Source organism: Spermophilus citellus (assembly GCF_964194105.1).
Source record: "Spermophilus citellus genome assembly, chromosome: 3".
NCBI lineage: Eukaryota > Metazoa > Chordata > Mammalia > Rodentia > Sciuridae > Spermophilus > Spermophilus citellus.
In genome coordinates this window covers 94,744,139-94,816,227 of record NC_138184.1, presented here as the reverse complement: position 1 = coordinate 94,816,227, position 72,089 = coordinate 94,744,139, and positions in this window count along the sequence as shown.

Sequence of the window (72,089 nt, the reverse complement as noted above, 5' to 3'; positions counted from 1 at the left end):
AGTTTGTTTGGATCAATTTTTTTTTGAATCAACAAATGAAATAGCAAGTAAAGAATGGGCAGATGAAATATTGGTCCTCAGGTGATCAAGGTTGGCCTCACAGTGATTTTTGCTCCTCATACCAAGCCTGGGTGGGTGCAGAAATCCTAAGACCATGCATGGGCAGTGACAGAACAAGCCCAGCACTGCTCAGCCAGCCCCCTGCAGGGGCCGATCCTCCCAGGAGGACAAGCAGCAGCCTCTGGGGCCAGGCATCCTGACCTGACCTCTCCCACTTCATTTTCCTGGGCCCTGTGTCACAGTTACGACCCCAGCTAGCCTGAGAATGCTGAATGCAAGAGGCTGGACTTCTTAATTTCCAGCCCCGGGGAGAGGCCAGGCCAGCTTCTGTTACTCTTTTCCTGCTTTGTTGCTTATTCCTATACTCACAGCCAAGCAAATATTAGCTTCCACTGCATGCATAGACTGATAGTTGGTTATCACCAACTGTCACTTACTGTGGGCTTTGCACTGATGGACATGGAAACTGGCTTGTCAGCATGCACTGTGGCAGCTTGTGTTGATGGATCCTGCCTTCTTATTGCTTGTTTTTCTTTTTGTCTTTGTTTTAGTTTTTTTTTTTCTTTTTGCTTGCAACTAGAGACTTCTGTTCTCATTTCCTCTTATTCCACACTGAGACTTGTCTATTGGTCTCCAGTGTTCTTCTGGACTGCAGTGCTGTCATTTGCTTTTACGATTCTGCAAATAAGGGAAACTAATATATTTACCAATATTTTGTGGCAGTTTTCCTTCTGTTTCATACCAACATTCACTTAAGGCAATAAATTTCTTTTAGTTATGCGCCTATATAGGTTTTTCAGAGTTAATGGACTGTTATTTTATATTCCTGTTACATTCTGATACACATTATGATGTGTTTGCATGGATGGAATAATATATTTCCTCAACAAAACTTATTTTAATATACCTTTCAATGAGTCCTCCATAACAGAACACCCAGATCTTTATATGACTAGTCAACAATAAGAATGTTTTCTGCTCTGATAGGACTCAAAAGCTGGCATTTAAACCAAACATTGCAATGCATTCTTAAGACCCTGAACAAGTGAAATGGAATTTGCTGAACATGGATGTTTCTTCATGTGAAGTATCTTATTTAACTTACAGAAAACACGAGGCTTTCTTAGAACCTAGGAGTTTGGAGCAAGGGGTGTTAGAGGGTTGAGGCACAACTTATTGTTCTCAGACCATCTGGAGCATCTGAGCATGTTCTTCATTTTATCATTTTTCAAAATGTGTTGCTTTGCAATTGCTCAGTTATGCTGAAATTGGTTAGGCTTCTGAGGGTCTGTCGTACTTTTCAAGAACACTCCATAAATTCTGCAGAAAGACAACCACAGGCAAAGCTATCATTTCTTTGCCCACCCCCCAAATACATTATGTCCTTATCTTCTTGCATTTAGAGACCAGGGACATTCCTCTGCATTCTTTACACAAACTTCCTATTTCCCAGAAGGTCACACTTGCCTTTGTGGCAGAAAAGGGGTTTGCATGGTCCACCTGGTTACACTGGAGTCCTGCTTCCCAGAAGCCCGTCTGCCTGCAGGCAAGGAGGCCAGCCCATACCATGGAAGGTGGGAGGGAAAGCACAGGCACTTCTCACTGAAGGTCCTTGTGGGAGCAGGCACTGCAGGGAGCCACTGAGATGCCAGCTGGTTCTACCTGTCTTTGCCCCTCCTCTTCCTCCTCCTTTTGCTCCTCTTGGTCAGATCCCCTGGCCACCAAAGGCCCCAGGTCCACCGCCATACACCTAACCAGAGGCCTGCAGGAAAAGGACTGTTTTCAAAGCCTTTCCCAGCACTCCCTCACAGTCCACTCTGCAGTGGCCCTGCATGGCCACTACTCCCCTGGGAGCTCCCACTCACCTGCTCACCTTCGGTTTATACCAGCGTCTCAGAAGGCTGGTAAAGATGTTTCCTGGGTTCTCTACTCTCTCCTTAATTATGTGCCTCCTCTTTCCCCTATATGTTTTAAGGGCTTGTTCTAAACATATCTCTTATTTTGTGACATGCGTGGAGAGGCTGCTGCTTGGATCAAACTCGGGCTGATTCAGAGCTGTTTGGTCTTGATGTGATCTGCATAAAACCAAAAAAAAAAAAAACAAAAAAAAAAAACGACCCATGCTCAGCCCAGATTGTCAGGGAAGATGAGCAAAAGACTCCCCAGGGAGCGCCTGGGGTTGGGGAGCAGGGACCCCCTGGAGTCAGTGCTATTGGTTTAACAGGAAGCAGGGGCAGGAGGGGTCAGGCTCTGACTCCTGCTCCCCAAATCAGGCCAGAAAATAAAGAACCTGGGTGATAAAGAGGAGAGAGGATAGTGCATTAAAATGGGTGGGAAATGATAAGGATGTAGAGGGCTTGGATTTCTCCTGCCCAATTCTGCAAAATTAAAACTTAATAACAGGAGTCTTTTATTTCAGAACAATTCTGTGGAGGGGTGTCTCCTCTCTCTTAACCAGCAGCCCTAGTACCCTGCATGGAAACTCCAGCAGTAACTAGGGCAGCTGCCCTTCCTTCCCTCACCAGCTGTGCCTGGAGGCTGCAGTGCCCATCCACACGTGCAGGTGGACATACGTCTGTATAAGCACTTACGCCTCCTTCCCGCTCTCCTGCCCGGCATGTCCTTTCAGTACATCTGGAAGAGTTCAGGATTATTCCCGAAGCCACAAGCCCCCAGGCATTGGTAGAATGTGGCCAGCAATTCAGAGGGAAAGTGCTGCGCCGACCACCTGCCCTGAGCCTCAGCAGGGGCGAAGGAAAGAAGGGCCTCTCTGCCTGGAGTGTCCACAGGCCTGTCCTTGGGACAGAACTACCAGAGATGCTTAGCAGGAGCCTCGGTGCCAGTGTACGAACACAGAGTTCCCATGCCAGAGGAGCGCGTCCACCCGGGTAGTTCCAGCCTAGGTGAGATCTGCCCATCTCCTGCTGTCTTCCTTCTCCAGGTCGCTACCTGCGCTGCCAGACCCGTCCTCCTCTTGAGCCTCAGCCCGTTCCTGCCAGGGTGCAGGCTGGGCCAGTGCAGCCGTGGAGCAGAAGGATTGGTACTGACCAGAAAACCAGAGGAAACCAGAGCGGGTGCCCCAGACTGCGGCATAAGAAATGTTGTGGGGACACCAGCAGGAGCTGCGGCAGGGGCAGGAGCCTGGGGGGAAGCAGCGCTGCCTCCCACTTAGCCAACGCCCTGGCTGGGATCACTGCTCTAGGTTCTGAGGTTGCCCTGCAGGATGTGACCTGGCGCAGGTGTGGACGCGCCAGGGAACAGGTGAGGCCAGACCCCGGGTTCCCCCACTGCCGCTCTGGCTGCAGGAACCCGAACAGGGCTTATTGAGGGGACCCCCAGAGCGGGGAGGGGCACAGATAGGAGCACCAGGAGTGCCTCTCCTCCCTGGATAGGAGGATCCCATGGGGACCACATGGCCTACATGAAACTACTTCCCACTGGCTGCAGATCTGCGTGCGCGAGGAGCAGGGCATGGCAGAGGGGTCCTGTCCATGGTTTATCCCCCACTTGGGGACTCTGCTGAACTCTGGGGAGGGCGTGGCGAGTCTATTTTTTTTTAATTAGCATTTATTTATTTGAGAGAGAGAGAGAGAGAGAGAGAATTTTTAATATTTACTTTTTAGTTTTCGGTGGACACAACATCTTTGTATGTGGTACTGAGGATCAAACTCGGGCCTCATACATGCTAGGCGAGAGGGCTACAGCTTGAGCCACATCCCCAGCCCTGCATGGCGAGTCTCTGCAGCCTCTTTTCCCCAAAAATAGAGGTTTCTCCTTCCTTAGCACCAGTTCATTCTAATTAAGATTGAGGAATCCTAGGGGAAAGCTGCTGAGGGCCATTGCCAAGTAGGAATGACGCATCGAAATTTCCTTGCCAGCGTACTCCATGTTGCTTAGAGGAAGGACTGGTGGAAATGGACTTGCCTTGGACATTCGCTGTGACATTGCATGTATGTTTGAGAAAGGTGACCCTGATCAAGGACCAGGGTGGATCCAGGTTTAGGGTGTATCCTGCAGGTTTTAGGAAGTATCCCACTCCTTGGGTTTAGAGCGTCCCGGTTTAGGACAATTTGGGTTTAGGGCATTCCCGTTTAGGACAATCTGGGTTTAGGGCAATCTGGGTTTAGGGCAGTTCCAGGTTTAAGGTTATTCCTGCTGGGAATAGGGTGCATCCTGCTGCCTGAGTTCCCGTTGAGTTCTCGTGGAATTCAGAAAGTTTTGGGGATTCAAAGCCTGGTGGAGTACGTGAATTTGGGCCCAGAACTTGGATTTCCCCAGAACGTGTGTAGAGGCCGGTGTGAGTTCGGGAATAAAGAATTGCTGTTTGAATCTACAAAGTTGTGAGTGGCTCCTGATCTTGTGCCCAGCCAGACTGCGGCAGAAAGCCAATCTCTGCACTGGTTCCCCAGTCCCATCACACTTCCTGGTCCCCAGAGCAGATGTTGGCTCACCATAGAATGTGCACATGAGGAGCAGCTCGCATAAGGCCCAGGATGGCAGAAGTGTGAAATCACCCATCCAGTACCTAAGGTTCAGTCCATCCAGCTAGTTTGGGGTTGCTGGTAGGGGTTATGGAGCTCGCTGGTGCTGGTGTACAGGCCAGGCGACTCCAGAATAGACCCAGGCTTTCCAGACTCCTGTGTCTGCAGCCAGGATGCACATGTCTTGAGTGGAGGGGATAAAGTGAACACATTAGGCACACAGCTCAGTGAAGCCAGATTTAAAGTTAGGTAGTCAGTGTAGTTAGGTAAATCGGGTCTAATATCGAGTGAAATCTAAAATGGAGACCATGCTGAGAATGACTCAGGGAAAACACAGGACAACTCATGGAATGTTAATGAAGTCCTTGAAAAGGCCCTAGGCCAAAGTCCATCCCAAAGAAGTGATAATGAAGTCCTTCCTGACCAGATTACTTCTTTGGCCCACCTGTGTCCCACCCCTCGGGCCTTCCAACCTACATTCCATCACCAAAACTATAAAAAGGGGAAACAACCGCACTTCCACGGATTCCACCTCTTGGGTCCCCTTCTTCCTCCGGGAGAAGTCTTTTCTGCTGTCCTTTAATAAACTTCTAATTTCTGCTCTGACCTTGCCTCGGCGTGCTTCTTTGGTGTTATTCTTCAATGTCGGGGAAGCAAGGACTTGTCACCAGCCAACAGCGGTATCATCAGCACCAGAAGTGCACACACAAAAAAGCTCAGCAGCTATTATTACTGTCCTCATTACTAAGTCAAACTACCAGGGAGCAGACCCAGAGGAGGGAGCAGGAGGCTTCCAGACCAAGGCACAGCAAGCACCAGGAGCCCTACAGAATGCAGGGATCTGTGGGCTGGCCAGGAGAGAGCTCACCTGCCAGGGCTGCAGCTCTGTTTATTCTTCTGTGGCTACTGGGGGTGAAAGGGCAGCAAGATAATTTTTCTACTTTTTGTGCAGGAGTGAGGGCTCTACATGGTTCTAGCTGAGCCCAGTGAGACCTGGAGGCTCAGTGCTACACGGGGCACAGTTCTCCCCCAGTCTCTCTCCCCAGCACCCAACACTGATCTTCCTAGCACTATCCTCCATCAATCTATCTAATCCTCCCTGCCCCCAGGCTCTTTGAGCTCAGTTGAAAATTAATGGGAGGGACATGCTATCACTTTAGGTGAAGAATTATTTGCTTTTCACAAATCACGGGAAGCCTGAGATTCTAGGGAAAGCCAATCTCCTTGCGATGGTGGGGTTCCCCAAGAGGAAAACAAAACAAAACGTTTTTCTTCTATTGTTTCAAAATAATGACATTTTGTCTTGCTAGTTCCAGGGAGGCAGAATTTGCCAGTTCCAGGATATAGCAAGAGACCCAGTGTGAGCACAAGAAAGCAGCGGAGCAGACGGAGACACAGGGCTGTGGAGGGCGCAGCCAGGCGGTCAAGTTTGCCAAGAAAATGGGGCATAGATCTCCCCCAGTCTCCTGGGTGAGAAGAGGCAGGAGCCCATGGTACTGGTGGGGCCCGTGGAGGGGAGGCAGGGCCAGTGCCAGGGCTCACAGATGGGACTGAGTGAGACTGAGAAGGATAAAAGAAATAAAAACTAGGTAGAAAGGAGGCATGAAAGAAGGACAAGGAAAAATAATTTGATTCAGAAGTTTCATATATCTTTTCAGGCTTATCAATCCCTAAGTCAGTCTCACTTCTGGGCCCGGGACATCTTAAGATCTACCTTGTGCACTGTTAATTAACCCTCCAATAAATAGATTAAGCCAAGACAGCTATCTTGAGAACCTATAACTTAGGGCAAGTTTCTAGAACCATCTGTTGACCAGGTAATGAAGACCACATCAGTCTCATTAGAGATTGACCAGACCACCATAAATCATCTTGAAATCTCAGGACTGTCAGTCCTACATAGCTTTCCATATCCACCACTCATCACATTTCTGTTAAAAGAAAGGCAGGAACCACAAAAAGAAACAAACAAAAAACCTCTCTTTTAAGATGACCCTCATTCTCCATTGAATGAATGCATCATCTACTTTCTTCAATAAACCTCTATGTACCTGACTGGCGTGAGCTGAAACTTCTTCCCATCACATAAGCCAAGGATCCCTCTTTCACAGAATTCCCAGGACCCTTACCAGGAAACATCTCTTCTCCAGGACAGGATGAGGGAGGCTGAAAAAGAAACCACCAGTGATGTCTGGTGGCCTCTGTGGTCCTAGACTCAATTGTTCCCAGAGCCCATCCTGCGTCTTCTTGGTCAGGAACATCTCTGAGGCTTAGCTGGGCACTGGACCTCCCAAGTTACAGCTGCCTCAAGGGTCTCTGTAGTTGGGTGGGTGTGTCCTGAGTGGTGATATATAAGCAGCACTAGCACTAGAGGATGTGGGCGTCATCTTTCCAGCATATTACTGTAGCCACATTTGTGAAACAGCTACCAGAGAGAGACTCCCTGGAGGCTCAGTGCCCACAATTCTGTTGGGACCTGATTACACAGGCATATTCTGTCTACCGTGTGCAGATGCCTAGGAGGGAAGCAGTCATCCTGAAAAAACTGCAGTTTGCGTAAGAGTTTAGGCACACGGCACCAATCCCATTAGTTAGAGGATGCTGAGAACCCTCAGGAGACCCAAGTCCCCAGACTGCAGCCAAGGGTCAACCTTGCAGGCAGCCTTTCTGAGGATGGCAGCCTCAAACCTGTGCTGTGTGCACCTTTTGCCAAACATATGACCATTTTTACTTGGTCAAAGATCAAATCCAGGGGGTTACATAAATATTTTGATTTGCATAAACCAATCAGGCTCACTCCTATGTAGGGGGGACTGTTTCACAAACCATAATGGCTGGAGTGAGGGCTGCTGTGAATTATCCCCAAGGAAAGTCAGGGTACTGTTGGAGGAAAAGGTAAAGCACTATTTGAGAGCATGGATGGGGGTGACTGTCAAACACCCAGCAGTAAGAAAAGGACTTCTTGTCCTTGTGCAGGTTTGAAAACATTGCAGATAATTAATTTATAATTAATTTACATGGCTATTGCTTCTAGTGAAAGGATGTTTTCCTTGTGTTTTTGGAATTGGGTTCAGCAATTCCTATTGAAGATTCTGCAGAAAAGCTTATCTGCCCTCCTCAGTGACCATTTAACAATAAAGAAGGCAAGAGCTGAGACGGAGCCCAGGCGGGCATCCCATTGCCATGACAACCCGTGTGGCCAACATCATTTTAATGCTTTTTCACTGGGACAGCTCTGTGCTGGGCTTTGGGAAGAGTGTGGCTGAGAAGACTGAAGACACCGGGGCACATACTGTGTCCCCACGTAGCAGGAGATGCAGTAGATGCTCCCAGTGCAGTTCTGTGTCCATTGAGGGTCCTACCTGGCCTGGTGCCAAGCAGAAAGCAGGGTCCTCGTGCTGGTTATTTCCTGCCTCTCTGACCCACCCCTGCATTGTCCTCGCAGGTGAGTCACACCCAGGGCTCTGACAGGGTAGTGCCCTTGAAATCTCAGTGACCCTGACACTCATGAGCACTCCCTCCTTGACACTCTCTGCTGGGCTTCTCACGCTCCGATCCTAGGACCCACTTCTACTTACAGTGTTGAGAATCGCACCAGAAATAAAGTGCTTTTATTTGTACCAATGAATATTCACCATATTAGAAATTTAAGTGGACAAATGTTACCATGTTTTTCCCTCATTCTGTTGCAATGTCACACTTCCTGTGGCCTCTGTCTGCCGCCTCTGGAAATCTCCATTCTGCACTCAGAGGCAATGAGAATGAACAGGCAAAAATGCTGCCCCCACATCCACTCAGGGGTGGTTTACAGGACCCCCCACAGCAGTGCTGGGAACCCCAGGAGGAGTGACCCTTGAGAATCACGGTTCCACGTTATTCCTGTGGTTTTCCTGACAGTGTGGGCTGTCTTTCCTCCTGATTCCCTGGTCACTTTTCTCAGTATTGGAGGCTTCATCATTTGACGATGGTGAGAGCTGTCCCTGCTGTTCCAGGTCCGCCTTCATTGGGTGTGTTCTTCTTGGGTCACTCCTTGCTTAAGGTTGAGATCAACATCTCTCTTCATAAAGTCCCAATCTCTCTCTAGCATAGAGATCTAGGGGACTGAAGACACCATGGCACATACCGTGTCCCCAGAGAGCAGGGCATACATTGGGCGCTCTCAGTGCAGCCATTTGAGCTTCAAATCTGTGAGTATTGTCCTTGTTGGCACCTTGGTCCCCAGGTGCCCCTGCCATCTACCCCTTCTTTCCACCTTCATGGTTATTCTTGCAGAACAACTGGGCAGCCCTAGCCAGCCTTACTTCATGCCCTTACCTGCTCTCAATCCATTCTCCACCCCAGCAGGGAGGTCTTCTCACCCATTCAGTGAGGTCTTCTCACCCACGACCAGACCATTCCAGCAGCTTCCATTCCCCTGGAAGGAGGCCGAGCACCGTGGAGTGCTTGGTGGCTATCATGACGGGCACTCATGGCATTGCCTCTCTCTGTCCTAGACTGTGGTTTGCTTCTTCTCACGAGCAGTTCCCTTAGGCTTGCTCAACTCCCAGGCTCTCAGAATGCACATGTGTTCCTGTGTCCTTTATGCATGTTCATTTTTTAATTTATTTTTTGCTGTACCCCACCAGGGCAGCTCACAGCTCTGTACTCTTCCAGGAAATGGTCTTCACACTTCAGGCATCTAGAGGTTTTTTCTCTCAGAGGGGAGGAAGCTCCCAGTGGTTCCAGCAGGAGTCAAGGGAATGACATGATCTTGTGGGGTTGCCCCTTGGGCCCGTGCCACTCCTGGACCCATGGTGTGGCTGGGCTCTCCACTGGTGGAGTGCTCCAATGTCTCGATCTGAGTCATATTCCCACACTTGGAACCAAGGCTGGGGTGGGGTTAGCCTTACCCAGGCCATGGGGACTGAAAATGGGAAAGAGGTGGGCCTAGGGGTAAATCAGGGCTCTTGCCATAGAGAAGAGGTATGGATGTGGGAGATGAAGAACCACAGAAACCAGGTATGAACCACAGAACCAGGTACTCCTGTTGCTGTTTTAATCTCCTGTTGCCTGACATCAATATTTCTCACCTATATTCCTACATGTGACATTCTTCTGTCCTCCCCCATCGTGAACATCCATGCACATCCCATTAACTTCTTATCCCTCAAGACCAGCTCAACCTTGTGTCTTCCCAGGGAAGTCACTGCCGTTTCTCCCCTTGGTCTGCCTTCCATGTGCCATGCACACCCATGTGCACGATGGTGCAGCACATGCCGCATCTGTCCTTTGGGTTTAGCATCCCCACCAGGGCAGCTCACAAGCAATCACTACTTGTTCATTTCTACCTACCCAGCAAGCAAATAGCCAAAGCCTAGCACAGAACAAAGACCTCAATCAGCCTGGGGAGTTGGGTCTTGTTTTGGTCTCCCAGGATCCTCTGAGACTTGTTCAAACTGCTCCCAGTATTACTTTGGGTGGGAGACTTCTGGAATCCATGAGAGAATTGAACCGTGTGTGTAAACTTTTTCCTCTTGAACTCAACAAAATAGGATGAAGTTATTAGTGACTGAATCTATTTGATATGATCCATCTAGGAAAACAAAACTCCTTCCAGGTATTTTATCAGAAAGAATCCAGTAAAGGAATTGCTTATCTAGGTACATGAAAATCTCTCATAGGCATCTTCTTATTTGGTAGGTAATTTTGATGACCTTTCTCTAATACTCATGTATATTTATGCCGCAGTCTGGCTGCAACAAAATAACCAGGGGGTGACGAACAACTTGTGTACATTAATACAGCAGGAGTGGGAGCCATTTATTGTAGGACAGGAGGGATATATATACATTCCACACAGCTTATCTTAATTAACATAAACTAGATACAGCAGTCAACCAATAAGGAATCTCCACACTTAATGGCTCGCTGGCACCACCTCACAAACCACTCCCTCTGGCAAAATGCCAGGCGCCATCCTGACTTGTTTACAGACTCTAACATATTTATTTCAAATTGGATAGATTGGAGATGGTTTAAATGAGAAAGAAAAACACACTAACAATGTTGGCAGTCCTGCCACAATCTGAGTGGGAGGCAGCCCAGGCATGCCATGGCCCACTTTATGCCCTGAGCGAGGCCACAGAACCCTACTGAGGCTCAGTGTTTTCTGTGTTAAATGGGATTCCACACACTAACCACCCGCCAGAAATGTGCCATGAGATAACCCAATAGTGTGACCTCACTGCTCACTGCATCCTATTTTGTTTCCTTCAAAGATTCTGTTACGACCTAAAGTTAAGGACTGTGGGGTTCGCAGTGGCAGAGCTCTTGCCCAGCATGCAAGAAGCTCTGAGTTCCATCCCAGCATTGAAAATTAAAAACTGTCCTTTATGCATGTTCATTATTTATTTATTTATTTATTTATTTATTTATTTTTTTTGCTAACCATCAATTCCAGGTGAAGAAGTGCCAAAAGGTTAAATGTCGGATGGTGTTGGATGATAAAATAACCCTGAGACTAGCAACTGCTAAAAGCAGCTACTCTGCTTGAAGGTGGAGCAACAAAGGGGTGAGATTCTATTGCTAGAGCCCTGATACTGCAACCACTTCGTAGGCACTCCATCCATAGCAGTAAGCATCCCAAGTCAGGTGACCATGGTAAGGGGGCTGCCAGGGAAATGGAACCACATTCTGCCTTCATCAGAACATTCAGAAGTAGAAAGAGAAACAAATGCTCTGGTTCTTCCTTCTTCCCATCTTCGTCTTGCACCAGTGCCATCAGCTTGGTAGAACCTGCCAAGGGCAGAGCAAAAGAGAGATGGGAGATGGGAGACACAGTTCTGCATGAGACCCAACAGGGCAGACGGCTGGGACCTGACAGCGAACTGGAAGTTGACAGCCACAGGAGGCTTTTTGGAAGCAAGTCTTGTCAGAAGTGTGACCTTTTGGGGTCAGGATTCAGTTAGAACTAAGGAGAGGAAGGAGGATGGGCCTCTAGGAACTCCCTCCTCTGTGGGAAAGCCACGGTGGTGTCCACTTCAGATCAGCAGGTGGGAGAGAACCTTTCTGAGGGCGGTGTGCAAGCTGATGAAAGACTGCAGTCCCTGCTTTTCTAGGACACCTCCAGGCTGAGTGCAGAGCAAGAGAGCCAGGAGGAGGGCACCAAGGGAAGGTGCTGTCCAGACTAGGAGTGGCTGTCAGACCCGAGTCGCTGGCAGGGAGCCTGAGAGGCCGCACGCAGGGTCCTTCCCTGTGATCAACATGATAGAATGAACTAACCCCCGTGATGCATATAAGTGTACTCACAGAGGCTCCTGCATGCTTTTGGTGGGGAACACCATGTACTCAGGAGTTCATGTTCTCAGCAATTCCCCTCAGCTGCACTCAGGAACTTAATACGGCATTGATCTTGCTGGAGGATTTCAGAAATCTGTCCAGGTGTCCACTGGGGATCTCCTGAGCTTGTCTTTCCATATTGAAATTGTGTGTGTCCCAGAATGGCCTCAGCTGCAGGGATGCCACAGGCTCTCTTCTCCGATTGGTAATGTGATGGGTAATCTGCTTCTCAGAGATGCTTGGGGGGCCTGAAGCAGCCACATCCCCTTCAGCACTCTGTGCTGGTCTCCTGCTGGCTTCCAACACCCTGTGAGTGGCTCCCTTCCAGGGGCCATTATTTTCTCCGGAAGCTCTCTTAGAGGTTTCTCAGGAGCTGGCTTCCCTTGGCTCCTGGAAGATTCTTTCTCACAGAGTGTCTGGGAGCCTTGCAGATTCACTCTATCTTTCCCTGAACCTGCAAACTTGAGCCCCTCTGAAGCTCATGACCAGGGCAGTAATGAGAGGCCCCATTGAGCTGGGCCTCATTAAGACTTTTCTGCTCTCTCCTCCCATGACATCCTTTATTCAGCTGGGTGCTGACGAGCAATCTGGGAAATTAGAGAGCTGAACAGTGCCTTATTTCACACCAGAAAGTGCGTTGCAATGGTGACTACATGGGCTGATGGAATAAAGAATGACACTATCACCCTGGATTGTGAATGGGAGAGAGGGGTGTTGGCTTATGAAGCTATTATGCATTCCTCAAGACACGTTCCCAGGACTCCATAAAATGCTCCTATATTCACATATATTTTGTTGCAATCTGGCCCTTGGACAAAATGAGGCCCTGGAAATTGATGTTTATGGCTTTCCATATAAGCTTTCAGACAAAATTTACACTGCACTTTACTGTAGCTATTTCACATAAAGCAGGGGATTTTGCCACAAAAATGAAAAATAGAAGAAACTGCATTTTTAAGTTTTTTATAAATCAATATTTGAGGTATAAAAATATCTATATAAAAGATAAAGCAGTGACAAACACATCTAGGATGGAAAGAAAGCCTATTTAAGCTTTGCTTTTCCTCTAAGTTGCCTTCCGTATCTGGAATGCAGTCAGCATTTTAATTTTAGGAGAAGATAAGACTTGAATATCTCACCCCAGATCTGGTCACCAGTGACTTGTCCAGCTTCAGCCGAAGGGGACGCTGCACAGGGCATTCTAAAGACTAAAGACTGCTTCTGGGCTGGGGATGTGGCTGAAGCGGTAGCCCGCTCGCCTGGCATGCGTGGGGCCCGGGTTCGATCCTCAGCACCACATACCAACAAAGATGTTGTGTCCACCGAGAACTAAAAAATAAATATTAAAATTCTCTCTCTCTCTAAAAAAAATTATTAAAAAATAAAAAAGACTGCTTCCACCAGCCCACCTTGATGGCTGATTGCACAGGGGAACGTAAATCAATACTGTGTTGGATTTCCCCAGATTCTTTACTCACAATGCCTCTACAAGACTCTGCATTTTCAAACATAAATTGCAACTGATAATTCTAAGAAAGATCTCCTAAGGTTTCTAAGAAAGATTTCCTCCTCCTCTCAGCTTTCATTCAATCCTGCCAAATCAATATGGTCACATTTCTGATAGGTCTTGTTACTGAATATCCCTAACAAAAGTCAAACATTAGTGACGTATAGGCACCTATATCAATTTCCACATATACATGCACACTTACATGAAGACTTTTAATAGCTTGAGTTAATTTATATAGCTTTCTTTTATGTCTACTTTCCACATAACACATCATAAACATTTCTAATGACATTTTATTATCTTTAAGTCATGGTTGTGATGATGATTTAATATCCCATACATAATACATCTGAACCATATTTACTTAATCATTTTTAATGACGGATATTTAGGTTGCTTTCAAAAGCTTATTTCTGTCATAAATAATGCTTACCATGAATATCTTTGCCCATCTATCTCCTTCCCAAATCTTGATTATTTCCTTAGAATGCGTGTCTAGATGATGAATCATTGGGCACAGGCATGTTTATAAATCTCAAAGCTCAGCTTCCCAAGGTTCCATCTTTGGCATCTGTGTCCTTCTCCCAAGTAAGTCAGCTCTATGTCCATGTCTGCCTTGATCTATGTTGTTTCCCTGGGGCCCAACATTGTTCCAGATACATAGGTGATTTAAATAGGATTCAATAAATGGACAAAGAAATAAACCCTTCCCGACCCCTTGCCTGGCAGAGCACAGCACAGCTCCAGCCCTCCACTGCAACACTAGGTGACAATTTGCTCTCTAAGAGCTTTTTAGGAAGAAAGGGTGTGTGATCTGTCACTCCCTGCATGTGCACCCCTCTTATGGTATCTGAATGACATCTTTGTTCCCTCAGGGAAAGGACAGCTCATTATGGACAGCCCTGAGAAAAAGCTGAAGACATATAAATCAACAGAAAATTACATCTCCCAGAACTACCAAAGTGCTGCAGAATAAATACAGCCAGGAATCGGAGCTGAGAAGTGGGCATTAATCTCTCTTTTCATCTTCCAGTCATACCATTTTGCAAAAACCACCCTCAGATTTCACTTCTTGAATTGGTGGGAACATCTGGTGGGCCAGGGAAGAACCACGACTATTGTACTGTGGTATATTTTGGGGCAGGAGAGAAATTCCTGTTCTTTTCTGGCTGAGTTGCCGATCCTGCTTCCTGGAGAGATGCTGCAGGTAAGAACGCGTGGCATCTTTGTTCTGTTTTCCATTTGATTGGCACACACATCTGGGGCTTCTACCAACTACCTGCCTACTCTCTAATGCAGTATGTGGTAGATGAAAAACAGGAACACAGTAAAAGCAATTAGATGGAGAAAAATGGACATCCATCCCTCTGTTGAATATGGATGTGTGTGTGTCTATTAGTCACTGTGATCAAAAGACCTGACCAGAATAATTTGAGAGGAGAAAAAGATTATTTGGTTCATGATTTCAGAGATCACAGTCCATAGATGGTTGACTCCATTGCTCTGGCCCAAGGTGAGGCAGAACATCATGGTGGAAGGGCATGGTGGAGGAAAGCAGCTCAGGATGTGGAACCAGCAAGCAGAAAGAGACTAAGCAGATCACCAGGCACTAGGTACATTCCCAAAGGCATGCCCACAGCAACCCACCTTCTCCAAGGACACCTGCCTATATTCTCACCCAGTTAATCCATTCAAGTGGATTGATGCACTGATTAGGTTAAGGCTGGTAACCCAATCATTTCCTCTGGATGTTCCAGTAGTGTCTCACACATGAGCTTTTGGGGGACACCTCATAACTGAACTACACACTATACAACACGGACTTATAACTTTTAAATTTTCCATTTATTAAGGTATTATGAGCATGTTTTGAGTCTGTCAAGACTGCTATACCCCATTTATACAGCTGCTTATTCCACTTTAAAAGTAGATCACAATTCATTTATATACCTTTTCATTGACATTTAATAGTGATTATTAATTAAAAATAATAGCAAGTAATATTTTTATTTATATGTCCTAGTGACTCAACTAAGTTCTTTTTTGGGTGACGGGTGGGGGGGTACCAAGGTTTGAACCCAGGGCTGCTTAACCACTAAGCTATATAACCAGCCCGTTTTATTTTGAGACAGGGTCTCCTAAGTTGCTGACGCTGGCCTTGAACTTGTGATGCTCTGGCCTCAGACTCTGGAGCTACTGGAAATTCAGGCATGCGCCACTGTGTCACTGCTCAGCCCAGTTCTTTAATATAGTAACTCACATGACACAAATAACCCAGAGGCAACATACTATCATTCCATGTTTTACATGAGGAAACTTCAGTCTTAGGGAAATTTAGCTCAAGACTGCTCAGCTAATCAATACCAGATTCACATTCATGGACCAGGTTGTAGCACATTTTCTGTTTATTTTATGTATGATTATAAATGTCTCCACAGTTAATTTCCCTGTGTCTCAGTCTTCATGCAGCCTCAGTCATATCTGTGAAGGAGACTTACAGACGTGCAAATGCCGTCCCATGCAAGGCTCTCATTTTTTTTATTGGTTGTTCACAACATTACAAAGCTCTTGACATATCATATTTCAAACATTACAATCAAGTGGGTTATGAACTCCCATTTTTACCCCAAATATAGATTGCAGAATCACATCGGTTACACATCCACATTTTTACATACTGCCATATTAGTGACTGTTGTATTCTGCTACCTTTCCTATCCTCTACTATCCCCCCTCCCCTCCCCTCCCATCTTCTCTCTCTACCCCATCTACGGTAATTCATTTCCCTCCATGTTTGTTATCCCATTCCCCTCACAACCTCTTATATGTAATTTTGTATAACAATGAGGATCTCCCTACATTTCCATGCAATTTCCCTTTTTTCCTCCCTTTCCCTCCCACCTCATGTCTCTGTTTAATGTTAATCTTTTCTTCCTGCTCTTCCTCCCTGCTCTGTTCTTAGTTGCTCTCATTATATCAAAGAAGACATTTGGTATTTGTTTTTTAGGGATTGGCTAGCTTCACTGAGCATAATCTGCTCTAGTGCCATCCATTTCCCTGCAAATTCCTTGATTTTGTCATTTTTTAGTGCTGCGTAATACTCCATGGTGTATAGATGCCACATTATTTTTTTATCCATTCATCTATTGAAGGGCATCTGGGTTGATTCCACAGTCTAGCAATTGTGAATTGTGCTGCTATGAACATCTATGTGGCAGTATCCCTGTAGTGTGCTCTTTTGAGGTCTTCAGGGAATAGTCCGAGAAGGGCAATAGCTGGGTCAAATGGTGGTTCCATTCCCAGATTTCCCAGGAATCTCCATACTGCTTTCCAAATTGGCCGCACCAATTTGCAGTCCCACCAGCAGTGTACAAGAGTACCCTTTTCCCCACATCCTCTCCAGCACTCATTGTTGTTTGACTTTATCATGGCTGCCAATCTTACTGGGGTGAGGTGGTATCTTAGGGTGGTTTTGATTTGCATTTCCTTGACTGCTAGAGATGGTGAGCATTTTTTCATGTACTTGTTGGTTGATTGTATGTCCTTCTCTGTGAAGTGTTTGTTCATGTCCTTGGCCCATTTGTTGATTGGGTTATTTGTTTTCTTATTGTCTAATTTTTTGAGTTCTTTGTATACTCTGGATATTAGGGCTCTATCTGAAGTGTGAGGAGTAAAAATTTGTTCCCAGGATGTAGGCTCCCTATTTACCTCTCTTATTGTTTCTCTTGCTGAGAAAAAATCTTTTCAGTTTAAGAAAGTCCCATTTGTTGATTCTTGTTATTAACTCTTGTGCTATGGGTGTCCTATTAAGAAATTTGGAGCCCGACCCCACAATATGTAGATCGGAGCCAACTTTTTCTTGTATCAGATGGAGAGTCTCTGATTTGATATCTAGCTCCTTGATCCACTTTGAGTTGACTTTTGTGCATGGCGAGAGGAGGGGATTCAGTTTCATTTTGTTGCATATGGATTTCCAGTTTTCCCAACACCATTTGTTGAAGATGCTATCCTTCCTCCATTGCATGTTTTTAGCTCCTTTATCAAATATAAGATAGTTGTAGCTTTGTGGATTAGTCTCTGTGTCCTCTATTCTGTACCATTGGTCCATCCGCCTGTTTTGGTACCAGTACCATGCTGTTTTTATTACTATTGCTCTGTAATATTGTTTGAAATCTGGTATCGCTATACCACCTGATTCACACTTCCTGCTTAGAATTGTTTTTGCTATTCTGGGTCTTTTATTTTTCCATATGAATTTCATGATTGCTTTATCTATTTCTACAAGAAATGCCATTGGGATTTTGATTGGCATTGCATTAAACCTATAGAGAACTTTTGGTAATATCGCCATTTTGATAATGTTAGTTCTGCCTATCCATGAACAAGGTATATTTTTTCATCTTCTAAGATCCTCTTCTATTTCTCTCTTTAGGGTTCTGTAGTTTTCATTGTATAGGTCTTTCACCTCTTTTGTTAGGTTGATTCCCAAGTATTTTATTTTTTTTGAGGATATTGTGAATGGAGTGTTTTTCCTCATTTCCGTTTCAGAAGTTTTGTCGCTGATATACAGAAATGCCTTTGATTTATGTGTGTTGATTTTATATCCTGCCACTTTGCTGAATTCATTTATTAGTTCTAGTAGTTTTTTTGTAGACCCTTTTGGGTCTTCTAGGTATAGAATCATGTCATCTGCAAATAGTGATAATTTAAGTTCTTCTTTTCCTATTTTTATGCCTTTAATTTCTTTCATCTGTCTAATTGCTCTGGCAAGTGTTTCGAGAACTATATTGAATAGAAGTGGTGATAGGGGGCATCCCTGTGTTGTTCCAGATTTTAGAGAGAATGCCTTCAATTTTTCTCCATTCAGAATGATGCTAGCCTGAGGCTTAGCATAGATAGCTTTTACAATGTCGAGGTAAGTTCCTGTTATCCCTAGTTTTTCTAATGTTTTGAACATAAAGGGATGCTGTACTTTGTCAAATGCTTTTTCTGCGTCTATCGAGATGATCGTATGGTTCTTATCTTTAAGTCTATTGATGTGGTGAATAGCATTTATTGATTTCCGTATATTGAACCATCCTTGCATCCCAGGGATGAATCCTACTTGATCACGGTGCACAATTTTTTTGATGTGCCTTTGTATCCGATTCGCCAGAATTTTATTGAGGATTTTTGCATCTAGGTTCATCAGAGATATTGGTCTGTAGTTTTCTTTCTTTGAGGTGTCTTTGTCTGGTTTCGGAATCAGGGTGATATTGGCCTCATAGAATGAATTTGGTAGAGCTCCCTCTTTTTCTATTTCCTGAAATAACTTGAAAAGTATTGGTATTAATTCTTCTTTAAAGGTTTTGTAAAACTCCACTGTGTACCCATCTGGTCCTGGGCTTTTCTTGGTTGGTAGTCTTTTGTTTGCTTCTTCTATTTCATCCATTGATATTGGTCTGTTTAAATTGTGTGTATCCTCCTGACTTAGTCTGGGCAAATCATATGACCTAAGAAATTTATCAATGTCTTCACTATCTTCTATTTTATTGGAATATAGGTTTTCAAAGTAATTTCTAATTGTCTTTTGTATTTCTGTAGCATCTGTTGTGATAATGCCTTTTTCATCTCGTATGTTAGTAATTTGAGTTCTCTCTCTTCTTCTCTTCGTTAGCATGGCTAAGGGTCTGTCGATCTTGTTTATTTTTTCAAAGTACCAACTTTTTGTTTTGTTAATTTTTTCAATAGTTTCTTTTGTTTCAATTTCGTTGATTTCTGCTCTGATTTTAATTAATTCTTGACTTCTGCTACATTTGCTGTTGTTTTGCTCTTCCTTTTCTAGGGCTTTGGGATGAAGTGTGAGCTCATTTATTTGTTGGTTTTTCCTTTTTTTGAGGAATGACCTCCAGGCGATGAATTTCCCTCTTAAAACTGCTTTCATTGTGTCCCATAGATTCCGATATGTTGTGTCTGTATTTTCATTTATCTCTAAGAATTTTTTGATTTCCTCCTTTATGTCTTCTGTAACCCATTGATCATTCAGTAACGTATTGTTCATTGTCCATGTGATGTAGGATTTTTCCTTCCTTCTTTTATCATTGATTTCCAGTTTCATTCCATTATGATCTGATAAAATGCATGGTATTATCTCCACCCCTTTATATTTACTGAGGGTTGCCCTATGGCATAATATATGGTCTATTTTTGAGAAGGATCCATGTGCTGCTGAGAAAAAAGTATATCCACTTGATGATGGTTGATATATTCTATATATGTCAGTTAAGTCTAGGTTATTGATTGTGATATTGAGGTCAATAGTTTCTTTATTCATCTTTTGTTTGGAGGATCTGTCCAATGGTGAGAGAGGTGTGTTGAAGTCACCCATGATTATTGTGTTGTGGTCTATTTGATTCTTGAACTTGAGGAGAGTTTGTTTTATGAATGTCGCAGCGCCATTATTTGGTGCATAAGTATTGATAATTGTTATGTCTTGTTGGTGAATGGTTCCTTTTAACCGTATATAATGTCCTTCCTTATCCCTTTTGATTAACTTAGTCTTGAAGTCGATTTTATTCGATATGAGAATGACCACCCCTGCTTGCTTACGAGGACCGTGTGCGTGGTATATTTTTTCCCAACCTTTTACCTTGAGCCTGTGTATGTCTTTTCCAATCAGATGTGTCTCCTGGAGGCAGCATATTGTTGGATTTGTTTTTTTAATCCATGATACCAGCCTATGTCACTTTATTGGAGAGTTTAAGCCATTAACGTTTAGAGTTACTATTGATATATGGTTTGTACTTCCTGCCATGTTTGATTATTTATCTCTTTTTTTTTCTAATTTAGTTTGTTTCTCCATGATTAGCTTTCCCCCTGTCCTCTGTCTTTACCGAGGCACTTCCCACTGATGGTTTTGGTTATTGTTTTTCATTTCTTCCTCGTGTAGTGTTTTGCTCAAGACACTTTGCAATGCTGGTTTTCTAGCTACAAATTCTTTTAGCTTTTGTTTATCATGAAAGATTTTTATTTCGTTGTCGTACCTGAAGCTTAATTTTGCTGGATACAGAATTCTTGGTTGGCATCCATTGTCTTTCAGTGTTTGAAATACGTTGTTCAGGATCTTCTCGCTTTCAGCGTCTGTGATGAAAAATCCATTTTTAACCTTATTGGTTTACCCCTAAATGTAATCTGCCTCTTTTCTCTTGTAGCTTTTAATATTTTATCTTTGTTCTGTATATTGGATATCTTCATAACAATGTGTCTTGGCGTTGGTCTACTGTGATTTTGTGTGCTCGGTGTCCTGTATGCATCTTCAATTTGTATATGTTTCCTTTTTTATTTCTGGAAAGTTTTCTGTAATTATTTCATTCAGCAGGTTACTCATTCCCTTGGTATGAATCTCTGTGCCTTCCTCTATCCCGATGACTCGTAAGTTTGTTTTTTTTTATGTTATCCCAAATCTCTTGGATGTTTTTCTCGTGATTTTTTACCAGCCTATCTGAGTTGGCTAGACTCTTTTCAAGATGATATATTTTGTCTTCATTATCTGACATTCTGGCTTCTACTTGCTCCACTCTGTTAGTGATACTCTCGATTGAGTTTTTAATTTGGTTTATCATTTCCTTCATTTCTAGAATTATTGTTTGATTTTTTATAATCTCTATCTCCTGATAAAGATGCTTAACTTCTTCTTTTGTCTGTTTATGTAATTCATTTTCAATGTGATCTTTAAGGTTCCTTTCCATCTGTCTAAGGTGTTCCTTGAGTTCTTTATATGGCCATTTTTCTGATGACTCTAGGTCCTGCTGAATATTTAGGCTGTCCTTCATTGTTTTTACTCCTTTTCTTCCTTGCTTTTTTATGCTCATGTTACTTCTTGTTCTGTTTGACTGCTGAGTTACTGTTTACTCTTGTAAATTTATTTGATGCTTGGGAGGATAGATATTAGAAGGGAAGGGAAGAAGTCACTAAAGAGAATGAGTGTAGGCAGGTAGAATTCAAGAAAGGGGGAATAAGAAAATTGAAAAGAAATGAAAAGACAAAAGAAAAAAAGTGAAAAGAAAGAAAGAAAAAATGAAAAAATAAAAATTTAAAACAAAAAAAAATTATAATGATAATAAAAAATGGAAATTAAAGTTTAAAAAATAATAGTAATAATAATAGAATAAAAGAATTTAAAAAAATTGAAACCATTAATAAGAAAGTTAAAGAACAACAACAACATCAACAACAAAAAGTGAAAATAAAATTAAAATAATAATAATAATAATCATTTAAAAAATAATAATAATAATAAATGCAGTCATAGAGCTCGATTAACTTCTATTCCAGTAGGTGGAGCTATGCCCACTGGGCCAGGCTTCTCTTCTTGATAGGTGGGAACCAATCACTGTGCCTCAGCTCTTCTTCCCAGACTGTGCGGGTCTCCAATCCTGAGTGCCTAGGGCCTTCTCTTGTGGTTCCTCAAGCCAGGCCCCGCTCACCTGTGACGCTCACCACAATAGTGGCTACACGCCGGGTCTGCTGCTCCTGGGAGCCCTGTTTTTATGGATGCCTGGGCACACCCTTTCTGTTTGCCTCCCTCAGACCCTAAGTTTGTAGGGCTTGGGGCTGAGGACCCCCAGTGAATTTGTTTGCCCTCAGGTAGCAACTCCCCTGGTAGCTGGTGCAAGGGACCTCTATTGTCAGCACTGGTGGGAGCAATATCCGGGAGTTCTGCGCTGCTAGTCCCACGTCACTCCTGATTCCCTGGGTCTGGCTATCATGCTCAGTTGGCTTTTACCTCTGTGAGTTCAGGTGGGCCGACTAGTTATTTCAGCGGGATCATTAGTGCTGAGTCACAAGAAGCAGGCGAACCGGAGCTAGAATGCAGCCAATCCGGGCTCGGTGTGTTCTGAGAAGGGCAGATTGTTCGCCCAGGATCCCCTTCAGCTCAATAGTGCCTAGTGGTCCTGAGCAAACAGTATTTTCACAGTTTACTTCTCCCTATGCCCGCGCAGCTGAAGAGGTTAGAGACTTGATCTCTCCGTGTCCGCTGCCATGTTGGATCACTTAGATTTTAAATTGTCACTCATCTTATCAGCTGTTCTATTTTACTCGGCAGCTCACTTGCGTAGTGAAGAGTCTGCTCTAAGGTGCTTTGTGGGAAGCGGCGGCGGCAGCGGCCCAGATGTGGCCTTCGGGACCCCCGGGGAGGGGGTGCGGGCTGGGGGAGGGGAGGCAGCACCTCGGGGCCCGCGTGGGCCTCGTACTGGGCATGCGAGAGAGCGGGCAGGGCGGGGGAAAGAAACTGAGATCTAGATTTAGGGAGTGAGCATGGGAGGAGAGACGGCGGGGGAGAAGCAAAGCGGAAAGGCGGAGAGGAGAAGGAGAAGGGGCCGAGGGAGCCGGGCAGCTCGGGGGCTATAGCCTTACTGCTCGCGCTGAGGTCGTGATGGACTCACTCCACCTTGGCTGGAGTCGTGGAGGATTCACTCCACTTAGGCCCCTTTCTTGACACGGTGCTGAGTCTTTGTTGACAGACCTCCTTTAATGATCTTTACTTCTTCTTTTAAGACGCGGCAACATATGCTGCGGGCACGGCAGCGCGGAGCATGGAGCGGCTTACTCACTTCCCGCCGCCATCTTTTTTCTCAATTCTGCAGCTTTCTTTTAAAGGCATGGTAAAGTGCTGCTCCACGCACGGTGGACACATGCGGAGGTCTGAGTGACACTCGTAGCCCCCTCGGGAGGCCCGACGCGCCTGGGCCCCTCAGGTGAGGACCAGGGCTCTCATTTTAATGAAAACCATGGAGGTGTCTGAAAGTCTCCAAGTGCAGTTTCCCACGTGCATACGACACAAAGGGATGACAGAAATAAGTGTAAATATTCAACTTCTGAAGCATGGGCATGTCATGTGTGGCAGGTGGGATGCTGAATAATAGTCCAGGCTGGTGGACAAATTATTGTGCATATGGTTTAATGACAGATGCTAAGTGATCACTCTTAGCATTTGGTTTTGCTTTTCTCCAAGCCAAGACAGAGTCCACACTTTCCCTCAGGAAGCAGTTACCGTGCAGCTGGTCCACTAGTCAAAGGTAGACTGAACTTTCCTCTTTTCTGCCTGTCTTTTATAGAAGTTATTGGAGAACACACTGCATGTGACTTATTTCGCTGCTGGTGAGGGTTTGGTGGCCAACGTGCAGCTGGCTGGAGGTGGCAGGTGGACATCATCTTGTATGCACTGCATGAATTACCTTTTCTTTATCGATTCTGCAATGAATGAGGGATCACAGATTGCATTGGTGGTTTTCCTTGTTTCTGACCCTCTTGACTAACTTTCCCATCTGTCATGAAGAATGATTTTTCTTCCAAGAGGCCAACCAGGATGTCCTGAGGAACTTCCATCTATAAGCCTTGGCAGAGTTTTTGTTCCCTGAACCAAGAGCCCCGCCACCCTGCCTGTGGCTCATTTCATGTGAAAAGAGGATCCCAACAGGAACTCATGTTGGCTTCCATGTTCTTTGAATACATGAGGGATTTTACTATTAGATGTTAAAATTCACATTTTCATTTTGAATAAACATTTTTATTTTGGAATGATTTTAAATTTACACAGAAGTTGCAAAGATGGTGCACAATGTCTCCTTAGACCGCTTGTCCAGGTTCCCTGCTTCCAACATTCTGTATATTCCTAGTAGACTTGCCTCATAAACCAACAGCTTCACAGTATGGATAGCTAAGCTTCAGCCTTCCTTGGGCATCCACATTTCCCACTCAGGTTCTCTTTCTGTTCTCAGGTTGGGTGCTGGCCACATAGTGCACCTAAGTCAGATCTCCTCAAACTCCTCTCACCTGTAGCAGCTTCTTCGTCTGTCCTTGCTTGCAAAGTTCCTGATAGTCTTGAGGAATACTAGCCAGCTATTTTGTAGAATGAACCCTGTTGTGGGTTTGTGTATGTTTCCCTTAGGTTAGACTAGAGGGTGAATTTTTGTGAGAAAGCTACAAATGGCGTGCAGGCAAATGAGTAGGACCATGAATATAAAACTATAAGCACTGGAGTTTGAACTTCACAAACTTTTTCTGTCATAAACTACTCTTTTTCATTTTATCGACTATTTAAAAATGTCTTAAAAAGTCCTCTAGTTAACAGAATGGATAAAACTAAAAAGTTCTGATTTGACACACAGGGCATTTTTGCTGGCCATTGGAAGGAAAGAAAATCATCTTAACTGTTTATTGAACTGGAGAAAAGGAAATCTATAATACTTGGTATACAGATTCTGTTGGGAGTCTCCCTGAGAACTCCCCAGGCCTTTCAAACATGGCGGCGGGCAAATTGCCAGTGGGTGGCTAGAACTCCCCGGGCCTTTCAGATAAGAAGCCCCTAATGCAATATGGCGGCGGGCAAGTTGCCAATGGGCGGATAACAAGTTTTTTTGAAAATTCACTAATTGGTCCTCCGTCTTCCACGCACATGAACAGTTCGTGATCTCCATGAATCTTATGCAGGGCGGTCGTGCGTGCACCATAGATAATGACCTGACCTTTACTATGATTGGCCGCGGGAGCTTCCTGGTCTAAGATAACTGACTTTCACTTTCTATATAAGCTAGCAGCAGTTTGCAATAAAGTGCTTCATCTTGGTCACTGCTATCTGTGTGTGTGTTTTGATCTCCAATGACGAGCCTTGGCCTTTCATTGGTGCCATGACTCAGATGGGGAAATTCCTCATTCTGAGGAACCCCTCTCTCAAGGTTCGCCGTCCTGGTTCACCTTTTTGAGCTCTGCTACATTCCACCCAACACCGGCTCTCCAATAGGTGACTCCTTCTGATCGACAACCGGTGAGTCCCCCTCCCCCTCTTTGGGAATCCATCTCCAAACCGCTATATGCAAAAGGCCTTGACTGTGAACGTCCAGCAAGGCTCTTGATGCCTAGTTTGGAGGAGAGAACGCACTCCACCACAACTTTCACAGTTATGGTGGACTCTCTGGATGCCCATTTCATGGTTGATGAGCTATAAGGGACAGAAGAATAGGCACTCCCTGACTCTCTCTATCTCCTTCTCCTCTCTTGGAAAAACCCTGACGTTAGGTGGCCTGTGACTCTCGGCCTTAAGGTCTCACTGGCTGGGCTCTTGGGTGACGACTCATTTGCCCTCCCGGCCCCAGCTCTCCCGAGTCTCTTTGGTTGACCTCTCCTTTCAGGGATGCCTGAAGGAAACTCAACCAAATTCTGTTCTAGTCCAGGCCATTCACCTCTTCTCTTCCTGTCGAGAGTCATCATGGGAGCCTCTTCTTCCCTCCCTGCTGATTCCCCTCTCAAATGCCTCCTGGCTAACCTTAACTGGTTGTCCCTCACTCCTGACATCAAACCCAAACTCATCAAATTCAGTTCACAAAATATGCCATATTACCAATTAGACAACCAAAACCAATGGCCCCCAGAGGGGTCTCTAGATCCTTAAATTCTGCATGACCTTTTTAACTTCTGCGAGTGCTCAAAAAAGTGGAAGGAGATCCCTTATGTGGAGGCCTTTTCCCTCCTCCGCTCCCACCCTGAACTATGCTTCTCCTGTAGTCCTCACCAGGTCCTTTTAACTTGTAAGCCTTCTCCTCCTGAGCTTTCAGACTTTCCTTTTGATCCTGCAGATGAACCCCCATCTTATAAACCTGCCCCTGCCATCCCCTCACGGAAGTTCAATAATAACACTGCTCCCGCTGGCTCTTTTGTCCCCCTCTCACTTGGTCCCGTTCTGCTGCATCCCAAACCATGGCCCCTCTACGTGAGGTTGCCAGACCTGAGGGCATCATTTGAGTACACCTCCCTTTCTCAATGTCAGACCTTACCCAAATGGAACAGAGGCTAGGCTCCTTTTCTGCTGATCCTACCACCTACATCAAGGAATTCCAATGGGTCCTGCAGGCCTATAGCCTCACTCACCATGATATATATATGCTTTTGGCCAACAGTCTCCTCCCAGAGGAGCACGGTCGAGTTTGGGAACTCGCCAGAGCCCATGTGGATGAGGTCCACAGGGTTGATCAGGCATATCCCCCAGGGCCCCTGGCAGCTCCAGAGCAGGACCCTGGATGGGACTGTAATACTGAGGCTGGAATTCGAAACAGGGATCACCTCTCCGCTTGTATTATTGTTGGGCTAAAAAGGGCAACAAGAAAAGCAGTAAATTTTCAAAAATTATAGGAGATCATTCAAAAACATGAAGAAACCCCATCAGAGTTCTTAGACTGGCTTACAAAGGCCCTCCAACAATATACCAATTTGGACCCTGAGACTCCAGATGGGCGACATGTTCTCATGACTTATTTTCTTTCTCAAAGTTACCCCGACATCAGGGCTAAACTTAAGAAACTAGGGCAAGGCCCTGCAACTCCTCAAATAGAGATACTAGCCATAGCCTTTAAGGTTTTTCATAACCGAGATGAGGAAATTGAACGACGACGCCATAAGGCGGAAGAGACTAGATTTCAGATGCTTGCCCAAACACTACGAGGCAATAATTTACCTCGAAAATCCAGATCTCCCCCGGGTGCCTGTTTTAAATGTGGCAAAGATTAACACTGGGCAAGAGCCTGCCCTGCCCCACATGCTCCACAGACTCCCTGTCCCAAATGCCAACAGCGGGGTCTTTGGGGCTCCGATTGTCCTAGGACCCGTAGGGGTCCTATGGCCAGAGAGTCCTCCAACCTTTTGGGCATTATGTCTGAGGATTGATGGAGCCTTGGGTCCTTGTCCCCGGCCTTGACAATCAACAGGCAAGAACCTAGGGTGCAAATTCAGGTGTACGGGCATAAGATTAATTTCCTCCTTGACACAGGGGCTACATTCTCCATGCTGACCAAGTTTTGGGGACAGATGATGCCATCCACTTCTCCTATTGTTGGGGCAGGAGGAAAAACCATTTATCCTAAGAAAACCCCCTTGTTACTTTGCTCCATAGATGGCTTCCCGTTCTCGCAGTCCTTCCTGGTCATGCCCCAATGCCCTGTTCCTCTGTTGGGTCGGGATATACTTTCCAGGCTTCACACCACCATCAGTATTCAAGCCCCCAGATATAACATAGCATCAGGTATAACTACCTCCTCCTTTCTGGCCCTGTTAGCTGAAAACTCAATCTCCCCCATTGGATCGGTAAACAAGCAAGATGCCAAACCCTCTCCTAAACCCAGTCATGAGTCCATATCAATGAACTTAGTCAACCCTCAAATTTGGGATATGGAAACTCCCTCAACTGTTTCCTGCCACCCGGTTTCCATACATCTCAAAGATCCTGATAAGTTCCCCAGCCAGGCGCAGTATCCATTGTCTACTAAGGCACTCCAGGGCTTACAGCCTATCATCCAAGACCTTCTTTCTAAGGGGTATCTCCACCCCGCTCACTCTCCATATAATACTCCCATCCTGGAAGTTCACAAGTCTAATGGCTCCTATCACCTTGTTCAGACCTACGGCTTCTTAATGCAGCTGTAAGGCCTATACACACCCTAGTCCCTAATCCCTACACACTTTTATCCCAGATCCCTTCATATGACACTCACTTTTCTGTCATTGACCTAAAGGATGCTTTATTTTCTATTCCCTTGGCTCCCGACTCTCAAGACCTCTTTGCCTTCACCTGGACAGACCCAGATACTAGACACTCACAGCAATTCACTTGGACTGTTCTTCCTCAAGGGTTTAGGGACAGCCCTCATGTCTTTGGTCAGGTTCTGGCCTCTGATCTGCAGGCTTTCCGTTCCTATTGCTCCTCGTCTACCCTCCTTCAATATGTTGATGATCTCCTTCTCTGTAGTCCTTCTAGGGACCACTCAAATAATGATACTGTTAACTTACTTAATTTTTGGCACAACAAGGATACCGAGCTTCACCTCACAAAGCTCAATTAGTAACTACCACAGTCACATATTTGGGTTTTTCTATTTCCCAGGGGAAGAAATTTATCACATTAGACAGAAAACAATATATTATATCTTTGCCCACTCCCAAGACCAAGGATGAAATACTTTCCTTTCTGGGATTGGCAGGATACCTTAGGGCATGGATCCCCAACTTCTCCCTACTTGCCAAACCATTATACAATATGACAAAAGGCTCCCAAGGCGAACCCCTTCCCTCAGCTGTCAGGAAGCCCTTCACCATGCTAAGAAAGGCCCTTCTCCAAGCACCTGCCTTACACCTTCCTAATCTCTCCCAGCCCTTCTTGCTATACGTACATGAAAAACAAGGACAGAGCTTAGGGGTACTGGGGCAGAACCATGGCCCAACCTTCACACCCATAGCATACCTATCCAAACAGCTTGACCCCACCATTAGGGGTTGGCCCCCATGTCTCAGGGCTTTAGCAGCTGCTCATTATCTTCAAAAGGAAGCATACAAACTCACCTTTGGCTCACCATTAACTGTTCTCTCCCCACATCATTTAAAGGACTTCTTGACATACAAGGGATTGCAGTCTCTCCCCCCATCGAGGATTCTATCTCTTCTTGTCTCCTTTCTAAAAAACCCTACTATCTCTTTTCAACCCTGTTCCCCACTCAACCCTGCTTCCCTCCTTCCATGTGCCCCTCTGGAGCCTCCTACCCATAAATGTTCTGAAGTACTAGAGGCACTCCTGCCCCATCCAGCCACTATTTCTGAAGGGCCTCTTCCCTCATCAGATCTCATCTGTTTTTCTGATGGCAGCTCCTACTTTCATGGGGATATTAAGGTAGCAGGCTACGCTGTCATCTCCCTCTCTTCCATCATTGAGGCTAATCCTTTGCCACCCAACACAACCAACCAACAAGCAGAACTTATAGCTGCCACAAGAGCATGTGAACTAGCAAGAGGAAAAAAGGTTTCTCTATACACTGATTCCAAATATGTCTTTCATACATTAGTTTCTCATGCAGCTATCTGGAAGCAGAGGGGACTCCTAACTACTAAAGGAACTGCTATTATAAATGCCAGCCTTATTTCTAACCTGCTACGAGCTTCCACACTGCCTTTACAGCTGGGAATAGTCCACTGTAAAGCCCATCAGACCGAGTCTTCTGCCACAGTGGGCAACTCTAAAGCTGACCAGGCAGCCCGGTCAGTGCCCTACAGGCCCCATCCTCTTCCTCATTACTCCATCTTTCCTCTGAGGAGCGACCTCCTGACCCTCACCAGCTCATTAGATTCCTCCATTCACTGTTCCATTCTAGCCCCCAGAGCTTATCAATTTTCCTTCAGTCTTTTTTCCCTCTTTCCTCCAACGATCGGATCTTCCTGCAACAGCTTACATTCACATGCCAGATCTGCCAGAGGACCAATACCAACCCCCCCTTAAAATCCAGACCCTATCCTTCTCATTAAGCCCGTGGTCACACCCCAGGAGCTGTTTGGCAAATTGATTTCACAAACATGCCCAGGGTAAAAAACATCAAATATCTCTTAGTACTGGTGGACACATTCTCAGGGTGGATAGAGGCATTTCCCACATCCAATAAGCGGGCGTCCACGGTTGTGGATGGTTGATGTCTGACATAATCCCTCATTTCGGGATGCCCACTTCCATCCAGTCAGATAATGGCCCAGAATTTACCTCGCAGATAACTCAGGGGCTGGCTAGCGCACTATCACTCCCTTGGCACTTCCATTGCCCTTACCATCCCCAAGCCTCCGGGAAAGTTGAAAGAACTAATCGGTCTCTCAAAGAAACCCTCACCAAGTTCACCATGGAATTAAGCTTAGACTGGACTAAGGTCCTCCCCTTGGCCCTGTTGCATCTCAGGGCTTTACCAAAGAAACCATCCAACCTTTCCCCATTTGAGGTTATGTACGGCCATTCATTCTTACCCCCCAGAATACAGACTGAACAATTACCTATACCTGATTCCTATGCTCTACCTCTCCTTTTCTATCTACACTCTGAACTTTGGAAATACCAGGACTGGCTTTTACCTGACCCAACCATTACTCAAAACCCCCTCACCCTAACACCCGGCCAAAAGGTATATTACTGCCCCCCAGGTGAAAGACCCCAAATATGCCCCAAATGGGAGGGCCCTGCCTCCATTATCAATGTGCACTCCCTCGGCAGCAAAACTCAGACTCACAAATAATCAATTAACTCCATGGATTCAAATTTCCAGGCTCAAACCATGCATCCGGGAAACTGATTCTGGCAACATCGGACCAGAGGACTCGCAAGAATCCACACCTACATACTCTTGCTCTCCCCACCCTACTGACCCTTTAAAAATTCGTCTCTCTTGTGTTTCTGCCCTTACACCCATAGCTGAGAACATATTTGAAAATGTACCTTAGCTTTCTGATCCTCATCCTCATCCTTACCCCAAGGGTAATGCCTTCACCATTGTATGTCTAGAGATTCAAGGTGAGAGAAACATACACACAAAAAAACACCCAAACCACCCGGTTGGCTACCACTTCTGACTGTCCCCTAACAGGGTGCTCCTCAGCCATCTATATTGTACTCTCTTCCTCTTCCTCTGAGCTCATTAAGCATGCCAGCTGCCCTTACTTATGTTTTCTATATGACTGAAATAAGGATTACTGCAAACAGTGGCCGGAAACCTACGGAGGCTGCCCCTATTGGTCATGCAGAATTCATGATGCATATTCAGGGCAATTAAATATAGGAAGATTTAAACTTGAGTCTGCCTCCCACCAATACAAGCTGACCATCCCAGACCCTGGGAACTCACGCTGGGCAGCAGGAGTGAAGACTTCCTTTTATCGTGGCGGGTATGCCTCCACTCCCTGTGGTTCCTTATCCATTGCCCGGGAATATGTTTCCATAGAGTCCCCAGTCTCTCTTGTCTCAACCAACATAAAACACTCACAACAACAGCTGCTCGCATCCCTAGAAAGCCAACACACTTCTGACTCTTAGGCTTCACCGATTTATACCTGGTTACAGATCATCACTGACACATTGTCCTACCTAAACCAAACTTTCCCCGCTGTAAGTCCAGTGAATTGCTTTCTATGCGCTTCCCTAGCATGGCCCTTGCTTGCTGCAGTTCCAATAAAAGTTTCCAGCGCGGATGTTTCCAGCTTGCCCAACTCATCCTACAAAAAGAAACCTATTAAACCCCTGCAGAATGTTCCTTTTTGGGAACCTGAGGAAAATAATCACAACATAATTCCTCGGGTTTGCCTTCTGGGATCTGCAACTCCCAATTCCCTTCTGGCAGGTTTTTGCCACAGTATCCTAACCATCAACCACACCACATACTCCCCACCAGGTCTCTTCTTCTGGTGCAATGGCACTCTCACCGCCATTATACTCTCCCAACATGACTAGCCCATGTTTATTAGTCACCATAGTTCCACAACTCACTCTCTATAGCAGCTCTGAAGTAAAATCCATCCTTAACCCTCTAAAACGTGGAAATGGGCTACATTCCTTCCGTTGGTGAGAGGCATTTCATTAACAGCCTCAGCGGCAAGCGCAGGGTTATCAGGGGGAGCCTTAGGTCATTCTCTATGGGCTGTCAAGGACATTAATTCAAAACTTAAAGGAGCACTTACTTCCACAGCAGAATCTCTAACATCCTTACAAAAACAGGTCACCTCATTGGCACAAGTCACCCTTCAGAATCGCAGGGCCTTAGATTTACTCACCGCCGAAAAGGGTGGAACCTGTCTTTTCCTTAGGGAAGAATGCTGTTATTATATCAATGAATCGGGTCTTGTGGAAGACAATGTTGTTAAGCTCACTGACCTGGCAGCCACCTTAAGGACCCCAGCAAGTCAAAACCCTTTCTCTTCCTTAATGTCCACTCCCCTTCTGGTATGGGTATGGCCTATCCTTGGACCACTATGTGTAACTTTTTAATGTGTCTATTTTTACCATGTATTATAAAGTTTGTTCAAACTCAAGTAGGTAAAATCTCTAACCAAACTTTTAACCAGCTTCTACTTAGAAATTATCAGCTTCTGGCCACAGATGAATCAACCGCCTTCTCCAGAGAACATCCCTCCCAATGCTAAAAACCCTTCAAAGGTTCCTGGGATGCCTTCTTGAGAGCGATATCTGATGATGCCTGGCTTGTACCCACCGTGGAGACTTATACTGCCTGGACTGAAGTGATAATGAACCTTTGGCTACAGGGAACATTTTGTAATGTCACATCTGACCTTATACCAATCTTTGTAGCTCTCTTGTGGGGACTCCTAACTTCCCTCCTTCAGACCCCTTCCCCAGCGACGCCCCCCACTCAGCAGGAAGCAGCCAGAACGAATCAACGTCCCTTTCCATATAATAACAAAAAAGGGGGAATGTTGGGAGTCTCCCTGAGAACTCCCCGGGCCTTTCAAACATGGCGGTGGGCAAATTGCCAGTGGGCGGCTAGAACTCCCCGGGCCTTTCAGATAAGAAGCCCCTAATGCAATATGGCGGCGGGCAAGTTGCCAGTGGGCGGATAACAAGTTTTTTTGAAAATTCACTAATTGGTCCTCCCGTCTTCCGTGCATGTGAACAGTTCGTGATCTTCATGAATCTTATGCAGGGCGGACGTGCGTGCACCATAGATAATGACCTGACGTTTACTATGATTGTCCCCGGGAGCTTCCTGGTCTAAGATAATTGACTTTCACTTTCTATATAAGCTAGCAGCAGTTTGCAATAAAGTGCTTCATCTTGGTCACTGCTATCTGTGTGTGTTTTGATCGCTGACGACGAGACTTGGCCTTTCAGATTCTATTTATGGGGGCAAGAAAGCAGCTGTCTTATGATTTAGAGGTTAACTGTTATTGTAAGTTTATGCCTATTTAAAAGAGCATGTGTCCAAGTCTGTACTGTCTGGTTACAAAGTTTTATTTATTAATTTGTTTTGATGCAAAGGCCTTAATTGTCAGGGTTGCTTTTATCCATGTAACATGGTGGGACCTAGAGAAAGTGGTAGGTTCAGTCGGTGTGGCCAATATGATTAAAGCACCTTTCAAGTTTCTGTAAGTTCTTAGCTGCTTTCTCCCTGGCCACACACACCTTGTTCCCAAAGTTACCAGGTTTTAGAGTGATGTTTGTCTTAGGTTTGTCTTAAGGTGACAAACCCTAAGATAGGAGGGGGCAGACAGGGAACTCCCATGTCACTCTGTCTGGCAGAAGCCTGCTTTCCTATGGGGGCCTTGGTGCTCTGGACTGCACACCACCTCCTCTCCCCTTTGCCTCTCCATCCCAAGCATGCTGTGCCTTGCCTAGCACAGAGTTTTCATCACATGTGCAGCCAATGTCCTGGATTAAGTGACTCCAAAATCGTCAGAGCAGTTGTTGTTTTCCTGATTGGGTTTAGACTAGCTGAGAGGATAGAGAGGGAGAAGAGAAAAAAGAACAGGCCTCACCCACCTTGATGTGTGCCTGACAAGCCTGTTCTGTTCCAGCTCTGTGCCTGCTCAGGTGCCTCCCATGGGTACCTGTATTGGCATCCTCACTTCATGGCTTACATACTATGGAAAAATTCCTTAAATTTGTTCTATTAGATAACATGAAAATTATATTACCCCCAGAAAGTTTTGTGAGGATCATGTGAGATGATGTGCATCAAAATGCTTTGAAAAGCATCAAGTCCTGGAGAAACATCCAGCATGGACATACTTACTAGTGACAACTGAGTGAAGAGTCTGGGCTTTCTTCTATGCAACCAGAACACTTTCATTCTGTGATGGTTAGTGTTATACCTGTGCCAGCTTGTTGGAGCAGGTGTTGATGTGCCGAGATGCTGGGCTTGGTCCCATATGGCCAGCTGATTTAATTCATTCCGTATCAGTCTAAGCTGACAATAGCCCAGTGGGATGAGGGGTAAGGCTGGTGCCTAAGCCTCTCCCCACTGTAGAATGGCTTCAAGCCCACCCCTCCAAGATGGTGGGTCATGTGAAATAAGCACATCTTTTAAAATTAAAGCACAGCTGTATGTCCACTACTCTTTCCTCTAAAGTTACTACCCAGCTCTGGACTTGACTCTCCACTGATAATACTCAAGAACTAGAACTGCTAAGTCTGTTTGTTTTAAATCTGGTTGTTAATGTCAGTTTTGTTTACACTAATGGCTTCTCAAGGGAAAGATTCATGCATTATTAAATGTTGCTTAAGGAAAGAAAAATGTTTTGGGTTGGTTAAAATTCTTTGATTGCAAATTATAGAAAAGTCTACATAAAATGGGTACAAGAGAAAAGTAATTTAATGCTTCCTCAGGGATAGCAGGGCCAATTTATCAAGTAGTTACTATGGGCCCACTGTATTATAAATATATATATATATATATATATATATATACACACACACACACACACACACACACACACACATATACACATACACACAGAGAGAGAAACACATATATACACACATACAAAACACATAAACATATATTTATACATGTATTTACGTCTATATATGTATATACATTTATTTATTTATTTATTTAAATACAGAAGGGAGCCTGGAACACACCAGTCATCCTGAAGCCCTATCTGCTGTGAGGTCCTTGCCTTCCTCTCCTGCTCTCCTTCCTCTCACCATGCTGCCTACATTGGCAGAGGCCTCCTGTCCCCTCCGTGGTCACTCCCCTGTCCGCCCCGCCACTGCTGCCTTACCCTGTGCTTTCCCCGTAGCTCAAGCATGCACCTGCTCCCAGGGGTCCTGCGTTCCATCTTCCCTTCACCTCAAGCTCTTTTTCTTCAGATCACTTCCTCCCTTCCTCCAGGAGCGAGGGCAGCCCCTAGAAAGGCTTTCCTTCATCAAACAGCGATAACAGATGGGCGCGCACCCTGGACACCACTTCCTCAGGACGCCAGTTCCCTGGGGTAAAGACCAGGCTCTCTAACGCGAAAGACCTGAGCATGTCTTCTTTATTCTCATTGGCCCAGCCTGTGTCACATGCCTATGCATTAACCAATCACTGTGGAAAGAGGTAGTGAGTCTCATTGGCTCTGCCTTGGTCACATGCCCACGCCTGAGCCAATCACTGTAGAGACAGGACCTGACTGACTGTCAGACTTGGTTCAGGAATGAGGCTTCTTCCTTGGTGTTGGGCGCCAGGTGCTGGCGTGGAAGGACAGTTCTCCAGTGTGAATAAGGTACAGTTACCAGAAATGGAGTTGGGGGGGGAGGCGTGTGGGGGGAGGGCATGTGTATCTGAGGATACATTCAGTTTCTCACTCCAGAATGTTCCTTGGGTTAGTTTGATGGGTCGTGTTCCCTCCACACCTTGATTCTGGCAGTTTTCCACGCACTCCATTTCTCAGGAGTTCGGCCGGTCTCTCAAGGGTAGATTTCTAAACCATATTTTTTTTTTCTTAAAATGGATTAAGTATTATTGTCTGCTTAAAAATGGTTTGCAGTTTAAGAAAATGATAAATGGCTTATGAGGAAAGGAGAACATGCAGGTGTGTGGAAAGGACAACTTGTGACCTAGTTGAAGAGAAGTTATTCCCATGAGAAGAAGAGTGCCCAGGAGCCCGGCACCCACTTCTTACAGCTGAAGAGTGGCTGTCATCACAGTAAGACATGTGGCCATCACCTGGTGGCCACTACTCTGCAGAGGTCACCAAGGATCTGCTGGAGAACTGTGAGGGAGAGGGAGTCTTCCCAAGGATATTTGCAGGGTCTAAATCACATAAGTTACCGATAGGCAAAATATGCAGAGGACTCTTGCAAACCAATAAGAAAAAGACAAGTCTTGTCAGAACACTGGCGGGAGGGAGATTCCTGCAGTGCTGGGTCTCAGGGATGAATTTCTCATTCATCACCCCACCCTGGGTGCCCAGGGGAGAGTAGAGAGGTAAAAGTGTGTCATTGGTGAAGCATGGAACTTGGTACATGAGTAGGAGCATGGCATACAAGTTAGAAACAAAAAAGTAGGTTAAAAAATGGCAATGTGGCTAGATTTCTAAAAAGGTATATACTGAGTGAAGAAGGAAATGTCATGAACACACTGTCTATCCCACATATGGTGATGTTTATTTTGCCAGAACATATGCAAAGCACCATGCCCATAGTAAAATAGGTGTTAATATGTTAAAGTGCTTGCCTACAAGTGATGAACATGGAAAATGATTTCTTGGTTGAGCCATTTGAAAACACCAATATTTGATGTTTTGACCCACAAAACTGCAAATTCATATGTTCAACATAATTAGTAAACAAGAAATCTTACTTGGAGTAATAATAATAATGTTCCCTGCAAGAAATGAAATTAAGTTAGCCTGATACCTGAGTTTCTTTTTAATATGCATTTCCTGGACTTGATTTCTCTACATGATTTCATCCTGCTGCTAAATATTGTAGCATGGGTCCAAAGAGCAGAAGAAGAGTTTTCTTGCTGTCCCAGAGAGACACCTCTGTGCAAATACTGGCTAGATATTGACTGATCTGTTTCTCCTGTGGATTCTAAACTACCATGTAAAGTGTCAGCTCCAGAATAGGAGTAACAGAGTAACCTGTAGGGTGCAGGGTAGGTGTATTAATTGTCTTGGTCAGGGAGAGAGCTTTGTTCCAGGGTGCTCACAGATGTGAGCGGAACTCAAGGAAGAGCTACTAAAGGATGGCGTTTTCGTGTTGGGTGGATCTGTCTCCTCACTTCCTGTGAGCTGTGGCAAGGGACAGAACTTCATGTCAACATCTGTAGAGGTCCTGTGTTTTGGGAAGCAGTAACCACAGGCAGCAAGGATAGTTTGCTGGGATGGAGCAGGGGGTGACCTGATCTTTATATGCACCGAATTTTATGAATGCAACTTTGGCCAGTTTCTTCCCACCAGAGGCTTAGTTTCCATCTTTATGAAAAGTGTGGGTTGGATCAATCTCAGTCCAAAGTCCACAAGATGCTGAAGCTGCGGCTGGGGTGGAGGAGGCTGCTTGTCAGTCGGTGTAGTAGATACAAGGAGGACTTGAGAACAGTGATCAGCAGCTGGCCAGCCTCTGCTCTGCTCCCTGGTCCAGCTGCCTTGACACTGGCCCAAGGTCCCATCTGTCTATTACTGGAACAGGCTTCAGCCCCCGGCTTCTGTTTCTTCACCTGTGAAATAGAGTTTTTAAAAAACAGTGTTTGTCTCAGGTACTGGGTCTGGCATTCTGTGAACCAACATAATGATAGTTATTTTATAGTTGAAAGCATTTTGTGTGTGTGTGTGTGAGAACGTGTAATGTTTCCAATAGTTACTGGTGAATTGAAAAGTATGTTGTTTAATGATCTATTTTCCATTTGCATTTCATCTATAATAAATTGTCTCTATATTCCTTCCACATTTTTCCTCTTTGGTTTATATTTTTTCCTATTCTAAAGAATATCATGGTATTAACCTTTGTTTCTCCTAGTACCTGTGTGGTTTTATAAATATTGCTATTAAGAAGCACAGTCTAGCTCCTGTTCTTTGACTGGGACGGCTTCATGGTGGCTTTGATCTATAGAAAGGGGTGAAACTGGCATTAAAGCATTAAAGTTACTCCTTGGTAGCAAGGGATCTTGTCCTTTTGGTCCCCTTTGGATTGTCTCTGCCCTGGAGAAAAACACTAGTTTTGCCTCCTTGAGGCTGAGAAGTCATATGAGAAACAGGCCTGGCAAGCACTAGTCTCTGTACTGGACTACCCAGTGACAATAGTCCAGTTGACCCCAGGAGACTAGTCACAAGAGCCACCAAGCTGAGCACAACACACATATCTGACTCCAGATACAGCAAATACATCGGCTGTTACAGCCACTCCATCTTTTGGTGTTTGTCATAGAGCTTTAGATAACACTACACACACACACACACACACACACACACATACACACACACTCTCTCTCTCTCTCTCTCTCTCTCTCTCTCTCTCTCTCTCTCTCTCTCTCTCTCCTCCTGTGTCTGTACATATGCATTTCTCATTACCACAGATTGCAGCGGAGATCACTGAGGTTTAGACGGTACATTTTAACCTCCACTTCATGCGTCTCCTTGTTTGAGTTTTTCCGATAAGCAGTAGTAATTTTTCTTCATAAGAAAGTGGTCTTAGCAGGGAGAGGGTGGAGTGAGGGCTGTCAGCAGGAGCGACCTCTCCAGGCTGCAGCTTGCTGCTCTGCTGCAATCTCCTGGGCTTTTCATGATTTATTCTTACACAAATTTCCATCTTCCCATATTTCTTTGCCCTTCTGCTCTGACTCCTGAGAGCAGATCCCCTTTCTTTTTTCTCATTGTGTCAAACTCTGAGTAGGTGCTCCACAAACCTATTCAATGCCTTTCCTGGATGTACTCATCCACTCCGTTATTAATCATCTCAAGATGTCCACTGAGATTCTGTCCTGAGCAGAAGACCGCCCTTAGTCCAAGATGCTTGCCCAGGAGGTAGAGGCTACTGCCCAACCCACATAACCACTAGAGCTGCGTGAGTGCTCCTTGAGCACCTCCCACCCTGTCACTCTTCCCAAGTGGGGCTCATGTGACTGCTTCCTCAGCTGAGTCTCCCTGCTTGGTTCACGGTGGCCTCAGTGGCACCTGATCCCCAGATGCTTATGCAGACCATGCTGCCACCCAACTGTCCCCCATCTCACTGTGGCCCTTTTCCCCTTAATGCACTCCTTCTCTGCTGTGGGGTCTCCTGTATCCAGAGCTTCTCTGCACTGATCTAGGTCTCATGGGAACACATCACCTGGCCCCCACCCCACTGGGGCAGCAGTGCCCAGGTATCTCCTTGCTCACTATCTCAGCAAACGTAAGATATGTATTGTCTCACAACCTCTGTAGGGGGACTTTCAACTTTGGAACAACCACCAAAAATACTTCCTTGTTTTCTTCTCCAGTGACCCTTCCTCTCAAAGCTCAAGGAATCGTCATTTCTCTTTTGACAGACCAATTGTCTTTTGATGGGCCAAGTGTCCCTCTGAACCACTTGTGTCACAGATGTGATGTTCTGGGTCTACCCGCATCACTTTGCTTCCTCTAAAGTGTTCCGTTTTCTCAATCATTGTTATGCTATCAGTTCCAAAATTTGACTTGAAGACTTTTGAAAGTCAAGAACTGATATTTGGTACTCTGTGTTTCTGTGGGAACCTTCTTGACTTCAACAGTGGACAGCAGGGCCTAAATTGAATATAGGTGGAGGAAAAATTCTAGGCACCACAGACAGTGATTAATTTATAAAAATATTCCACTCCATGGACAATATATTGTACCTGATAAAAGGGATCATAGTGTCAACACTGTTTTCAACCTAGATATTTCCATTTAACATGTTTTTTGAACATTTTCTTATAAGCATTTGAGTCTATGTAGTCTATATAATTCAGCATGCTTTTTAGCAAGCCTCAATGCCTTAACCAGTCTAATATTGATGTACATTTAGGTTCCCCCAGTATTTGCAAGTGCAAACACAGCTTCAATGAAGATCATTGCACATGTATTTTTGCGCTTTTGCAGTAGGTCCTTACGGTTCTGGTCAGGGCAGAAGGTGAACGCAGACGTGTTGCCAGGGTGCCTTAGGCTTTCCCTCCATGGGCAAAGTCTGTTTTCTCTATTTAAGAAATTTGGTGGGAAGGATTACAGGAAAAGAGTTTGGAAAGGAGACTGAGGTTGGCCAGGGAGGTGTGAACTCCAGGTATGGTCACCTACACTGCTGGCAGTTCTGCCTAGGGGCTCGCCCCGCAGATCTCTCAAGCCACCTTCACACCTGATGGGTGGTGGTCAGCCTTGGTCAATGGGGGCACCAGCAGGAGTTTGCCAGGGGAAAGGAGAACGAGTGGCGTGTTTCCTCCCACTTCTTTGAGAGCCACAGGATGGTCTAGAAGCTCCACACCCATCTAGAGCATTAGCTGTGCTTGTGCTCTCGGAGGCTCCAGCACCGCCATGTGCTCCCCTTGGCCCTTCCTGCTCAGCAGGAGTAGCAGCTTGGCCCTGATGCCAGTTTCTGGGATCCTCAACAATGTGTCTTACTTTCCTTAACCTGTACACAATCCCTTCACATCTCAAAATAGTCTCCCCATTCAATTCTGTTCCATAAATCAATTTGCACAGAATCCTGCTCATGCTGCCACTGCTCCTGACTTAGCAGGTAAAGGCATGGGGACTCTTGTCTGCCAGCAGCAGGCCAGTGTGAGGAATGCCTGAGCGTGTCACCTCTCCTTGACACCAGCTGCCTGAAAGCCACTGGCAGAATGGATGGTCCCGGCCCAGCCACGCCATGGGCCGCCTGGCCTTGGAGCATCTGAAGGACGTTGGGGCTGGAGGACCATCCAGTGAATTTCCAGGCAGTTCACGAATGAGGTGCTGGTCTTTTAATATAAGGATTTTTTTATTCATTTCATACTTTATTACAGTTACTTGAAGGCATTTCCATGAACATTCAAGGTGCAATATTGTTGAAAAGTTGTTAAGGGAGTTTAATTCATTGAGATTTATTTAAGTCACAACAAAACCTGACATCCCATATCCTCTTGAATTATATTACCTCCAATGCTACAAATTTTTCACTTGGTTGAGCAGCAGTGAACTGACAACCCTTGAGCTCCAGTTGTTAAAGCAAAAATTGTTGGAAAATGGACCCTTTGACTATATTGGCTTAATTTAGCAAACCCATAGTACTTGGTAGAGGAAAATAAGATTAGGTATTAATAGTTAGAAATTTCAGGGATTGTGTCATGAGGCCCTGTCAGTGTTCTAGAAAGATTAGGTAGACCAAAATGGAAATATTAAACTTTAAAAAATAAATTAACCTTGTTTTTGATATTGATTCACACTTTTGTACTGATTTCCCTATATGTTACTTAAAATAGGGTTAAAAATAAGTTTAAATTACCAAGAAAGTTAAACCACCAGTATACAGACATTGGGACTCTGCCTCATTAGGAATTTTCTGCTGTTAATTCATTATATTAATTTCCTATTATTACTATAATAAATCGCCAAAAACCTAGTGACTTAAAACAACAAAAAACATTGCCAGCGATTAAAAAAACTACAAGCCTGGAGGGCAGAAATCCAAAGCAAGGCTCTAGGGAGCTGAGGTCAGGGTGTCCAGAGAGTCACATTCCTTCTAGAAGGTCTAGGGCACATCTGTTCTTTTTCCAGTTTCTAGACGTTTCCAGTATTCCTGGCTGTGGGACCCCTTTCTCCACCTTTAGATGCAGCAGTGCAGTGTCTTGGGACAGTGTCCTTCCACTCATGTGGACCCCTGTGAGTACATGGAGTCTGCCTAGAGAGTCCAGGAGAACATGCCCATCTCAGGATCCTTAACTTAGTCAAACAAAAATGCCCTTCTGCTATGGAAGACAGTGTATTTACAGGTGCTGATGATGGGAACAGAGAAGCCTGGGTGTGTATTATTCTGTTTATCACATATAGTGTGTGTGATATAGAACAGTCTGTATTGCAACAGTAGAGCCCAATGGAGGAGTGAACGCATTGGCTCGTGAGTTGAGCGCCCCAGGGGTGAACAGGAAGTGTACCTGTGTATCTGTGTATTAGAAATAGCTCAATGTATCCTTCCACTGCTTTTTTATATTGCATTGGTCACACTTTTTTTAAGTGCCCACCCTGCAAGGGTGGACCTGATTCCCTTGCTCAGGTGCTCACAGGCTGCAGGGAAAAGCTGCAGCTTTGTTTTGTGACACAGGTGTGCCCATGGAGTGCCTTTGTGGGGGCACCACCCACAGCAGAAGGGACCTAAGTTATGCAGCTGTGTCTTCCTGTGAGTCCTGATGGTCTTGCCCGTTTTGGCTCCAGCCACGTTCTCCAGTGTGCCTGTGAGCTCCACCGAGACAGGCTGTGCCCTCTGCAGGACAGTGCCTGGAGTGGGGTGGGTACAATGGACTCCTTGTCAGGGCGCTCATCTCATGGGGCATATCAGATGTCGCAGCAGGTCCTGCAGGGGCCAGCACAGGTGAAGGAGGCAAGAAGAGACAGGGGACCTGCACCCCTCCTCAGGGAAGTTTGTAAAGCTGAGATCTGGCTCCAGCGCAGCTGTATCTTCCTGTTCACACAGAACCTGAAAACCTTGTACATTGTGTGAAGTCCAGATTTTAATGTTGGCAGCTTACTTGCATTGTTTTAAAATTTAGATAAAGATAGAAAAAGAAGTCGCAGGGCACTCCCTCCCTGTGTGCAACCTTTCAGTTAAAGGCCTGGGGTGCAGGGGTGGGGCTGGGAGAGCTGCTGCTGACATATGGACCAGGGGACCAGGCAGCGGGCAGCCCTGTGCCCTGTGGGTATTTGTCTGCCCTCTCTCCTGGGCTGAAGCCACCCTGGCATCTGATGGCATCTCTTCTCCCTGGCTCCTGGGATGTGTGTCCCATCATCTCATCTTTTCAGGCCCCCTCTTTGTAACCCGTATATAAATCAATTTATGAAAACCCAGGTCCAGAATTCCAAGACCCTTACTAGTACCTGTTGATCCCTTTGGACCAAATCAGGTGCCATACACAAATCAGTCAATTGGTGAATTTGCTGAATTCCATACAGGACAAGAAAAGGTGGATGGTGGAGATAGCCACTCCCCCCCCCCCCAACTGGTTGATTTAAAAGAGGAGTCACCTCTGTCACAGAATACATCTCTGAATTCTGTAGCTCCTTGTCCCCTGCCCAGACTAGAAGCTCCCGTGGCTTAGAGCCTGGTGCAGAGCTTGGATGGTAACAATCATGTTGAAAATACTGTTGGACTACTGCAGAACACACCCCATGTGCTTCAGCCAAGAGTTTTAGGAAACATTTTGACAATTTTGAGAGAGGGAGTGGGGAAACATAAGAGTTACTGTGTATCTTTCTTCACAGCCTCTGCAAAATGGTGCCTGGCCATTTTAGGTACATAGAAATGATCTCAAAGTGAAGACTTTTTTCTTTTTATGGATTGGATCCTTTATCCATTGGAGTGTTGCTTTCATGCCCATCTTGATTTCAGACGAGAAGAGGGACATTGGCTGACAGAAAAATTGGCAGAAAGCTGAAGATCTAATTTTGAATTCAAGTGGGTGACCCTGGAATGCCCCCTGCCATGGAAGAGACTGTTTTCCCATCGATGTGGGGATGGGGAACTGGCCCTGTTCCCCTGTTCCCGAATGAAACACTTCCCTAAATCTAAAAGACTTCTCAAAAACAGATCAGAAACAGACAAAATTAATATTGATAGACTCAATTACATGGAAATGGACTTCTAGCAAGCATGCTAGCTGCCAAAATTTTAAAAGGTCTCTTTTCTCTGGTTCCTAGAATATAACTTTAAAATACATAAAAAGTAATCCTGGCCTAATCTGATTGTCCTTGCACACTGTGTTTTGGCAGAGTTCCTGTCATTGGCTTAACTGAAAAGTCAAAGAGGAGAAGGAAGAGCCCACAGTGTGGATTTAGCAGGATTAAATGAACAATATCGAAAAAGTCATGCTCCATTTCCTCTCTTGCTGCATTTTTCACAAATATGGCGCTGAATGTTTTTTTTTTTTTTTAATTCCCCTGTCTTCATTTTGATCACTTGTCAAGGTGAAGCTCAGCCACCAGTTTACAAGTCCTGTCTGATAAGAATTCTCCCATGAGGCTACTCAGAGCCTCTCTGTGCTTTCCTCTCCGTGTTTCCTCCTCCCACCCTTTCCCCAACACACAGCATACCCTTCTCAAGACCTGTGAACCATTAAAGATTGAGGCTAATCCAAGTTCAGGACTGCTACCCACATCCCAGCCTGCAGGCGGTCACATGGTTAGTCTTGCTACCCAGAGAGTTGGAAATGGTGCAGCCGTTACCCAGGATGTGCCTGGGGACTCAGAATGGTGACATGCAATAACATAGTATGGGGGCACTTCACATGTGGGGTCCTTGGAAGTTAGCATGCATGTGTGTGTGTGTGTGTGTGTGTGTGTGTGTGTGTGTGTGTCTGTGTGTGTGGAGGACAGGGGACAAGGCTGTCCTTGTGTACTGTGGCTTCAGCCTTGGAAAGCAGAAATTCCTCATTTAATGGAGAGGAGACCATTCTGCATAAAGCCCTGCAGTAACAGCTCATCCTAAAGGCTTTCAAAGGACTCTATGAATTAGGCTTTCCTCCTAGCATTTCCTCATACTGCTCTGTGCTTGGCTGAACTTGACTCTAATTATCCTCACTGGGATGGAGTGACTTGGGCATGTGTTTCATTCGGTTTGATCTTAAGTTTTGTGTGAAGAACAAAGTTCTCATCACAGGCTGAGAAAGACCTGCAATCCTTAGACAGCCTTTCTTGCAAGGTTACCATGGGTGGTTCTAGTGGATCTCTGAACATGGGGGCAGTCTTGGGGACCCGTGATGCTGTCCTCCAGGACAAGTGGTTCCTTCCACAATCTAGTGAGCTTTGGAGCTGACAGTGGCAGTGGCTTGGTCTGGCCCCAGCAACTTGCTGGCTGGCAGAGGACTTGGTGAATGAGCTGGTTGGCTTGTGCTATGATCAGTCAGACAGCCTCTGTGGGCACTGTCCCTTTTGAAATGGTAAGACATCTTAGCTTTAAAAAGCTGGTGCCACAGCAGGATTTTTTTTCAGTTCTTATTATTAAGAGGAACACTAGGTTGTTTTAGTTTGCTAATTCCCATGGACCTAATGGAAGCTGTTTAATCAGAAAAGCTACATTTTGATACCCTCCTCTTTACTGGTTGCCCCATGAGAGCTCCTGGAGTGCTGCTAGGTGATTTGCTTTGCACCTTTTTCATTTGTAAACCTTATTGAACTGGATCCTGCAGAGCCTTTGTTTTCTGTGTGCACATTGGGACCAATTTCTACGTGAAGATGGTTTCACCGAGGGATATCCATTGCACGTGGCAGATGTAGCCGCTTTCTAAGTCAGGCAGTGAGGCCCTTGGAAATCAGCTTAGCTCTGAGAACCTCCCAGTGTATTGAGGACTGGAAGAGTTTAGAAATGCCAGTGTCATTAAAGAGCTGTGTGGGTAGGTGACCAGCTGCTGACGGTGAGGGCCCCGGAGCCCAGACATCTGCCTTGGTTCTTTCCATTGGCTTGGAGGTGGCCAGACCTCCTCCCTCCCTTGGGCTTAATGGAAGCTTGGCTCATAAGCAGATTCAGGCTGTATCTGAGAGCAGAGTGATGAACCAGGCTCCAGGATCCAAGATGCATGGGGCTGTGGTTCACAAGGATGGTGGACCCAGGGGCGCGCCCTGGCTCTTCTCTTTTCAGTGCTCCTGGAAAATGTTCTGATCTCTTCTGTCATGGTTTTCTCTGTAATTTGGAACCACAGAATGGGGTACACAACTAAGTTATCCTAAGGGAACCTTTCAGGGCATTCCCCATCCACCCACAGGGTATTAACTGTCATCTCCCCAAGTTTATGTCCACCTGGAAGCTCAGATATGACTTTATTTGGAAACAGAGGTTCTGCAGGTCTAATGATTTCAGTATCTGTGACAATACCATCCTGGCTTTAGTGTGGTTCTTAATCCAGAGACTGGTGCTCTAATAAGAGGAGAGAAGACATAGGGACACAGGGAATAGAAGTCCTTGTGGCCTTGGAAGCAGAGGCTGGAGTGATGCTGGGACCTGCCAAAGAGCTCCCTGAGCCCCCAGAAGCTGGAGAATGCTGTGAAGGACCTCGTTAAAGAGAGTTCCAAGGCGTAATCCCCAGATCAGTTCATTTGGATTCCCATTTCCCTTTGACTTGCTCAGCTGGGTCATTTTTTCTTGCCTGTGGGTGAAAATGGCAGATCCATATCTTTGGATTAAAAACCCTCTTGGTCTAATAACCAATCCCGTGTGCATCCCAACTCCCAATTCCAAGGACAAGTTCTTCCCCTCCCCAGTAGAGCTTCTGTGGGAGACATGGTCATGGCCTGCCTGTCCTCTTGTCCACGACATTAGCTTCCATGTCCCCTACAGTCACCTGCTACTGAAGGTTCTGAGTCTGCAGACCAGACACAGGGAGACAAAGACGTGGGAAGAGCCAGGAGAGACCAGGCAGGCATGGTGGGCACAGTGTCAGCAGGCACCCAGGTGCTCTCTGGAGGCAGGTGTTTCATAGGGTGCTTGCTTGTGTCCTTGGTTTTTGTGGCCACTTTGTAAGTCCTCCATGTGGTCTGATACCTTCTCTGAATAGCAGCAGGTATTTATATTGGTCTTTTGGCCAAAATTGCAGTTTAAATTTCTAGTTAACTTCTAGTAAAACTGCCCACAGAGTGTCTGGCACACATAGGCACCCGGCAACTGGGACATGTTGGCTGTGTTACCATTTGTTGTTACCATGAGTTGGAGAATCTTCTGGTGGTAGAGAGCTGGGTCACAGATGCCCAAACCTGCACTGAGAGCTATGGTATGCTTTTCAAGGCTACCCATGACCTAACGTCCCCAGGTGGGCTCTCGTTCAGACAGGGGGGTCCTTAGTGTTTGGGAGCTCATGGGCTGTTGTTCGGGTCACGGGATTTGAGTTGCACAGGTGGGAGGACAGGGTGGGAGAGGCCAAGCTTACAAAATCCTCCGGAGAATGAATCACAATGTGGTCTGTTCCCAGTGGAGCAGGTGACGGTGACATTCAGAGTGAGGTAGGAATGCTGGCCAGTGCCGTCATGTATCCACTGTGGTCAGCAGTGTCCTCAGCCAGGGGCTTCTTTGGTTTGGTCTTGGTTCTTCAAGGGACAAGAACCTTTCATAGCTTGGGGAACGGAGTCACGCAGGGGCAAGGACTGAGTCTGCCCCCGGGGCTTCTGGCCTGAGTGGCCCCATGGCGGTTCCCCTGGCTGTGTGTCCTGCCTCTCAGGTCTCCTGCTCGCTGCTTTTGGTTCTGGAGCAGGTTCTGGTACTGCTCATTGTGGGCTTTTCCCATGGCATCGCCCTGGCCTTCAGTCTCCCCTGCTGGGCTCATTGGTCCCCGAAAGTCTCTCACTTAAGGACTGAAGTGCAGAGAGGTCAATCAGCGTCGGAAGCTGTCCAGGCTGGCGGTGCCTGTGCTGTTGCTGGCCTCCTGGCCCACGATGAAAACTGCCTCTGAAACCATGTCAAGGGACCAAGGCTGATTACATTTCCATACCTGGTAGACCTCTCTTGTTTGGTTGCCTCCCAAATTCCACCAGCTTCCTGAAGATAGCCTTTGAGGGAGCCTTCTGCCCCTGCCTCAGAGGAGACCCCTCCAGTCTTTTAGGGGCCTCCATACGCTTGTTTAGAGCCAGACCTTGAGAAATCACTGGCAGCCCATGCCAGGCAACTTCCCCGTGAGGTGAGGGCAGCAGAGCCCACATCCCAAGTGAGCACCAAGGCCAGCACAGCAAAGGGGCAGTGACAAAAGCCAGCAGCCTCCAGATTAGTCAGTACCTGGCCAGGGAGAAACAGCACATTGGGACGTAGAACGGAGTCATTTTAATGGCACTCAAGAAGCTGCATTGGGATGGAACATTCTAGAACCCAAATGCAGGGCAAGGAGGCATGTGGGGTTTAGTGGGAGGTGTGCTCTAAGCCAGGGCACAGATTGGACGGGAGACAGAGTATCCTGGGCCTCAGAGCATTCTGTCTGGCCGGGGTTTGCATGCCAAGGCCTGAAAGTCACTTTTCCTTTTCCTCTGTCCTTGTTCCTGCTGGGCACTTCCTGCAGGGTGGGGGCAGAGGCAACCCTTCTGCACGTGGCACAGCTCTGAAGCAGACTGCTTCTGCTCAACCTCAATTTGTTGGCACATTGTTTCCAGTTCTTAAAAGTGGATTTAGGATCTGGGGCTGCCAGGCAGGAGAGACTGAAAGTTCTTGACCATAGACATGCCTGGTATTTCAGGCAGGTCCTTCTTCCAATCCTATCTAGTGGTGGTCTAGAAAGACCACTAGGTGACCTCCCTGCTGTGAAGTCCCCATTTTCTGTTCCTGGGGCCTGGTTCCCACTTCCGACCTTCAGGACTGACCCCTTGGGTTTGTTTCATGGCCTCTGTCCATGGAAACAGCCTGCAGTGAGCCACCTTGGGCAAGGACCATTTACTCTGAAGAAGGCAGGGGCAGCACACCACTCCCCCAGTTTGTCACAGCTCTGAGGAATCTTGATCAGACAGTGGGCATTCCTGAAAAATGAAGAGGTGTGTATTAATTTTCCACTCCTGCTGTTAAAAAACACACACACATATATTTGTTATCTTATAGTTAGAGGACAGGATTCTGGCACATGTCTCATTAGGTTAAAATCAGGGTGTAGACAGAGCCATGGTTCTCCGGGGCCCTCTGGAGAGAACTTCTTCTCTGTAGCTTCCAGCAGCTGCCAGCAATGAGGGGTCCACAGCCCTTTCCTCTGCACTCAAGGTTAGCATCTCTGATCCTTCTCGTACAGATGTGCCTCTCTCTGACTGTGGCTGGGGAGGTTCCCCACTTGTAAGGATTCATGGGGTTCTGTTGGGCCTGCCTGGATAATCCGGGATAATCTCCTCCATCAAGACCCTTAATGGTATCCTATCTGCAAAATCCCCTTTGTCACGTGAGGCAGGAACACATTCAGATCTTCTGCAGATCAGGATGTGAGAGGAAACGCTACCCTGCCATGAGCAACTTGTAAGGTTGGTGTCTTGTCCCGCTTTTTATTGATGATGTTCAAGTTTTTAATGAAAATTTAATTACAAGAATAATCGATGCCTACATTCTCCTATGGTGAAGGAGAAGCTATGCAGACACTGCCAGCTCCTCTGGCCACCCATTTCATTTTCCAGTCCCCAGTCTAAAGTTGGCAGTGCCATCCTGTTGGAGTCTTTCTTCCAGATCTTTCTTGACGTATTGACATACTTGTGTAGCTGGACAACTCATACATGGCGTGTTTGGGGCATGGGGTGACTTTTAAAATAAAAGTCAGTATTCTTGATGAGTTACTCTTTGCATACAATGTATCTTGAGGAATTTTCTTCCCAGTGTAAATGACCTCACCTCATTATTTAAACTGCTGTGTAGTATTTTATAATACAGACACAATAGCATATATTGACTTTTCTTCTATTTCTGGACAGTTAATTTATTTCCATCATCAGTGTTTTGCTGCCTCAATGCAGACCTGTTAAATCTCATCTCATGGGGGTGGGAAGTCTGCCAGCTGGTGGTATTTTGAAGGGCAGGGCTGGGACAGACTGGAGGGCAGAGTGGAGGCTCCCAGGAAGGGGTGCGGGATTGATGAGCATCCCAGCTGCAGCTGCAGGAGGAGAGACATCCACATTGCCCTCGAGGGTCCTGCATCCCATTTCTACCTTGCGTGGTGGATCAGCCCCTGGAACCCATCTCCAGTGAGAACCACTGTTCTGAATCCTGACTCCATAGACCAACAGGTCTGCAGCTCCAGCTCCACAAGAAACCTGTCTTTAATGGTGTCACTGAGTCGTTTATGAGGACAAGAACTCAGGTCTTAGGTACACTTGGAATTGACTTTGGTTTAGCCCCTACTCCAGAAGGCCACAAAGGTGCAGCCTGCATCTCTCCCCCACAGCAGGCTTGTCAGGATTCCTCTGAGCCCACATGTAATCATGTGGCCCACCTGCTGTTTGGTGCTGGACTTTCCAGATCAACTCCAGGCAGACGGCATCTTTGTGTTCTCTTAGGACCCAGATGTCCAGGTGTCCTGCAGCTGCTGTCACCAGAGTTGTTACCAAGGGTCACCCTCCTGAAGGGAGTGACTGACAAGGGGAATGGGCGTCCACTGGGTGCACTCTGCAGGTGCAGTCATCCTTGCCTGACCAGACTCGACACCCTGTGCTTTCCAACTCTCCCTTCGCACGATGGCTGGAGAGTGGGCAGCCACACTTGTGATGGCCCCCTTCCCAGGGGATTTAGCCACCTGAGGTTAGTGCTGCTGAGTATCTGAACCCTGTGATTAGACTTAGCACAGCTCTGATGCCAGGGTTCACTTGGCAGGTTCAGCTGTCACCCATCACTCAGCATCTTTGCTGGAGCCACTCTGTTTCTGAATCTAACACCCTTCTGAAAATAATCCTCATTGTAAAATGTCCGAACAACATAGAAAGATGAGAGCAAAAGCTCCCTCAGATAAGAGCATCTTAAAACAACTGTGAGCATTAGAAGACCTTCGTTTCAGTCGTTTGAGAACATTTCTCCATAAGGAGATTTACAAATGCATAGAGCAGGGGACATAATCTACTCTCAGTATTTCTGCATAAGGTTATTGATAAAATTACAGGATTCATTTTTATACACGAAGACAAGGATCTGAATCACATCTACACTGGATCAAGGGGAGAATCTCCATCTACTCCAGGTTGAAGGGAGCAAGCCTCCATCTACAAGGCCTCAAGGCAAGTGGGTGGCCATCTCCAGGGTTTCAAGGAGAGCGAGTCCTTGTCTGGTTGGCTCAAGGTGGGGGCAGAGGGAACTCCAGGTGGATGCAGATGTACTCCTGGCTGGAATCCGTGTGGAGAAGCCACAGCCATCTCACACCTCGCTCCCACAGCTGTTGGACTCCAGCCTGACGGGAGCCCACACCAGGACGTTAGGTTCCACAGAGCTCAGCTCTTCTGGCTGCTGTGGGCTCTGGCTATCCCCTTCTCTCTAGGGCCATGTTTTTCTGAATGCTGGCACACTGAGGCACGGCTGCCACAACATGGTTGTCGAGTGCAGGTGGCGGTCCTCCTGGACATCACTCTAGCCCTCACTGTTGTCATAAGGTGCCTCAGGAGGAATTGCTGCTGTGTCCTGAGACCCACCAACTGAAGAGCACCCAGGGGTTGGGCCTGTGGTACCCAGGGTCATGCTGGGAGCCTGTGCTGGGAGCAGGGGTCCTTGCGTGCAGGAAGAGGAGGAATGGCAGGCCAGCTGGCACTTCCACCATCCTTCTGCCAGGGCTAAGTGGCCTTCTCAGGCGGCTGCTGCTCTCAGGGCCAGGGGAGGTGGGAAGGGCAGGCTCACTGGGACTCCTCTTTGGGTGGACAGGGAGCCTGGAAGGATCTGCAGGGACTGGGAAGGTCCAAACCCCCGCCCAGGCCTCTGCTGGTGTGTGCAGCTCCCCCTGGGTGGTGTGGTGCTGGATATCGGGTGTGTAGTCATTGCTTCATTGTATTTTTGATTTGCCAGGGACACCCAGGTGTTATAGGGATCATAACGTATGTCAACGTGATTGTCAAAGTTGCCGGGTCCCAGTGTTTGGGGAGCGGCTTTCTAGAATGACTGGGTGAGTGTTCCTCACTCTGACTCTACTGCGCATGGGCCACCATCTGTTTTGATGGACGAGGCTCCACACTCCTTGGAAATGCACAGGGAATGCCGTACATTCCCTGCACGATCCGCTTCTTCAGCTGCTTAGAGGTGGTCACCATAACAGGGCATTTCCCTGTGAGCATCAAATGCAGAATAACCCCCAGGCTCCTGATGTCCATCAGGGCCCTCACACTCTTTCCGCTGGACGACTTCAAGTGCAACTTGGTCAGCTTCTGCCCAGCTGTGGGCCTGGTGCTCAGGCTGAAGTCAATGAGTTTGAAGTTGCCTCTGCCGTCCACCACAGGACTAAGTGTGTGACGCCCTTCTTGTGGCAGTGACCCACAGCTCTGAGGATCTACCAGAACAGTCTTTGGGCCGCCTCCTCTTGCAGGTGACAAGCCTCGGAGGTGTGTTACCACAGCTGTCCCCCACCACAAGCTCCATGATGACGCTGATATTTCTGATGGTCTCAATGACCTGGAAGAGTCATGTTTCCATGTCCCATGGCCACCCTCAGATCTGACAGGACGGGGATGTTCCACTTGACCTTTGGCAGGACTTTCATTGCCACCTCTGTCCTGGTGAGAAGATGATGGGCAAGCTTCACCTGAGCAAAGACACCCTGCCTGGTGCTCCTAGGGACTTGCTTGTGGTCTGTGGAGACAGTCACTTAACAGGAGCTGGGCACCTGTAGCACTACATGACTCGGACTGCACTCCCTACTCATCCTGAGGAGGAGCCCCAACCAAGGATACTGGCGAAAAGAAAAAATGAAACTCCAAAGTCAAAAAACTATAACCACCAGTCACCACCCCTCAAATGCACTGAGTATCTGGGAGCCTGACAGGTCACCACCAAGAGCTCCCTGTACTGAGGGGCACAAGCCCAGCCATAGGCCACTTCTTATGTGGCCCATGTGTGAAATTCCTTCACAATGGCTCCTTGTGAAGTCAGAGCAGGAAGGCCCATTCACACCTGGCTGTAACTCCCAGGGGTCATCTCATTTTTCCTGGCCCCCAGGACCTTTTTGACTTTCATAGTAAGAATGAGAAAGGACCCCAGAAGCTCTTGCTTAGGTGGTTTCAGTGAGTGATATTTACTTGTTCAGAAATTAAAATGTGTAGAATCTTTTAAAAAAAAAAAGATGAAGGATCCAAAATGAAATCGACATACTTTAAATAAGTGTATGGTGACCCTAGAGACACTGGTGCATAAGACATTCATTTTTTCATCATGATTTTGATGTGACCCTGGGGACAAAATGGTGATTGTGCAGTTTTTCTACTGTATTGGATGGGAAATCTCAACATTTTTTTTTAAGTTGCTCTGTAATTACAAGGGATTTCCATCCAGTCCTGTGTTCAGTGATCACGGATTGATGGCCTGGGTGCCAGGCTCTGGGCTTGGAGCTGGGCCTGGAGGAGTGTTTGGTCTCAGCTGCTGGCACCAGTGAGCTCATGAAGGCCCTGGGAAGTGTCTTCTGCACAGCAACAGAATTCTACTTTCTGGCAGAAATTTCTCTAATGAGAAATGAAACAATATCTCATAATTAAAGATTGAGCTTAAAACACTGCTATCCTAAGGGGAAGTCGTTGTGCCTTCACATTCTCAGAGTCAGGGGAGAAGAGCTGGGATCTTTCCAGAGCTTAGGAAAAGGATGAGAAACTTTTAGAAGAACAAAAGCAAAACAGCAAGAATATTTGCCAGGAACCTCAGGACCTTGGATTTGCTGGTCATTTCAGTCTTACCAGATACACGCCTTCCTCTAAGAAGTGTTTATCTGTGGCTGTGGAGGGAGCTCATTTAGATGGTGACTGTGAAATCTTGCTCTCTTCAGGGCCGGCACTCAGAGAGACAGGCAGAGATTTAGCACAGTGCTCTGCCCAGGCAGTAAGAAACCTAATGGAACAGAACCAAGTCTGATTCTAGGGAGATTTATGAAGCCACGCTGATTTTACAACCACATAGAATTTTCTGGTGTGGGTCCCTTGAGGGCCATTCAGAATTCCCAGCAGAGAGGTAGTCATGTACAAAGCCAACTCGCACCTGCAGGGAGGTGGAGTGGCTCTGCAGGAAGACAGTCCCTGTTTCCTGTCTGCCAGCTCTCTCTAGGACCATTGCTGGCCCTCAGACCTGCCAAGGAGGGGGAAAGGGTCCTCAGGACAGTGTCCCACATGGAGCAGCTGTACTGGCATATGTCTTTATTACAGGGTGGTCACAGACTGCTGAAGAGTAAGGGAGATCGACACAAAATGGGTCATTTCCTAAGAAGAATGTCACCAATCACATTTTTTTTTCACAATGTAACAGGACAACTCAAACATCTGTCATCTTGCAGAGATGGATTTGGTTGTGAACACCACATTCTTCTTGTGGATGCAAAACTCTCCTCTGGCTTCCTGAGGGTCTCCTCTTTCTCCCAAGGCTTTGTGTCTCATCCTAGGTGTCTCTAATCCCCTTCCCCACCTCCTGTATGCATTGCAGGATCTCACCGTTCATCCAGGATGAGGCTTGACCACCCTAGTTGCAGCCATCCTAAGAGCACATGGCAGGTGACATTCTCTGGCCAACAAAGACTTATTTATTTCTGTACTTGAAATGCTGCATTCATACTTCCTGGCTTGGTCTTGTGATGGTGGTGGCTGTGGTGTCCTGGTCACTGTTATGTTTCCAGGACTTGGCACATTAGAGACACTTAATAAATACTTCTAAATGCGTACAAGGCTGTTTCCGTGCTTGGCCCTGCTTTCCAACCTCTGCTTCCTCTCTTCTCTACAGGAAGCAGGTCTGAGGCTGCCTGACCTCTGCAGTGGCCCCATGAGCTACCTCCATGATGTTGGACCATCTCGTTGGTCCTGTTTCCTGCTGTCTGTCCCTGATGACCACCATGTTAAGTCACCTAAGTGCTCAGGATGATATGGCCCCTCTTCTGTCACCACCACAGAACTGCTACTGCTCTACTTGAGGTCTTGTGCATTTTGGCCACCAGATCTAGCCACACACTGTGCTCATTTGCTGCTTGCTAGCTAATCCATCATTTGCTCTTGGTTCAAGTGCAAATGCTCCAGGCCACCCACGTGAAGCACTGATAGAGTGAGGGAGGCTCATTCAGCACGTCCCAGCGTGGACTGCTGTGTCCCAGCATGGACTGCCATGTGGAATGGATGACTGAGCTACTGCCACACGTTGGCATACTGAGGGTGAACTCTCCTGGCGTGCCACAGGAGGCCACTTCTTTCTGGTCTTTTTGAAGGGCTGAAGTCCTAATTCCTATACCTCAAAATGCCACTGTACTTGGAAATAGGTGTCTGTGTTATTTAAGGTGAGGTCATTACAGTGGGCTGCAACTCAGTCCTGCTTGCATCCTTTTACAGAGGAAGTGGGGAGACACAGAGGGCTAACAGGTGTGTGCACAGGGGCTGCCAGCTGAGACACAGCAAGGGGGCAGCCCACACACCAGGGGCAGAGGCTGCTGGCACCCTGGTCTGGGCTTGCAGGCTCTAGAGCTGTGAGAAGAAAACCTCCTGGAGTCTGGAGAGCACTGTGGTGGTGGTGGTGGTGTCCTGGTCACTTTTACAGGGCGGCTCTGATCCACCCTTCAGTCCTATGTGGAGTTATGACTTGTGTGTACTCTGACCAGTTGAGAGCAACAGGAAGGCCGCAGTAACGGGAAGTGTGTGGTGCCCTGGCAGTGGGCACGCATCTCCTGTGTTGAGCAAGGGTCTTTCTGCCAAGACCTCATCTCCTCAGAGGGAAAGGGCACTCTAAACGGAAACCCTGTGTCATTTCTTCCTGGGGAATGATCTGGTTGCCTTTTAATATTGCTCAGCATAAAGCTGACTGTGAGAGAGGTGTCACATGGTGATTGTTTTAGAAGTTTCTGGAGGAGTCTTGATAGACTTGCCAATCTTGTAACAAATCCAGCTGGAATTTTAATAAGGATTACATTAAATATATAGATTATTGTTTTAAGGATTGTTGCCTTTCACAACATCAAGTCTTCTATACATGAGCATGGCCCTTTCCATTTATTTACATTTTAATTTCTTTCAACAATTTTTTCTAGTTTTCAGTATAAAATTTTGCACATCTTTTGTTAAATTGATGCCTGTGTCTTGAGGTCATTCTAAATGGAATTACTCTCCTAATTTCATTTTTTTTTTTTTTTTTTTGGTACTGGGAATTGGACCCAGGGTCTTGTGCTGTGCGTGCCAGGGGAGCACTCTCCTCTGAGCTCTGTCCCCAGCCCCTTCACTTCACATTCTGAGTGGGCACAGCTGGCATGTATAAATACTGGTTTTACTGTTGAAGAAAGTAGCCACTCTGGAGATAAGAGTGCCAGTCCCCATTCCTGCTGATGTCGGGAATGGGGACTGGCCCCGTGCATTAGGAACAAGACACCCTGCTACCTGGTTCCCCTTTCCAGCACACAGGATGCATGTGGCCCTGGGAAGACCCTGGGAAGAAGCTGTTCCTGCTCCATATGGAAAGTCCCGTCTCAGACAGAGTTTTGGCATCTGTTGTGACAATATTGTTTGTCATTGTATATCATAAGAAAAAGCACTCCTTGTGACAGCCAGCAGTCTGTTGAAACAGCTGCCAGAACCTGGAGGCTAGTCTCCCTTGCTGAGGAGGAGAGTGCTCCTGCACCTGCCTCCGGGCTCCAGGACACAGGAGTGAGGCTGCCCAGAGTCTTCTAATCACAGAAGCAGGTCCCCAAACTGGATCTCCCCTTAGCAAACCCTTTCAAACAGAGCGGGGCTCCTTCATCCACAGAGGAAGCGCAGATGGAAGAGGGAATGGCAACAAATGCATGTGTCGTGTTGCAGCAGGCTGGGCGGACACTAGGGACAGAGCTCGGACTTCCCAGAGCACTTCAGGACCTCATACTTAGGCATCCCCAAATGGCTTCCATTCTCTCACATCCAACTCTTATATAAACTGCTTGAAATATACAAATCACCCAGTCCTTTAGTGGACTCCATCTTTAAAGAGTAAAAGGGCACCCTTCTTCACAGTCTGTCGAGTATTAGAGGCTCACAGGAGAAACGACCCTGGAAACAGCTAGTTCAGGGTGGTGGCTTTTAGCTTTTAGCATTGTTGAACTGCAGCACCAAGGCGGGTGTTCTGGCTTGGGTTGCAGAATCCTGGGCCACCAGCATCTAGAGAATGATTTGGGGTCTGCGTGTGTCCTTGGACTCAGTGGTAGTGTTGGAGTCCCCAGATGAGTGTCCCATGGACCCCAGAACATGCCCAAGGGCCCTGGCGGCTCACAGCATTATTTGGTGCGTGATCTTCACTTTGCTCCCCTGTGGCTTGGAGGGAGCTCTAGGCTGACGATGGAGACAAGAAGCAAGCCCTCATCTCCGGCCTCCAATTCCACACCTGTCCCTGAATACCAGTCCGTGTCCTGTTCTCTTTGTCATTCAGCAACCTGACTTCTTTCCCCCAGAGTCTCCATAACAGTTCTTGTACCTTTACGGTCTGTATGAACACCCAAGAGTTAGGGTTTGGATATGAGGTGTCCCCAGAAAGCCTTGTGTGAGATGACACAGGAATGTCCAGAGGTGGACTGATTGTGAGAGCAGTAACCTAATCAGCGGATAAATTCACTCAAAGAATTAATCATTTGAAAGGACTAGTAACAGGGGAGCAGGTCAGGTGGGAGGGGAGGAAGTAGGTCACTCGGGTGTCCTTGTTTTGTCCCTGGTGCCTGCCTCTCTCTTGCTTTCTTGGCCACCATGAACTGAGAAGCTCTCTCCACCACACCTTTCCGCCATGATGTTCTGCCTCACCTCAGACCTAGAGCCATGGAGTCAGCCAACCATGGACTGAGACGTCTGTAGCCATGAGCCAAAAATAAACGTTTCCTTTTGCAAATTGTTCTTGTTAGGTATTGTGGTCACAGAGGCCACAAAGCTGACTAACAACAATCTCATTTAAAGCACCATGTGACAGAATAGTCTATATAAATTTCTTCCCAGATACAAAGAAGGAAAATAACGACCGTAACCTTAGCACTGCACAGAGGCCGGAGTCTGCCCATGGATAGCTCCCTGGGCAGGAGGAGGATTCTGCTGGAGTAAACCAGGCTCAGTAGGAAGACAGCTCAAGGCCATGGGGTCCAGACTCCAGCCAGAGGTGTCAGCCCCACTCCCACCAGTGAGCTGCAGCTCTGCGTGTGTCTAGACCTGCTGGGCTGCTGGGCACACTTGGGGATGTGGGTGTAGCACAAGGAACCACATCTGAATAGCCCCTTCACATCATGGAGTCTGTAGTTTGAGATCTCAGTAGTTCATGGTTGTAGCAGATGGCAGTCCAGTGTCCTGTTCAGCCAGATCGGTCAGACGGAGGTATCTCTAGACATGGTCCCTTTTCTCATGTGCATAGAAGAGCTGTCACTATCCACACTGGCACCGAACTGGGGGTGGAATCTTCTCTGGATTGGCCTAGAGTAGCAATTCATGCAGTAACAGCACCCATCTGCTGAAGGCCTACTGGGTGCCAGCAACTCTGCAGGGCTCTCTGGAGACAAGGAGAACAAAGCAACAAAGCACACAATCCCTGAACCCCTCAGGGACAGGGAGACCAGATAACCAGGGACACACCTGGTCACCATGAAGCATGCAGTCCCTGAACTCCCTAGGGACAGGGAGACCAGATAACCACGGACACACCTGGTCACCATGGGCCACAGGAGGTGAAGGAGAGTTCCATGTGTACATGGGTGGAGGGGCTGAGCACTGTGGGAGGCCTCTGAGGCAGAGAGAGGTGCGTGGTGGGAAGTCCTCTGGCTTCACAAGCTGCTTGTTAGGCATCTGAGCTGATTTCCAGCTTCTCAGACTTTTGAATCTGTGGCTGAAACCAGTGATGCAGCATTTTGGCCAAGTCAAGAGGACATTGTGTTTGTTGCCCCAGGTCATGATAAGGCTCTTGAGATACACCCTGATAAAGGTTAGGATGACATGCCCATCCATCGATGAACCTGTGTTCTTTTAGCTTTAGAGAAAGAGGAAAAATCCCAAGAGATCACTAAAGCCCTTTGGAGATTGTACCGTGGAGAAACAGTGGCCAGGAAGATAAAGGCAGAGTCGTGCCATAGCCTCTGCCTCCAGCCCGGAATCCACCTTGCTTGAGTGGCGTTATGGTTCAGGAAGCAGGGGACAGGGCAGGTTCCCTCCTGGAGCTTAGTGATCTCTAATAGGAATGCCCTGTGGCAGGTCCTCGGAGGGGATCAAAGAGACCAGGACCAGGCAGACACTGAGAATCCAGACAGGTCATTGACAGCAGACCCTGGTATAGGTGTCCTGCAGTCCTGTGCCAGCCCGGGACTCTGGCTTGTGAGGTGACCAGGGTTGATTCACGGACTGGACAGTTATCAGATGATTGAGACTGCCTGTGACCAGTGTCCAGTGACCTCTTCTTCCTCTTCTTTGGGGCAGTTTGGGGAGGGGATTTCCTTCCCGGAACAGATGATTGCATGTACTGTCTGAAGTCTGTTTCTCACAGACATGTACACATGGACATGCGTCCCCCGACCCTCCTGCACCTGCTACCTGTGTCTGTACACTCTCTCTCACAAACACATAGACATGGACACACATCCCCTGACCCTCCTGTGCCTGCCCACCTGTTTTTCTCATCTCTGGAGTTGGTATCAGAAGCTGTCAGAAATTCTTGGATCTTTCAAGTGACCTGAGGTGTGCCTTTTGATCTCTCCTTCGACTGTGCTCCACCATCTGTACCTCAGTGGCCAGCCCTGTTCCATCTTCCCCTCAAGAGAGGTAACAGGTGAACCCAGAGCTTAAAAACCCATGTTTTCTGTATAAAGTCTGATGTGGACAGAACTAGACAGTCTGGCCTGAGGCAGATCAGACATTCGGAAGATAAACAAGATTTAAGAGGAAGGTTTTACAGGGGAATGCATCAAGCCCTTTGAATCTGGCCTGGGTGAGAATGGGGATTGGCAGGTGGGGGATTCTGGTCTGCAGAAGCCACTGAGATCTCATGGCCAACTGTGACAGACTTGGGGAGGCAGACGTTTGTGATATGGGAAAAGGAAGATGCAAATACCACTCAACAGCCAGGGTGTGACATTCACAACACAGATGGAAGCTGTTCATTCAACACAGTGCCTGGGAAACTGTCAGAAGGGTTGTGCTGTTCTTTTAATTTTCAAATTTGTTTAGTTATTTACCCACTCACTTATTTTAGTAGCATATAAATCCATTCCACCTTTCAGGGAGGTTGAAAAAAGGAAGAAAGCTTTAGTTATCCTTACAAAAAATGGGTCGTTAGAAAAGTATCATTATGTCCAAAGGACTTTGTTGTTAGAAAAACCTGGCCTAATGATCAAGGTATTATAGGCAGAAAATAAGCAATCCATTAATTACTTCATCCACTGATTTATCCACTTGAAAATTCATTCACTCATCAACCTATTCATCTCTGTATCCATTCGTCCACCTATCTGTTCAGCCGCTCATCCATCCGCCCATCCATCCATTCATCCACCCATCCACCCATCCACCCATCCATCCATCCACCTATCCATCCACCCATCCACCCACCCATCCATTTACCCATCCATCCATCCACCCATCCATCTACCCATCCATCCATCCATCCACCCATCCATCTACCCATCCGTCTGTCCATCCTCCTATCTGTCTTCCCATCCATTCATCCCTCCATGCAAGCATCTGTCTTTCAGGTTTCAAGTGCTGGTCTCAGCTAAGCACTGCTGTAAGAGAAGAGGACACAACAATTAAGCAAAAGAGGTTTGTACCCTCTTGTGCCTGCTCTAGAGAAGGCTGTAGAAAGTGAATAAGGCGCAACAAAAACAAAATATTTCACATAGTGATAAACAATCTGATGAAAAAAGAGAGAATAATGGCTTGCCATGTGAGGTTAGGTAGGTGGTCAAGCATAGCCCCTCTGAAAGTTGCGTAAATCAAGACCCAAATGAGAAAAATCCAGCCACACCATAACCTGCAATCTGGAGAGTGTTCAGGCTGTGCACACAGCCAGGGCAGACATCCTGCAGTGCTCACAGTTCTGGGGTGGGGACGGGGGCAGGCCCACATGGCTCAGGCCAAGGCAGGAGGGCAGTGTGCAGGCAGTGAGGTGGGAGGGGCAGATCGTGGCCCATCCTGTGGGCTCTGGCCATGAACCTGTGTTCACGCAGCAAAAGGAGATTTCAGAAGGCGGCTCTGTGGAGAGCTCAAGGATTCCTTCCATATCTTGTGGAAAAATTTGTGGCCCCGCAGGGAATGCAGTGTGCAGGAGGTGTGCCTGTGAGCGTGGCTGTCACTGGCTAGGCCTGCAGCAGGCACACTGGGGCTGGATCACCGGATGAGGTCACATTCCAGCTGCAAATACACACCGTTCTTATAAAAAGCTGAGATGTTTCCACTTCCCGTCCACCCTGGCTGAGACCAGGGGCACAGGCAGGTCTCTGTTGATAATCAGGACCACAAACATTCTGGAGTCCTGGGTGTGCCCAGTCCCAGAGAAGGTGTCAGCTTAGAAACTCGGGTGCTGGACCATGGGAGTAGGAGGACAGGGCACCTCCTTGAGGCTCTGAAGTTGGTATTTCAGATGCTGTGCAAGGAAGTCCTGCCCAGCTGTGCCCCACCATGGCAGCTGTGATGGGTGAGGACTTGTGGGCTGATCCTGAGCAGATCCAAGGATTAGCAAGTGAGAGGGTGTTTGGCAAGAAGAACGATAGGACAGAGAGGCACGTGTGTTTGTAGGAGGGTCCTTTATTGCAGGAGAGGGTGAGTGCTCAGGGAAGAAGAGACAGTGGGTGACTCGGGTGCTCAGGACTTGCCGGGATCGCCCTTAATATGCTTGTGACTTTGTCTAAGCCAGGGGACCTCTTTGAACCTTGGTGTCTTCATCTGGTAAATGACAGTATCCCTTCCCTGCCTGCCTCCCAGGGTTGTTATGGCTCCCATAGGTGGGAGGTGTGCTATATTGGGAGAAGGAGGCAGATTCTTACAGGACCTGGGAGGTGGGCAGTAGCACACTTATGTCAAAATGAGTCATAGCCACTGGTACATGGAAGTGGCTGGTTTGAAGCCACAGCCAATCCAGGGAAGTGTTCCTGCCTGAAAATGAAACTGAGTTTCTAAATGAAGCTCCCATGTAAATTAGGCAGCAGCTGAACTGCTGCCAGTGCTTATTGAAGGTTTCCCTGCATCTCCTGCAAATTGGATGAGAGACTGATTCGTTCAGTTCCTTCGACTCTTAGAGTCATTGACGGTGTAGAGCCAGGAAGAAGCTCCAGGTGATTCCAGCCCTGAAACTCTCTGGCTCTCTGTCCTTAGGCACAAGACTCAGCAGCTCTGATTTTTGGCATTGTCACATATGAAATGTAGCCATGGGCTCTATGGTAGAATCAGAGACACAGGGAGGTGGGGTCCCTGGGAGGCCTGTGAGTAGGAGAGGATGTTTGAGTGGCAGGTGTTGGGACACTCATCCTGATGGGGTCACTTGTGTCTCATGCCAGTCTTTTTTTTTTTTTTTTTTTTTTTTTTTTTTTTAAAGAGAGAGTGAGAGAGGAGAGAGAGAGAGAGAAGAGAATTTTTAATATTTATTTTTAGTTCTCGGCGGACACAACATCTTTGTTGGTATGTGGTGCTGAGGATCGAACCCGGGCCGCACGCATGCCAGGAGAGCGCGCTACCGCTTGAGCCACATCCCCAGCCCCTCATGCCAGTCTTGAACCGATCCAAGGGCTGGGAAAATCCCAGGGACTGATTGTTTTGGGTTGGTCCCACACTGAACCTGGGGGCTAGTCAGCCGTGGGCAAGTCTTCAGGCTGAAGGACTCAGACAGACAGGCTTATGTGGCTTGGCCATGTTCATCTGGGTGTGGACAGTCTCCCTATGCTGAAATAATGACACCCTGCTCTCTTGCTGTCTTTGGGGTTTATAACCTTCAAAATTTAGTTCCAGTTTCTATCATGACAAATGAACGTGTAGATCGGACCTTGTGAGTGCCTGATAGAGCCCAGGACATGCAGTCTGAGGAGTGGGGACGACTCCTTGGTCTCTCTTCTGGAGTCCTCACTTGGTCTCCTCAGCACAGGAAACAGCTCCTGCAGGTGAAGTGCCCCAGGGCTGGGCACCTTTCCTTCCTGCCTCACAGCAGGTGAGCTGCACCCAGATGCCCCCGCTGCCTCTGAGTCTCCCCTGCAAATAGAATCTAGAGTTTATGTCTCTGAGCTTCAATTCTCACATTAGGAAAAAATAAAACCCCGTAATATGTATTTTAAACAGAATTAATGGACAAGAAATTGCCAAATGGAATTTGCTGACCTGCTGCCATTTAACCACAGATATTCTTGATTTCTTTCTCCCTAGAGTTCAGCAGAGTTAATATTGCTGTTATTGAATGCCATCTAGTAATCCTCTGGATATGGTGCTGAGAGGTGTCATCAGAAAGGGGACCCCAACTGCAGATTCTTTTCCTGCCTGAGTCCCACAGGTGGCATGCATCCAAGCAGGGTGCTGACTGGCAGCCTGTGAGAAAAGAGGGTCACTCTGCCGGAAATGCCAGGTGAGCCCCATCACTGGGACAGGTCTTTAGAGAGCAAAGTTGACCCCTTAAGAGAACCCTGAACAAAGTTACAGCATTTCAACTAGGCAGAGGAGAGACATTTTTGGGACTGCTGTGCAGCCTCAGAGGACTGCATATTTTGGAATTGCTAAGAGTAAATTTTAAAATGATTTCCCAAAGCTGATGAGCATGTGGGCTGATGGCTGCATTTCTTCACTGTTTATCACTCCACAGTGTCAACCCACATCCGCATGTTTCATTCTGTTCCACGAACATCTCCAATTATTATTTGTCAATGAAAACTTTAAAAAGTAAAAACAAGTGACCTGAGTGTGAATGCCACTGGATATCAGGAGGCACAGAGGATGGGGACGCCCTGCAGTGCAGGAACTCATCATAAAACAGGAAAGCAAACTGTTTCTCCAAACTAGTGACGTCTTTATTAAAGGGTGGGTGAGGCTGAAGCTGTTCTTAATAAAGCTGGGGCCATGGAATTTGTTCTGTGTTTTCCTGCCAAGCTGAGTCAGGGCTGGCCCTTCTCGTCTTGCTTTATGAGCAGGGGAGGACAGTCCACCTGTGTGGACGATGGTGATAGAACAAGAGAGTTGAATGTCTCACATTGTGGAGGAAACACCTTTGAAGCCACCAGTTTCATTTGTGGGTCCTGAAATGCTCCACACGTGTCAGGATGCAGAGTTATTACTTGCTAAGTTGTTATAATAACGAAACAAAGCACCTAGGTCATTTTAAAGCTGAATGGCTGGGTTTATCAGTGGATGAATCTTTTAAGCTCTTCCTAAGACCTCCTGGTGCCTCCTTTGCAAGACACAGCATGAGGCAGGAGCCAGAGAAAGGACAACACCATCCGAGGTTCTTCCTGAGCCTTGCTGAGCCTCCCCAGCCTTCTCTGACAGGAGTAGTCACACAAGTAGGTACGGGAAACCAGAAAAGCATCATCTCTTTTTTTCTGTCATATTGATCCATAAATAAATTAACCCTGTTTTAATTATGTTCACACTTCTATGGAAATTTTACCCCAAAGAAGTCCTGCTGAGGTGAGCTCTAGTTCCTGGGGCTTGGGGTGGATCATTGCAGGCCCAGTTCAAAGGACTCAGGGAGGCCTCCAAATGTCTCTTTCCCCCGCTGGTGTCCCAGTTCCTTGTCCCCTAAACACACCCACACTTGGCAAGACCACCAGGTCAACTGAGGGGAGCTCCTGATAGTGTGGAGCTTGCTAATTACCTCACACACTCTCCTGATTGAGGCCTCTTTTAGCAATGCAAAATTAAATCACACCCTCCTGTGGACATGGGAGCTCTCAGTGCAGCAGAGGCAGCCATGTGAGCTGTTGTGTGGGCCCCTGGTGTGGGCACATCCCTGAGGAAGCCTCTCACCTGTGGGGGCAAAGGAGCAATGGCCCTGGTTGGGGCCTGATGAGCACTGCCTGGAGGGGTGGGAGCAGCAGCAGGGCTGAGGCCAGCAGCTCCTGTGAGGCCCAGCGGCTCCGCCCGGGCTGCCTGGGCTTCAGCCCACACAGCCAGGGGTGGACAGTCAGACTGCTGTGCTTTTTATCTGTTATGTTTTTTTGTTTGTTTGATTGTGAAATCTACTTTCTTAACTAATTTTAAGTGCCATTGACTATAATGTCCACATTTTACCACAAGTTCCAGAGCTTTCTTCCCTTGCTTGGCTGAAACTTCCACCACCCGATTCTGAAGCCCCCTTCTCCCCCTTGGGCCCTGGTAGCCAGCATTCTAGCCTCTGTTTCCATGACTGCTGCTTTACTCAGCTCACTTAAGTGGAGTTGTGCAGGATCTAGTCTCCGACTAGACTGACAGTAAGATGTCCTTGAGGTTTATCCCCCTGTTGTGCATTGTGGGAAGCCATTCTGTGATTGGGCCCCTCCCTGACTGGGTGTGAGGCGTTCTGGCTAAACTGTGTCAGAACTAATTCCCACCCTTTCTAGGTGGGAGAGCCCATCCCTGTGGGGGTGTGACTGACCATTGACCCTGAGACCAATCACTGACCCTGACCTTGGAATGCTGTTCCCCTCGGCCTTCATTGGATGGAATTTTCCCCTGAATCTTGTTCCCCAATAAAAGGCCATCCTCTAGCTTGCGCTCTCGCTCTCGCTCGCGCTCTCTCTCTCTCTCTCTCTCTCTCCCCCCTGCTAGTCTTGTGTAAAACTTGCTGCCCCACCGGGTGGCTCGAGGCAGGAGCCAGAGGGGGAGCCATCTCAGACCTGGTCAAAGAAAAAGGTAAATTGAGTTTATGTGTGTTTATTTTGATCTCACTAGTTAACTTCTATGCTTAGAACCTCTAGTATGAAGCTAGAATGCTGGTCATGCAGCTGAGTGCATGGAAGAATTGTTCCCTTTTTTTAAGACTGGCTAGTACTGTATGGTATGCATGTGCCACATTTTCTTTATCATTCATCTGCAGCGGATACCAGGTTGTCTCTGTCTTTTGACTACAGTGGACAGCAAGGAACCTGGAAGCATAGCCATCTCTTTGCATTCTCATCTCAGTTCTTTGGGAGAAATAACCCATAAGTGACATTGTTGGCTTATTTGCTGCCTCTCTTGAGTTCTCAGGAGAGCTCCTGTGCTGTCTCCTGCAGCGGCTCAATATCCTGTAGTCTACCGACAGTGTCAAGGGTTCCATTTTCCCCATAGCTTTACAAAATTGCAACGCCATATATAAACCTGCAAAGGCCCCTAGCATCTCTCAACCTGTGCCCTTGTAGTCTAGAAAACCCTTTATATTTTTATTATTTATTTCTTTATTTGATTTTTTTTTTTTAACCCAGGGATTGAACACAGGGGCACTGGATCACTGAGCCACATCCCCAGCTCTATTTTGTATTATATTTAGAGACAGGGTCTCACTGAGTTTCAAAGTGCTAAATCATTGCTGAGGCTATCTTTGAACTCAATCCTCCTGTCTCAGCCTCCCCAGCTGCTGGGATTACAGGCATGTGCGATGGCAGCCAACCCTTTATATTTGCATATATATAAAATATCCATTTCTGGTTTTGTTGTGCATTTTCTTCATCATTCAGGACACTGAACATCTTCCCATGTCTTCCTTAGAGATGTGTTTACTCAGGTCTTTTGCCTCATTCCTAAGTCACTAGTTTTTCTTGCTACCGAGAACCAGTCTGAACTGCTCGCCAAGGATCTCATTGTCAGTGAGGTCACCAGAGCTTCATGACAACTGTACAGGAAGGTTAATTCATATTCCAGAGTCATCATTACTGCCTTGGATTCCAACCATCTTACAGATTTCCTCCAGAGTGTTTACCTCAGCTGTGCTGGTTGATCTGGGTTGAGTTGTAATTAAACAGCAGTGCTTTGCTTGCTAGCTCTGCAGCAACTCGATGTTATATTAAATTTTAATTCAGCCTGGACTGGATAAGAAGATTCTTCCAGATGACAAGGGAACACTTTAGCGGGGGGGGGGGGGGGGGGGGGGGGGGGGGGCGGGCGGGGGCGGGGGGAGGTGGGGTTTGCAGGTGAAATTAAGCAGAGGTTCTCTGAAATGCTCTCATGGCTTCCTCCAGGGGAGTGATTGTGGGTAAATGCTCAGAATCACCCCTTAATGTTGCAGCCCCCTTGAGAGAACAGCAGGGCCTGGGCGAGTGGGGAGCCTAGAGCAGGAGAGAAACAACTCTAAGCTTTACTTTTCCAAGTTTTTGCCTTCTCTCTCTGTCTCCCTCTGTTCTTCTAGACATGCAAAATTGCACATACACCGGGGTGTGCAAAGTGGGCTGTGGCTCCCGCGTGCTCCCTCCTCCTCCCCCCTCTGCCTTGCTACACCTGTAAGTCCTGGCTCCCTTCTGTTCTAGTTTGAATAGTTTCTACTGACATGTCTGCGTTCACTCATATTTTCTTTTATCTTGTCTAATTGGCTGCTAATCCCACATGCTTTTTCTAGTTTTCATTCCTAGAAGTTTGATATCATGATGTCCTGTTGCCTACATCTGTGTCGGTTCTCAGTTGATTGCTAGTGACTGAGTTTTCTCCTCTTTAGGGGGGTGGTAATTCCTTTCTTTTTCACATGTCTGGTAATTTTTAATTGGATGTAGAACATTGTAGATTCACCTTGTGTTAGATATTTTTGGATTCCTATAGTCTTATGATTTGTTCTGGGGCAAGGTTAAATTATAAGGGGAAATGTTGGCCATTTTGGATCTTGTCTTATACATTTTTTCTCCATCTAAGGATAAGTATCCCCTGCTAGTAAGGCAAGTCTCTTCTGAGTACTTTACCAGATGCCCTGAAAAACATGAACTTGAAACTTGGAGTTTGTGATAATTAATGCAGTTTTTCTATATTGACTGGAAACTTCTAGGGGGCAAAACCTAATATTTGTATTTTTCTGTTCAGTAAAGCTCAGTTCAGTGCTTTTGCATAGAACTTACTAGTCAAGGTACTTTAAGTTGCAAATGACAGAAACCTCATTTCAGGCTGATTTAAACAAAGCAACTCCTGAAGCTAACATGCCTAGGGCAGCAGGTTAAGGTACAGTGTGATCCAACAACTTGGATGTTCACAGGGAGTGGCTCTCTCCTCTTCTTAATCCTGCTTTTCCTCACTTGGAATTCACTCCCAGGAAGTTCTTTGCCTGGAAATGTTCCTAGCATCTCTCAACCTGTGCCCTTAGTTTAGAAAGCCAGTAGGGAGATAATTTTATATGTCTTTTCTCAAACAATTCCAGCCAAAGTTCTGGGATTCAACATAGCTGGTGTGTCTTGGGTCACATGATCACACCAGAACCTGCCACTTGGTCAAGAGAGTAGAACCCCTGATTTAGGATCCATCAGCCTGTGGTCATGCACCATGTCTGCGTAGATGGCAGGGGCTGTCCCACCTAGCTTGCACACACTGACAGTGGAAGAAGAACAGTACCTAATGGAGAGCACCACCCTGCTGCTAAGGACGTAGAGAGCGGCCTGGCAGGAGCTTGGCAGTCATTGCCAACAGCGAAGCTGGGACCGAGGTCAGGAGGCCATCGCTACACCTCAGTTGCCTGTGCCCAAAATGTGTGCTGCCCCACCGAGTGCGGGTACCACAGTGACGGCATTCTCCTCTGCCCCATCTCCCTGCTTCCTCTCCACCTCAGCATTCTCATTGCACTCGACATTTCCCTGGAGAGACTGGAAATGGATAGGTTTAGGCCATTTTTGTATTTCTTTTGTGTTTGTTCCCTGCATGCCCTGAGATGAGGGGAACCCTGGAAGGAGATGTATTCAGTGAGCAACACCAAGTGCTTGGGCAAGGGCAGATGCACAGGCAAGTGGGCTTCCTCTGCCCGTACCTCTCCCTTCTTAGCTTGTCATTGTTTTCAAACACTGATTTCAAAATTGCTACTCACTTTTGACAAGGAGCTATTGATTGAACCTTTAAAATCAATGATAAACAAGTGGTTTGTAGAATTAGTCAGTGATGGTATTTACCTCTTCAGGATCGCTGTAAGAATGATGAGAGGAATCTAAATATATCCAGCATACCTGGAGGCAGATCCACAGTGTCTTCAGAGTGGCAAAGCTGTGGGCACATGGAGCGTTCAGATCTCTTTTGGGTACACAGCATTGTAGGTATTATAGAAAATATCATTCTCTGTGCTGTCAGCACCTTCATTTTCTTTCCTTAGGGCTGGGATGGGAGGACGAGGGGAATGCGTACTGATTTGGAAAGTGGCATGGGGGGCATGCTTGCCCCCTGAGTCAACACAGATGTGTTGGACATCTACCTGTTCCACAGAGCCGGGAGAGCAGACCGTTGGGTGTTTGTGCCCTGTCACATGGGGGCCGAACTGCCCCGGGTGTGCCAGCTGCTCTGGCCCCTGCTCTTCCCCACAGAAACAGGCACTGGCAGGCACAGCTGCACCCAGCCCTTTGGAACCTTTTCCATCACTCTGGGTCTGGAGCAGTCTTTCTGAGTGCCTGTGATAATGGCAGTAGCTAAAATTGAGCGTGTTCCCTATGCACTACCCCAGCTGAACACCCTGGGCACCAAGTCGCCCCTCAGGACCCAGACCACCCCTGGAGGAGGGGCGCTATTGTGATCCCCATTTCCAAGACGAGGAAATTGAGACACAGGGACCTAAAAAGTACACTTTCCAGGGTGCCGCAGTCTTGGCTGGGCACAGAATCACGAGCCACCACACAGCTTTGTAGATTCAAACAGCAAATTTTTATTCCCAAACTCACACCGGCCTCCACACACGTTCTGGGGCAATCCCAGTTCAGCTGCCACACAATTCACCTACTCCACGAGGCTTTTTTCCCAAAAATGCTCTCTGAATCTCACGAGAACTCAACAGGAGCTCAGGCAGGAGGAACGCCCTAATTCCAGCAGCAATAATCCTCAACATCGAACTTCCCTAAAATCCAAGGTCTTAAACTGGGAACGCCCTTAACCCAAGGAGCGGGATACTTCCTCAAACTGCAGGACACACCCTAATCCTGGATCCTCCCTGGTCGTTGAGCAGGGTCACCTTTCTCAAACACACATGCAAGGTCAACAGCGAAATTAACATGGGGTACGCTGGCAAGGAAATTTCGATGCGTCATTCCTACTTGGTAATGGCCCTCAGCACCAGGGTGAGACTTGCAGCAGGCGGCCACATGGACGCTGGCCGACGGTACACGAGCTGTGCCAGCCCAGCTCCTCCCCAGGGGTTCCACCTCTCAGACTCCACTGCACCTGGGTGTCATCATGAGACCTACGGAAGTGCAAGAGACAGAGTAGGATGTGGGAGAGAACAGCCCTGGGGAAGCTGTGCCATTCCAGGCAGAGGGAACTAGTGGGATGGGCATGTTGCACTCCTCTGCCCCCCCGCATTCCTCCTCCTGTGACTAGGAACAAGCACTGGACACGGTGGCTGCTGCCACCTCACCACAGAGCATCCCCAGGCTGGTGGCAAGCTGCTGTCCCGGCCCCCTGGCACTGAACCAAGGCCCTTACTGGCCTTCCTCCATGCTGCTGTGCTGGTGGGAGGAAGAAGAGGCTGCTGCAGTTCCTGGTTTAATGCACCCAATCAAGCACCCATCACACAGGCTGGCCCCCAGCCAGTCTGGCCCCAGGGCTATGTGCTTCACCTCCCTTCTGACCTTCTGTGATTCCAGGACCCGGGAGTCATTGGGGACCAGAAATGCACGTGTGTATTCTGGTGAAGCTCAAAGGCCCATGTTTTTAAATGTTTAAAATGATAACAAATATGCTCTATTTAGAATTGCAAATTCTGCAAATGCTGTATAGGGAAAGACTGGATGCTAGGAGACTAATTTGGGGGACATTTGGCAAGGACAAACTGAGATGGTTAAATCTACAGTTCCCTGGTTTGGACTGTATCTGGAGGGGGGGAGAGGAGATTGCTGGAATCTGGTGGGGAATCCTGAGGTGGAGATGTTTATATTCTGTGATTGTCCTTCCTTTATTTTGTTTTTGTTTGTTTGTGCGTCTGTGCTTTTAAGTCTGAGCCAAAAACAGTGCTACATTCTACTCTAGTGTAAGCTTAGCCGAGCAGATGGTCATTTCCAAAACAAATGTTCTGGAGCCATTTTGAAAAGTGTTAAGCAATAAACAAACCCAGGCTGATTGTGCCGAGTGGGGCGTGTGTGAGGATCACAGGGCTCCGCGGATGAGGTGAGGGTACGTGCATCAGGGAACCGAGAGTGCCCCGTGATCACCCAGACAGAACAGCCCCTTGCAGCCATCCCAGGTCACAGGGGACACCATCCAGGGAGCCTCACTGGCCGTGTGCTGTGAGCTCAGGACTCCACATACAGATGATCTTTAAACACAAGGTGGGGCCCAGCCCATGCGGCCCCTGCATCAATGACCCTCTCCCCGCCAACCCCGAGGCTGCTGCCATGCACCTTTCTGTTCTTTTCAGGACATGGGGATTTCAAACAGGGTCAACTCTCAAGGGAAAGGCTACTTGACTCTGAAGATCCTGGCCACTGGGGGAGTTGGCTCTGCTCTCAGATCAGGCCTAAGGCCAAGGACATAGTCTGCACATCACCTCATGGCTCTGCCCCTTCCCCAAACTAGGCTGGCTCAGCAAGCCCTCTGAAGAGCTGGGGCCAGGTGACCTTGCCCAGAGGGGACGATTGACAGCAGACACTCTCCTAGATAGGGTGCTGCTGGAAAAGGGGCCCTGGCCCTTCATCTTGAGCAGCAGGAGCCTCCTGTGCAGCCCTCCTGATGAGGAGAGTGCCCACCCTGTGTTCACAGCCATGCCCCCAGACCCCTGGCTGTTTCCATAGGTGATGTGCATGTTCGCTTTCTTGTAGGTTTTCTTTAACTTTTTAACTTAACAACAATCTTTAACTTAATTCCATAATCGCAAAATTCCTAGAACAATCAGAATCAGACTCCTTAGCTTTCTTAATATGTTAAAATAGACAGCTTATTGAAATGGTATCCATGTCCTCACTTGACATTAATTTGAATATTAACACATTTCTTCTGTCTTGCCATAAGAGCGTCTGGTGTTTCTTTATTATGGCTGACCTGGTTCGTGTGTGTGAATTCATTAGCATGCGATTCACAGTTCTTTCAGGCTCTCAACGCTGTTTGAATCGTGATACTTTGTGTTTCTGCCTATTTTTTTAAAACACTGGTTGGTCTTTTCTTTGTGTAGCAGAGAACTCAGAAGTGAGCTCTTCCAGTGCAGAGTGGAGTCCTCAGAAATAGCCCTCTTCCTTTAACATTAAAAAAAGCCCCTTGGGCTCCATCTAGTCATTCACTTTAGAAGAAAATACACTCAGTTCTGCTGCTCTGCTCAGCGGTCGAGTTGAAGTCTGTTTCCGTCTCAAGGACTTCAAGGTAGGCAGAAAAGCCTTAAAGGTTTCTCCTTCCATAGGAGAGATCTAAGAGGGGTTAATTTCTTTTTTTTTGTTTTTAAAGAGAGAGTGAGAGAGGAGAGAGAGAGAATTTTTAATATTTATTTTTTAGTTCTCGGTGGACACAACATCTCTGTTGGTATGTGGTGCTGAGGATCGAACCCGGGCCGCACGCATGCCAGGCGAGCGCGCTACCACTTGAGCCACATCCCCAGCCCCTAAGAGGGGTTAATTTCTACTCATAGTCTAACGTTAGGG